We start from the raw sequence: 72089 nt of genomic DNA, 5'->3' as shown, positions 1-72089 counted from the left end.
CAAGACATTAAAGCTCTATTTATTTTATTGCTCAAATACAGAATATAAATGTTGTGCACTGCAACGGTATCTGGAATATAGATAGACAGTTAAAAGGTCGATAATGACTAGATAGACACCAGGGGCCAGTAAGCTCTCACATTTTTTAAACTCGGACAATGTAATAGAGTCTGAGGACATGCAAACTCGCATATTTTTAGACTCAAAAAACGCTCAAGTCCAGATGTTTTCCCATTTTGAAGATAAAGCTCGACCAATGTGAGAGTTTACTGATAAACTCTCACATTTCTAAATTCTCACCCTATTACATTTGGCCCCAGATGTTAGACTGGCAATAGGTCGACAGGGACAAAAGGTCAACAGGGACAAAAGGTCGACACACTAAAGGTCAAATGGAAGAAGGTCGACAGGTACAAAAGATCGAAATGAAAATGGTTAACACACAAATGGTCGACAGGTTTTTTAGGGTTAGAGTTAGGCACTTACCAGAGGGTTAGGGTTAGGCACTTACCCCAACGGTTAGGCACTTACCCTGATGGTTAGTGTTAGACACTTACCGGAATATTAGGTTTAGGCACCAGGAGGGATGGTTAGGGACAGGCTCCTACCCCCACGGTTAGGGTTAGGCACCAGGAGGGAGGGTTAGCCATCAAGGGAAGGGTTAGGGTGAAGATTAGGGTAAGCAAACAAAATAAAATGTGTCAACCACTTTCGAGTCAAGCTTTTGACCATGTTGGCCATTTGTACCTGACAACCTTCTTACATGCCGACCTTTAGTGTGTCGACCTATTGCCTGTCTAACATCTGAGGCCAGATGTAATAGGTTGTGATTTATGGTGCGATTATATAATAGCACCTATGCAAACTTTTTAAACATGCGAATTTTGCGCAGAGAATCACAAATGTAATAGGGTGCTTTTTTGAAAAAAAAAAACACAATTCACGTGCAACTTCTCGCGATAAAATCTGCATCTAAAGTTCCAATTTTTAGACCAACCAGAATGCAAGTTGGTGGGAATGCTGGAGCATGAAAGAAAATCACCCATTGGCACCCAAAAGGCCACTACATTATGCATCACACACCCGATATAAACCCCACACCCTCCACTTTGTCCTTTGATAGGGTGTCAGGCGTTTTGGAAGGAGAGGAGGCTGTTCTGTTGTTTTTTTGCATGGCTAGTAAGAGGAGACCAGTGGTTTAGCAGAGGATGGAGGAGCAGGAGGAGGAGGATGAGGAGAAGGAGGTCTTCATCAGGCAGGCTGTGAGTGAGCAGGAGGAGGGAAATACTACTGAGGCAGGGCTGGAGGAACAGCTGGAAAAGGAGGAGGGCAAGGAAGAGGAGGGTGAGGAGGAAGAGGAGTCACAAACTCCTTTGCTGGGAAAATCGCACAGTGGGCGCAATGTGCGCTTTTCTTATGAAGAGAACTGCCCTGTGGTGAGAGCCATGGGGCCTGTATTCCACCAGCAACTTGGTGAGCAGGTTCACCGCACTCCCCTGGCCAGGAAAAAGGCTATGTGGCTTTCTATAACTGTAGCTGTCAATGCTGTGAGTGTCTACAAACATGATTTCAAGAATGTGAAAAAGCGCTTTAATGATATTAAGAGGGTGCTCAAGCTCAAGATTTCTGACGAAATTAAGGAAGCCCGCAGGACAGGGGGTGGCCGCAGGATTCCGACTAATTATACTGCATTTGAGGAGGACCTCAAACAAGTATTATCACCAGAGATCCTACCAGGGATTCACATCCATGACACAGATTGTCCTGCAACCCAGGAACATTCTGGTGAGTACCCCTAAAGTGGAGTTACATATATCTGTATGTAACATAGTCATTCTGCTTCATGTTTGTGGTAGCCCAGGGAAGCACCGTAATCTGCTGCTGGAGTACAACACTTCCCAGCATGCTGTGACTTGTCAGACCAGAGAGACATGTGTAAACTTTAAGGGCATGCTGGGCTGTATTGTGCCACATCAGCAGGAGCCATGCTTATTACTCATACTAGTGCTCAAAGCAAACAAACAATGATTGTATGCAATAGACAGTAGCATGGAATAGTCACAACAAGATGATTGTGCAATAACATTGGACATTTTAAAAGTAATGTAAATGTTTACTAGGTACATGTAACCAACATTAGACGGGATGCGGTTAATATCCCGACGAGTGGGATGCCGACTGCCAAAATCTCGGCGCCGGATTCCCAATCACCGAAAGAACACTGGCGACAGAATCCCAACATGACTGGGGATGCCGACAAATAGACCAGGGCAAGGTAAGTATTAGCCGCGGAGGGAAGGGTTAGGTTTAGGCACCCCCGAGGGGACAGGGTTAGGCTGCGGGAGGGGGAAGGCTAGGGTTAGGCTCCACACAGGGGAGGTCAGGTTCAGGCACCACCGGGGGGAGGTTAGGGTTAGGCACTAAGGGGGGAGAGTTAGGTTTAGGCACTTACCGAGAGGGTTAGGGTAGGGAGGGTTAGTATGAGGGTTACAAAAAAGGAGGGTTAGGGGGTAAATAGGACAGGGGAACAGTAATCATCATTCCAATGTTGAGATTCCAACCTTCGGGATGCTGCTGTCAGTGTACTGACAGCCGGCATCTCGTCCTTCGGTATTTCATACCGATTCCCGTTAGACAGTTCTATTTTTTGTTGTAAGTGCATCTCAACTTAATGTTTGATGGTAGTTCACTACAAATGTCTGCTTTCTTGCAAATGATGGCTGCACATTATCAAAACATTGAACATTCAATTAACATTATTTTTTGGTCCAGCTCAACAACAGAAAAAGTAAAAAAGAAACACTCAAGTGGCCACGTCCACATCTGGATGAGGATGCACCTGGTGAGTTATTGCAAAAGGATAAAGCAAACATTAGTGTATAGGTCAGCAGCCAATCAAAAGGGTTGGGTATGAGCGGCATCCTGACAGCCAGAATCCCGACACTCATAGGGAAGACCAGTGAGTGTTTTCCTAACCCCTACCCTAACCCTCCCTCCCCGGTGCCTAACCCTAACCTCCCCCCTAGTGCCTAAACCTAACCTCCCCCTCCCCGCACCCTAATCCTAACTCTCCCTCCCTGGTGTGCCTAAGCCCACACCCTAACCTCCCCCTAACACCACGATACTCAGGGGCTGGCTGGCAACTGTTAGCCTGGGGGGCAAATGCATGTAGGCGGCCCTGGCAGAGGAGTAGCGTGTAGCCAGGGTGCCCGGAGCACGTGCGTGCTTAGGCGCCCCCTCAAGTGTTCCAGGGAGGAGGTGGGTCCATATGGAATTAATGTAAAGTAAAAATAAAGATATGGGGCAGCCCCCTGTAGTGGTGCCCATATGCAGTGCCCCCTGTGCCCCGGGAGAGGACCCCCTTATACAGGCCACCAGTAGTGATCCTCCTATGCAGTGCCCCTTATACAGTGCCCCCAGTAGTGGTCCCCCCTGTGCAGTGCCCCTTGTGCCCCCAGTAGTAAGCTTCTTATATAGTGTCCCCAGTAGTAGTCCCCCCTGTGCAGTGCCCCTTGTGCCCCCAGTAGTAAGCATCTTATATAGTGCCCCAGTAGTGGTACCCCCTATGCAGTGCCCCCAGTAGTAGTCTCCCCCTTGTAGTGCCCCCAGTAGTAGTCCCCCCCTTGTAGTGCCCACAGTAGTAGTCCCCCCCTTGTAGTGCCCCAGTAGTTCTCTCCCCCTTGTAGTGCCCCCAGTAGTAGTCCCCCCTTTGTTATTCCCCCAGTAGTAGCCTCCCCTTGTGGTGCCCCCAGTAGTAGTCCCCCCCTTGTAGTGCCCCCAGTAGTGCTCTCCCCCTTGTAGTGCCACCAGTAGTAGTCCCCCCTTGTAATACCCCCTTGTAATCCCCTCTTGTAATGCCCCCAGTAGTAGCCTCCCCTTGTTGTGCCCCCAGTAGTAATCCCCCTTGTAGTGTCCCCAGTAGTGCTCTCCCCCTTGTAGTGCCCCCAGTAGTGGTCCCCCCCTCCCACAGTACACACACACGTAATAAATAATAAAAAAACCCACTTACCTGAATCCCCGCTCCCGCCGCCGCCATCCGCTCCTCCGTTCGTCCTCCCGGGCCGGACCGCTCTGCATTATGGGAGAGACGTCATATGACGTCATGACGTCTCTCCCATTACCCACTGCAGTAGCCGGAAGATGGAGCGGCTCCTGCAGTGGGCGCAGCGGCAGTCAGTGAGAGTCTGACAGACTCTCATTGGCTGCCACTCAAATCAAACACACAGCTGCCGGAGCTGGTGGCTGTATGTTTGTAACTGTGTAGATTCTGACCGAACTCCGTCCGGTCAGCACTACACGTGCGGTGCAGCTGTGTCACACAGACACAGACTGCCTGCGGCCCGCATGGCGCTGCGGCCCGGGTGGCACATGGCACCCTGCCCCCAGGTCCAGCCCGCCACTGCCGATACTTACTTTCATGATGCCAATGTTCAGGATTCGGGCGGTGGTATTCAGGCCTTCGGCATCCCGCACGCTCAACCGTATAAAGTTACATTTAAAAAAACCACTGTCTTTTTTAAAACATACACATTCAGCCATGTACTGTTAGTCAATGCATAACACCTGTGTGGCCTTATTATTTTCGTTAAGTGGCAAAAACTCACTTTAAGTGGCTTACTTAACCACACTTCCCTTAAATAGTCCCTACCAGCATGTTAGGTACAACCACATGAGTCCTGACCAGTGCTTAAAGTGGTCCTAGAGAAGTTGGTCGTGGTCTGAAAAGGAAAGGGGCATGGTCACACAATAGTATTTCTAATTCAAATTACGTCACACAGTAGCACAATCTTGATTCACATTACACCACATAGTAGTGTCCCTTATTCATGTATACACACAGCAGTGCCCCTTTTACACAATGCCCACATTTGTGTCCCTTATACACAATGCCCACAGTAGTAGTGCCCCTTATACAATGCCCACAGCAGTAGTGCCCCTTACCCATAATGCCCACTGTAGTGGTGCCCCTTATGCAATGCCCACTGTAGTGGTGACTCTTATGCAGTGCCTCCAGTAGTGGTAGTACCCTTTATGCAGTGCCCACAGTGGTAGTGCCCCTTATGCAGAGCCCACAGTTGTGGTATTGCCTCTTATGCAGTGCCCCCAGTAGTGGTAGTGTCCCTTATGACGTCTTTCCCATAGTGCACTGCGGGAGCCGGAAGCCGGAGCTCAGTGGTGAGCTCCAGCCTCCGTCTGCCACTGACACTGCAGGGGGGAGCCCGGCGCCTGCTGGTAACAAAATCTCAGCAGGTGCCCCGGAAATGGAGCCTCCCTGCGGTAGTCTGGAGTGCAACCAGCTGAGCATAATCATGGTTAAGAATAGAAGGAGTGTTAGCAGCTCATTAGTGGGGTATTTATCCAAGCTGGGATAAAAATGCAAGAGATAAAGTACTAACCAATCAGCATTAGATGTACATTTTACAGGCTGTGTTTAAAAAATGATAGGAGATGTTTGGTTGGTAATTTATTTTTTAAAATATTATCTCTCTCCCAGCTTTGATAAATACCCAACTAAATGTTTGTGCTCAGTCTTTAAACAATATGTAAAGTCTAGTTACTTACCATTTTTTTGGTAAATTCAGGCCCATCATGTCATGTTTTGCTGAGCCAAAGTGTCAGATGAGGACACACCTGAACTGCAGGAGGTCATCCTGGAGCCAGTTGATCCTGTGCAGCCTGAGGAAGAAAGCACACCTCTGGTAACCCAGCACACATCTCGGCATATCACACCAGCAGATGCCCCTACAGCCCCACGTGCCCCTTCACCAGGCTGACAGGTGAACAAGCCTGACTGTGGTGAAACGTACGTACTGTCTCTCTGACACTTCCCCACTGCAGGGGGAGAGTGTTTGCGGCAGGCAGCAAGCTCCTCTGAGATGGATTCTCTTCAACAGGGCCATCTCTTCCATTGGGCTTGTTGGACAGTTGCCCAAGGGCCCAATGCTTGTAGGGGCCCACCAACCCACCACCCTGCAGCTGCGGCCAGTTGGTAAATTTGTGATATTTTTTTAAGCCGGATGCCGGTGCACTGTACTCTGATCTAACCTCCCCCACCCCATCCCCCCCCGTGACGAGTACTCACCTCCGTCCCAATTTCACTTCATCTGCTGGCTTCAGACCAGTCAAACAGAGTCTCTCTGCATGTGTGGGAGGTCTGACGGGCATGCAGGAAGGTTTAATTTTTTTGACCATATACATTTTATTCCCGTGAATGGGTGGCATTGCTTTGCCCAGGGCCCACACTGCTTTTAAGACCACCCTGCTCTTCAAGTCAGGTATTTCTCTTTCAGGTGGGTCGCGACTTACCCCGATGGCGCATCCGGCTCCTGCAATACTTTAAGTAACAGGGCCCGCCTAACCCCATACACAGGCACACTGTCCCCCACGACTCCCTTTTGTTTCCAACGGTGCTGCCGTGTGTTCCTCTCTCATCCCAGGTCCGCTCAATTTGAAGACCTGGGAAAGCAGAAGGAACACCGTACCTAACCATTATTTGTCCCTTTTGAACCTCTTTGGTTCTTGCTGCCAGCTCATTTATGAATAGCAGTGCTCATGTATTTTTCCCCGATTGTTTTTCCATGAAGTATAATTACGGTAATAATCACAGGAGACAGAGGCTGCAACATTGTATACATGACTAGATGTGTCATTTATTTATTATTTATTGTCTATTATTTGTTTCTAATACATGATACTGAATTGCTGGCATTTATGGTTGAGAGAAAGACAGAGATAAAACAAACTATCTCTCATATAACAAAAGTATATCAAGAATATATCTGCCCTGTATGTATATACTATACCTGCAACATTTATCAAAATAATTTTTAGAAGCATTATAGTGTTTAAATTCTAATTTAAGTTTATGTTGGTTGCATATAGTGCTACTACATAAATGAATTAATGAAGAAAGGGAGTGAATATACTAACTGCTAAACCTGCCTATTTTACCCATTAGGGGATATATTGTTAATGATTAAATATGATCACCACAAGGTAATTAATTCATACACCATTACAGAATGTCTAATATATTTATGTTTGCTTATTGATGGATATGATATTTATGTGTGACTCTATCATATTTTGATGGGTGACTCTATCATATTTTGATGGGTGACTTATTGATGGGTGACTATCATATTTTCATAATCAGTCATAATAATTTATAATTCCCAATTTATTTTATAGAAGGATCCGATTAAAAGTTATATTTTAATTATGTTTATTTTCTGATATCAACTATATGGTATTTATGGGTGTTTATTGATGGGTGACTGTCATATTTTCACACTCATCCCCGTATTCAATATAAAATTAACGAAAACGGGAAACTCCGAAGTTGGATTTGCGTAAAGTTACGAATTTTTCCTTAAAATAATTGTAAGACCCCCCTAAAGTTGTAAAAACATGGGGCAACACTATGGGTACCCCCGTTTTAGCTTTAAATTGAAAGTCGGGGATTTAAATAGCCGCAGCAGGTGTTTTTTTTCCCGACATTGAAGAAGTGATGCAGAAGAGCACTTAGGTTATTTTTTTCATTTTTTTAAGTGGTCCCATCAAATTTGGGGTACATGAAAATGGGTACTAGCATATTTTAGTGTCCCTAAAGTAATTTTTTTAAAATTCTGCATTTGTGCACCTGCCGCTATAATTCTATTCTAGAAAACATCTGCCGCATACTTGCAGAATAGCCCTGAACCTATTTCCCTATTGTTTAACAATTTTTTCCCATTTTTTTTTTTCACCCCAATTTTTACATTAATTTTTTGGGGTGTCCCTTTTTTTTTTTAAACTTTTTTTTAACACAGTTCTTTTTTAAATGTCATTCCCAGGGGTGCAGGCTATTTTTTTTAAGCCTGCACCCCTAAACCCCAATTCTGCACTTTTTTCCGACACCTATTCAATGGTGAAAACTTATCCCCGTTTTTTATCAAAGACTTGTCAAAACTGCGATAAGTCTTTGAAATTGAATACGGTGTAAAAGTCAAACCTGCGATAATGACGTCAAAAGTGCGATATTAACTCAAAAACGATGTTATCGCACCCATATTGAATACCCCTGTTAGAGTCAAAATAATCCTCAATCTCTTTAAAGAGGAAACCAATTAAAGGTTATACTGTAATTATGTATATTTTCTGATATAAATTATATCAATTCATTTATTATAAAAGAGTGCCCCACAAAGGAATCACTTGCTGCACATTGGCTGAGGCCAATGGCAAGTTTTTTTGTGAACCCAGCACACATCTCAGCATATCACACCAGCAGATGCCCCTACAGCCCCACGTGCCCCTTCTGCTGAGGAGTTGATCCTTTCTCTGGACACTTCACTTTCAGACATAATTAAGTGTCTTTTATGGATACCCAAACCCAGAGTGCAGCATCACCTTCAGAGTATGGGCCTGCAGCTAAATAGTATGGGCCACTAACGCAGAGTAGCAGGAGGCACCCGTATAAGAATGGCCAATAATCTGGACTGCCGTCTGTTCGGCTTAACTCAAGCAGTTAGGGCACAAACTGAAGCCATTTGGGCCCAGACTTATGCCCTTGTGTCCCTGCAAAGACATTTATTAGGCCAAAATCCCAGTATGGATGCATCATCGGTATCAACCACGAGTAGTGTGCTGTCTACCCACCTTAATGCATCACTTACAACCCCCCCTTCTACGCAGCCTGCGCACACGAGGAGGAGCAGTGAAAGGCTCCTTGGGCCATAGCCTTCTGTGTATACAAGCACTGTGACTCCTTGGGCCTTAGCCCTCTGTGTATACAAGCACTGTGACTCCTTGAGCTGTAGCCCTCTGTGTATACAATGACTGTGACTCCTTGGGCCTAGCCCTCTGTATATACAAGCACTGTGACTCCTTGGGCCTTAGCCCTCTGTGTGTCCATAACACACAAGTACTGTGACTCCACAGTGAGTGGTGATTGGTAAATACATAATACTAGTAAGTAGTTTTTGTACAACTTCTGTGTATTCATCAATATGGATCACGACAACCAACCGAGAGGAGAGCAGAAGCAGCAAGCAAATGCTAGCACTGTAGCTGCTGCAACCAGTCATGATAACGATACTAGTCCTTCACTATCATTTAAAGCTGATAGTCAAGGGCATAGAGGTTTTAAAAAATTAGCCATAGCACTCTGTGTATACAAGCACTGTGACACCTTGGGCCTTAGCCCACTGTGTATACAAGCACTGTGACTCCTTTGGCTGTATCCCTCTGTGTATACAAGAACCATGACTCCTTGGGCCTTAGCCCTCTGTTTATACAAGCACTTTGACTCCTTGGGCCTTAGCCATCTGTGTATACAAGCACTGTGACTCCTTGGGCCATAGCCCTCTGTGTATACAAGCACCATGACGCCTTGGGCCTTAGCCCTCTGTGTATACAAGCACTGTGACTCCTTGGGTCTTAGCCATCTGTGTATACGAGCACTGTGACTCCTTGGGCCATAGCCCTCTGTATAAACAAGTACCATGACTCAATGTGCCGTAGCCCTTTGTGTATACTGTGTATACAAGTATTGTGACTCCTTTGGCCAGTTTAGTGATATATAGATTTATGTACCACATTATATCGGTACTTACATTATCATACTTTAATGTTTTTTGTCTGTATTTGTCTTTGTTTTGTCACATATTGGCTAATTAGATTTATGTTCTTCTTTTTTCATTGATGTGTATCCGGTTTTGTTATGTACCAATGGTACTTGATTGTTATTAATTGATTTATTAAAAGTTATGTCTTAACATTTATATTTATCTTGAAAGAGTGCTCACTACACAGAGTTTTTTCTCTTTCCCCTCTCTTTACCAATCATATCAACTCTAGTGAGCACCACCACCACCTTAGTGCATTCCTTTTAAGGATCAGTCACATTACTATAGGAATCGTGGTTATTCATGTATATATATTTATATACATGTTATATATTTTTTTCATTTTTGTCTGTGCGATGATATCCCCCTCCCTCTTTTCCTTTTAGTTATTCAATGTTTCTCTGAGTTCATACTCAGCTGCTTACATCATCAGCACGACCATTTATTCCTCTATACGTATTTTCTCTTCTTATCTTGGAGAGGAGAAAGAGTCTTTCTTCTCCAAATTAAGATCATAACAACAACTGGCACATCATGGCTAACTTTAACCTGAAGGAGGAGTTGACCATCAAACAAAGGACTCCAGAAGACCTGGATAGTATATTTTCATCTTCCGGCGCGGATGACATTCCAAATTCCAACTGGGAGGAAGACTTTTCCCAATTGAAATATCAACTACACAAACAGTTACGTGTTAATTGGGACCTCACTACACTAGAAAACTACCAAAAACATAAAATTTCACCAAGAGGGTTAAGACCGAAAGTCTTTCCTTCCTTTAACCTGGCCACTACCAATTTACAAAAAGAATGGGAGTCATGTCTCCTCAAGTGTTCACAGGACCTTATAACGGTTCTTATCAAACACAACCTCTTAATATTAGAGGAATGTGATAAGAATATAGAAAATTTTGGGAAAAAACTCTCCCAGTGGGAACAAGATCAACAATTTCAGGTGTGCTTTGACAAAACAAAAAAGAACTTGAAAATTTTGAGAAAATTCTCATTGAACGTAAACGCAATAAATTTGCCCGGGATAAGAAAGATTTCTCTGTAGGTAGAATTTTTAAATGGAACCAACCCAACAAAATTGTGTATAATAGACGGGATAAATACTATTATTCATCATCAGAGGTGGAGTCCTCGGGTACGGAGGACAACTTAGAAATACAAAAAGATTCAAGACCCCCCTCCCCCAATTCTCAGTTTCCTTTTTTGGACAGTGCAAAAGATTTGAGAGGAAGGTATCGAACAGGAGGCCAACAAGGAGGGGGAGGCAGAAGAGGAAGAGGGACACGGGATTGGGACCCACCGTTACCTCCAAGATAATCCACCAGGATAAACAGAAGGAGGCAATAGATTTCCCATCAAGTGATGAACTTAAGATCATTAATCTTTCTGATCAAATTCTGTCAATGGAACAGATCTCTCTCCTCAAGAAAGGTTTGACATTCTCACCCTCCACTAGTTTCAACCGATTTTTATGGGAGAAGGATTTAAATCTGTTCGGGAGGAAACTTTTACTTAAAAAATTCTTTGCCCAGCGGGATCGAAATTTGGAATTCCTCAAATATACAGTCTCGCAGACTAACATTGATTTGCCACAGACCAACTTAGCACAGGATTATATCAACTTTAATACTGAAGAAGAAATTTTGGCACTTGACATACTTCAAGAATTAACAGAGGAATCTTCTTCCTTAATGACACCCGTTATCAGAGAAACCAGACCTACTTGTCAGAAGAAATCTACTTTCTTTCCCCCAGCAAATATTTGCATCCAGGTACAAGTATTTATGGAATTGGTCTCCAAATATATGGACAAACTACTGGATATGAGGTCAAACACCCAGACTTCCACTCATAATTTGACCAAATTAGAAAGACAAGCTCTGAAAGAGATGCAAGAGTGGAATCATATTATCATCAAGCCCTCGGACAAAGGGGGCAATATAGTCCTTTGGCCCAAAGAAATGTATGTAAAGGAAGTGTTAAGGCAGTTACAAGACACTTCCTGTTACTTATGTTCAACCCACTAGAGAAATTTCATTCACAATACAACAAAATGATTGAAGAAGCTAATCAACAAGGCATAATCACTAAGAAGGAATTTGAATTTCTACAAGTCAAACACCCTAAAGTTCCAACATTTTATGCACTCCCCAAAATACATAAGAACACCCAGAATCCACCAGGTAGACCAATAGTCTCCGGAATAGGGGGCCTTACGGAACAAAGTAGTAAATTTGTGGATCTACACCTGAGAGAGCACGTGTTTACTCTTCCATCTTATCTAAAGGACACAAGAGACATCTTACAGAAGATACATGATGTCAGGTTGGAAGAACATCATCTACTAATTTCCATTGATGTAGAGTCATTATACACCTCCATCAGACATCAGGATGGGCTGAAGGCAGTGAGATACTTTTTGGAGATGAAAAGTGTGAGTGATTTCAATAATTTTCTGATTGACTTATTACACTTCATTCTTCACAAAAATTTCTTCACCTTCCAGGACAGGTTTTATTGGCAAATTAGGGGCACGGCTATGGGCTCTACCTGTGCCCCCACTTATGCTAATTTGTTTCTGGGCTGGTGGGAGAGGGAAGTGGTCTTCTCCGAATCATATGAAAAATACACACAGTACATCATACAATGGCTACGCTATATTGATGATGTGTTTGTCATCTGGGGAGGAAGTGAACATGACTTTCTGGAGTTTATTGGCCTCCTGAATCATAACGAACTAAACCTGAGATTCACTTGGGAGATTAGTCATACCTGTATTCCCTTCTTGGACCTTAAAATCAGTAAAGGAGTGAATGGTAAGATTACCACTAACCTACACAGGAAGGTGACAGCAACTAATAGCCTGTTATATGAAACAAGCTGCCACTTTCCCCCAACTAAGTCTAATCTTCCCAAGGGTGAATTCTTATGTCTCAGATGAAATTGCTCAAACGAGGTGGACTTTAAGGAACAATGTGCTGATCTCACCTCCAGGCTTAGAGCTAGAGGCTACAGTCATCGCTCCATTAAGAAAGCGAGATTCCAAGTGTCCAGAACTGATAGGGATACCTTATTGTTCCCTAAGCCTAAATCGAAGGAGAACAAGGATGAGATTCACTTTGTTGGAGATTTTTGTAGAGAGTGGCAGGAATTGCGAAGGATTATATAACAACATTGGCCAGTCCTTCTCTTGGACCCAGATTTGAGGACCTCACTAAAGGATGAGGTCTCTATGAGCTGGAGGAGAGCTAGAAATTTAGGAGACCTTCTCACCCACAGTCATTATGAACATTGTCCGAAAAAGATACCGAAGGTTAAAGGGACTTTCCCCTGTGGAAGCTGCAGAGCTTGCAGCTTTATCATCAAAGTCGATAGTGTGCAAGATAAACATGGAAAAACTATTCCAGTTCAAGACTTCTTCAATTGCAACACAACTGGTGTTGTATATTGTTTACAATGTGAATGTAATTACAAATATGTAGGTATGACTACACGGGCCCTTAAATCCTGGATTTTTGAACATACTAGTAACATCAGAAATGCCGCATCAGACATCAAAAAAATGAAGAAAATTTCGTCTGTGGCAAGACATTTCCTGCTAAGACACAATAGTGATCCTAGATTTCTTAAAGTTTTCTGTTTAGATAAAGCTAGGATGGGCATCAGAGGAGGAGATCAGAATATGACATTACTCAGAGAAGAAACAGAATGGATCTTTCGACTGGGTACCTTAGCACCTCAGGGACTCAATGAACAGAATAGCTACAGTCCCTTCATATAAATTTAATCTATATTAAAAGGTTTCAATTTGGCAATACTTTAGTTGGTGACTGGATAAATTTATAATATTCTTCAATAACCCACGCACTACAGTAGTAATTTCACCATTTATTTATAGTCCATTGTTTTTCATCTACGTACAGTACATGTACATATAATAATTTTTTTTTATTTTTTTTTTGTTAATACACACTGATTTTTGCACACCCTTTTTAGCATTCAGATATTCATTTCTGTCTATTTTTACTAACACTCCCCTCCCTCCTTTCCTCCCCCCCTCCTTCTCCCCCCTCCCCCCCTTCTCCCCTGTATTTATTAGTGTCTCACATATATCACCTATCTTACACATATTTTCACTATTTCACATTATTAACCATATTGGTTATCTTACATGTTTATTTATTACTTAGCACTGTGTTTTTCCTTCTTTTTTCTTCCTCCTTTTTCCTTCTTCTTCTTCCTTTTTATCTTCTTCTTCTTTCACCCAATTTTGGCTATTTCACTTCACTCACTCACATGGGTCCTCAGCCACTTATTATATTCTATTGGTATTATACGGGTTCAACCTCTATCCTAGGACTAATATGATACGAGTATTACACTAGGATAACAGGGACTTTAGATATTATATCACCGTAATGTATGCACCTTACTTTTGACACCAATTAAGAGTTATGCCATTATAGAGTAATTCTTATGGTTGTATATCTCTATACATGTGTCTCACATCAATATGACATGTAGCAGATATTTTATTTTATTATTGTTATTTTTACTGATGATTCATATGGTATCATCTGCATTGTCTCTAAATTCTGGAGCATAAGTTTTGATACATACTAGGTTCCCCTTTCTCATTACACTCGACCAAACCTTTGCAGAGTGCTTTCTAATGACAACTCTTACCTGCCTAGCTAAAACTTAGGATGGCAGGAATTCCTGTTGATTTTCCATTTCTTTGGGCTCCTTTATTTATTTATCATTTTTTATTTTATTTTATTTATTTTAATTTTTCACTTTTAAGCTCATCCCATGGTGGGTTACCATGGTAACGCGTTTGTGATGAGCGATTTACTAACCACGCGCCGTGTACTCAGTCTGACGAGACAACTTAGCTCATTCTAATATAAGATACTGCCATGAGAACGTGTATTGGACAGCCTATATGTCCATCTCACCATAGTATGAGGTGATAGGAGGATTCTCACACACCTCCTTTTTCATTGGTTCCAATAACGCTGGGTCACGGATAGGCTTACCAACCTGTTGTTTGTGACATGGAGCCAGATGATTGGTCCACTACAGTACTTTACCTGGGGCATCACAGGACGTGCCTCTGCAGCTGTTCCCTCCATGAACAAGCCCTTTCAGGTGAAACGCGCGTCGGCAGGACGGGTGCTCGTGGCTGCGCAGCATGAGACACCCCAGCTATTAGTTGGTATCTTCACCTCTCTGTTACTGACACCCACTTTATCATTTTATGGGCAATGTTTATACTATAAGAATGGGTCTTGTACCATATCTTTACCATTTCCGGATTAGCGTGCATACATGTGTATAGTTGACTTTGCGGTCTATACATATGCTGCAGCAATCAGGGATTACATTGTGATTAATGCTTATTATTATCAGCACTATCCAGTTGTGAGCTTTTCACCGATGTTTATATCTGGCTTGTGCCTATAAAGGGCACCCCCCCTGATAAATATAGGTACAATATAGCTTATTATATGCTCTTCTACTAAGACTCATTAATTTCTTTCTAGCCAGTTACAGGTGATCATACAGCATAGACTAGCTGCATCTTATTCTAGTTATGGCATAATAACAGCATAGATTAACTGTAATTTGTTTAAATACATGATTTTGCCATTTTCAGTATATTTTTTGATCAGCTTACACATATGTATACAGTTGACTTTGTGGTCTATACATATGCTGTAGCAATCAGGAACCACATCGTGACAAATATCTATTATCCAACCATGAGCTTTAATCGATGTATATTGTTGATTTGTACTTGAAAAATGCATCCACATTGTTGAATATATGTGTAAACTGTTAGACTATATGCTTTTCCATCAGACTCATTAATGTGTATTCCTAGTCAGTAACAGGTGAGTTGATAGCATAAACTAGCTGTATCTCATTTTAAATTTGGCATAATGACAGCATAAACTAGCTGTATCCTATTCAAAATATAACATTGCCATTTTTCTTTGTTCCTTGGCACATACTGCACTGTTTAATACACCAAATTATTGATATTCTGAAAATATATAATTTAGGTGTTATAACTAACTATATCTTTATAAAGTGTATCTTTTCCATATTGATTAGTTATAATCTCAGATCAGTACTTCTCTCATCAGGTGTCCTATGCTTTGGTATGACACTTGAAAGCAGAAAGGATCATCTGAGCAACATATCACTCATTTCTTTCTTTCAAAAGGGTTTACCGTCCTTCCATGTCACACTTCTTACCTATGGTTATCAAAACAAGTGAGTAGTGGTAGAACTGGTAGTAACGGTCCTTTTCCCTTACTATCCTTACACTTTAAACCACATGTAATTTATCACAACTATATTTTTCTGATTAATTGAAAACTAACTCAGAAAATTGGTCTTCCCTCGTGCGTCCTATACGTCAGCAAGACGCTCAGGGGTGAGAATACATATCTGAGCAATGTATCAATTACTCTGTTGTTTCTAAGGATTATCATGTGTAGAAGGCTTAGCAGTTTTCCCATAGATGGCCTCAGGCCAGGTGAGAGACAGCGGAGCCGCCTACACTAAATCTTTTTTCCTGACTTTTCTGATATTTCTTCTCACATGTATGTCTGTATTTATGATACCAACTAATTTTTTACTCATTACACCAATTGGGTGATTTGATATGATATACATTTTCTTCTATATTTCGCCTTGTATTCATATAGTACAACTTTATTTTGGATAAAGCTGCAGTTAGTGATATATAGATTTATGTACCACATTATATCGGTACTTACATTATCATACTTTAATGTTTTTTGTCTGTATTTGTCTTTGTTTTGTCACATATTGGCTAATTAGATTTATGTTCTTTTTTCATTGATGTGTATCCGGTTTTGTTATGTACCAATGGTACTTGATTGTTATTAATTGATTTATTAAAAGTTATGTCTTAACATTTATATTTATCTTGAAAGAGTGCTCACCACACAGAGTTTTTTCTCTTTCCCCTCTCTTTACCAATCATATCAACTCTAGTGAGCACCACCACCACCTTAGTGCATTCCTTTTAAGGATCAGTCACATTACTATAGGAATCATGGTTATTCATGTATATATATTTATATACATGTTATATATTTTTTTCATTTTTGTCTGTGCGATGATATCCCCCTCCCTCTTTTCCTTTTAGTTATTCCTTTGGCCATACCTCTCTGTGTATACAAGCAGTGTGACTCCTTGGGCCGTAGCCTTCTGTGTATACAAGCACTGTGACTCCTTGGGCCTAGACCTCTGTATATACAAGCACTGTGACTCCTTGAGCCTTAGCCCTCTGTGTGTCCATAACACACAAGTACTGTGACTCCACAGTGAGTGGTGATTAGTAAATACATAATACTAGTAAGTAGATTTTGTACAACTTGAGTGTTTTCATCAATATGGATCACGACAACCAACCGAGAGGAGAACAGCAGAAGCAAGCAAATACTAGCACTGTAGCTGCTGCAACCAGTCATGATGATGATACTAGTCCTTCACTATTATCTAAAGCTCATTTATTGGTAATCTTTCCATAGCAGGTTCTCTACATGCATTGCTTAAGACAGTTTGAGTTGAAGTATAGCATATTACTACAGTAATTAGCATTTTTTCTAATTGTTTATGTGCTCATATACTTCTCTGTTTATGGTTATTGGTTAAAATCTGTCATACTTGTGTGGCCTTTCTATCATTGCTGTTTGGTCATGGAGAAATATATGGGCAAAACATCTGGGTGAGACGTGGTAAACCTAAGTGTGCTGCTGCTAAATCCCAATCTCTGCAAACTGATAACTCATTCCTGTGACCCCTTCCTTTTCTCTGTGCTATTCTATTGTTCTGGCCTCTGGGACCCTCTCAACGGCCGAGGAGAATGCTACAATGACTTCTCTCATGATGATGCCTCAAATCGAGCTGAAGTTAGATGGTATTTAAGTTGCTATCACCACGGTTATGATGCAGCTGGATTCTGAAACTAAACAAATTACCTCCCTCTAGGTAAATGCCAATGCCTCTCTACAAAATACAGTTTCTTCTCCGGAACAGCTCGCTGTTTCCCTTACTGATAAACTAGATGATCTAGAGAATCATAATAGGTGCAATAATTTATGGTTTGTTGGTATTCTTGAATCTATTAAAATTGCAGACCTTTCCTTTCAAAAGGAACTCTCTGCGACCCTGTCCCTACAAAATATTGTAACCCAATTCATTATTGAGAGAGCCCATAGGTTGGGCCCTGATGAAAGGATGGAGTGAGGAGGTCGAGACCGGTCATAGCTCTTTAACTTTTGAGATAGGAAAACATGTGTACAAGGGTGGGTTCCCTCACAGTCCAAAGGCTTACTGATTTTACAACTGTTGTCTCCAAAAACATAGAGACTTTACTTAATTTGTAAGAGTCTCTTTGATAACATAACCATGTGCGATTTGTCCTCCACTACCCAGCAAAACTTTGCATTTCTTTTCAAGGTAGGGATCATTTATTTTTGACGACCTTACTACTGCACAGGATTTCTTTAGTCGTAAGAATCTCCCTGATGATCTTTCGATTAGGTCACCAAACCATTCTTAGTTCAGGCAATTGTGTTATGTTGATAATTTGTTATGTGTTGATCAGCTGGCTCCTGCTTCAGTGTTGCATGCACCTAATATTTGTTCTGGATGTTCATTTAGAAAATATGGTGTGTAAAAGTAATTTTTTTTTGTGACAGTTTATTTTATAAGCATCTTGACATGTGTTTCTCATTTTTATTTGCTTTCTTTACTGTATTTGATTTTTGTTTTTGCCTTGTGTCCAACACACAGATGCTGTCATGTTAGGGCTTGTTGTTTTTTTCACTTCTCCTGCTTGCTGGGACAAGGGGGTGTTTTTCCTTTACAGATCTCTGCTTTTCTGGATTCCCCTAAAGTAGTTTTATGGCTCCGCCCAACGTAACTGGTTAGGGGTCTGGTGGTGCACAGTCTGACCTCCGTGTTATCTACTGGAATGTGGATGGGCTTAATAGCCATGTTAAATGAAAACCAGTGGTAACCCATCTGAACACCTTATCCCTCGACATTGTCTTCCTCCAGAAGATGCACTTGAATGTCTCCAAGGGCATGACATTCTGTTTTTTTTTTATCTGCTCCTTTATTTAACCACGAAAAGAGGTGTCACTATATTGTTCTATAAGAGGTTATGTTATGCCATTGAGGACTCCATTGTAGATAGGGTGGTGTGGTTTCTTCTGCTACATATTAAGGTTAGGGGGGAAAAGTATACATTTTTAAAAGTCTATGATCCTAATGGCCCCAACACTCATTTCTTTAAGGCACTTTCTAGTCTGCTGCTTCAGCAGGATGCCCCAACTCTCATAATAGGAGTTGATTTTTATTTAGTGAATAAACCAGTGTTAGAAAAGTTTGCCCTTACCAAACATGTCCTTGTCTGGAATGGCTTACATTCACCAGTTGGGATTCACTCTTGGCAGACATTCATTTAAGGGTATTCGGGTGGTTAATGCATTGATGCACCAGAAACATATTCCTGACTTGCTTCTTAGCTGAGAAAGTATGTGACAAGGTTTCATGGTCGCATTTAAAATGCCTTTTTGAGATTAGAGCCTTTGGGAGGTAGTTTTTGCATTTTATCCAATACATGTATTCATCTCCTGTAACCACTCTCTCTCTCTCTGTCAACATTGTTTTTAGCCCTGAGTTCACCATGTCTGTGTGGAACTGTCAAGCCTGTGCTTTTTCTCATTTGCTTTTTAACCTGACATTGGGCCCGCTTATATGTATTTTAACCACATGGCCTACCTTTTAGGGTATTTGAATTAGTGATTGTGAGGATATCAGGTCTATGTGTGCATTTATCTTGCTTATTCCCCATTGTTGTCTTGAGGAAGGCAGTGGTTATAGCCTAGTTCCTTTATGAGTCCCTTGGTTCGCACAGGAAAGAAATAATAGCATAGGTAAAAATAGTAACTACTATCTATACACAATATATAGAAATACCAGTAGTATTAGCCACACTTAGAGAGCGGTGCGCCATCTAAATAGTGATATCTTCAGTAATAGATTTAAAATCTGTTACGAAGTCACGCTTACCCGCCTGGACTGGGGAAAGTATTTCTGTGTGGGAGGCATCCGAGTAGGGTCCAACTGAGAGATATGCCATTGGGCGACTTAACACTTCTCAGAAAGCGACTTCTCCGAAATTCCATCCACTGGGGCCATTAACTTCCTGATGTGTCCTCTACCAATCTAGATGGAGCATACGCTTTGACTGCGTATCTTTTGCTGGACCTTCTCTGTAGAGCAAGGTCCACTAATGGCAGGCTGGAAGGAAGCACTGCCAGTGAGTATGGTAGGGCCGGAGACACCTCAATCAGCTCCACATCTGTCCTGTCACAAAGGCCAGACAGAACAAAGAATTCAATAACGAACTTGAATCAGTGACTATCTTTGGCTTTTTTATGCCTACAGTCAGGTGCATGGATTGGCTGGATTCTGATTTCCAGCATGTAAATGAGTCCTGTTCTGAGCAGCATTCGGCCAGATGCTGTGGCCATGTCCTGCCAGCCTGTGTGCTGGCAGGCATGACTTCCCAGAGGAGGAAGGAAAATATAAGAGTAGTGATAACAAGCGGTGGAGAATATTCTCTCCACCTGCATCCTTAAATCCACATATTCACAGTAAGAGGAAGCAAGGGCACTGCCCAATAAGACCATAACACAATATCTAATACAAGCATTACATTATGATTACATACTGTAGGTTATTACATTGGCCACACCGTATCCCACAGTCATTACTTTAAGAGGCTGTCAGGACATTCATTGGTCATGCAGCTCTATTCTCCCTGCACTTATGAACTCAGAAGCAGAAAAACAGGCTGTAAAGTACAGTCTGAGTTACTATTCTGGGACAAGCTGATCTGCAGGATTAGTAATGAGCTGGGGGGCCTTCGGTTCATTACAGTGATACTAAGATGAAGTTGCTGGCTTTTGCCAATGATCTTTTCCTTCTTCTCTCTAAACCCATTTTATGCTTCAGCCTGTGTTGGATAAAATTGTGGAATATGGGTTGCTTTCTGGGTTCACTGTTAATACAGAAAAATCTATGGCTATGTTTTTGGGAAGTTATTTTAAACCCAGATGGGGCAGGGATTTCCAGCTATCATGAGTTACTAGTTTCTTTACATATCTTGGGATTTAGCTCCCTAGAAATATTTATGGAATTTATCCTCAGAATATAACTAGGGTTGTGAAACGGGCTATCAAGGAAAAGAAGCGCTGGGTGAATCTTATTGAAATGGGTTTATTCCCCAAATGGTTTATCAACTTCAAATGTTACCTATCCTACTCTTTTCACATGATGAGCAGCTGTGGAGTAGGGATTTATCATGGTATTCTAACAGTCCTAGAAATACTCTATGCAAACTTCAGCAGCCAACCACTAATGCTAGCAATAACTTCTCCTATGGGTATATATAAATATGCTGGTGTATTTCAGTATGTTAGTGACTGGTTGCACGTATGTTAATCTATTGTTAGAACAATCCTTTCTGTCTACTTTAGATTTATCCATTTTCTTGCATCTTTATCAACAGGAAACCTCTACAGAGATACTTGATAATCCTTTTCTAGTGTCTACTTGGAAAGTTTGGCATGCCACACATCATTTTTTCGCCATAACCTTTATCTGCCATTGCTGAATTTTTAATATGGTCAAGTTCTCTTTCCATTCACTGTGTGGTGTGCCAAGGGCATTACCTCTATTGGATCATTGGTCAATTTATGGACTAAAAAGCTTCTTTCGATGAAACAAATTATTGAAAGTTTTGCCCTCTCATCCACACACGTTTTTTCTGTACACCATGTGCAACATTACATTAATCCTGTAGTTTTCACCTAATTATTGGTTTAGTGTTTTGGGATGTAGTAGTGGCCCAAAGCCACCTACCTGAGCCATTGGAAGAGGCTGCAGAGGGGTGCTTTGTTAAGCTATTTTGCATTCCTCCACTGCAGTCCTCTCCAGTTCTCAGCTGATGCTCCAGCTCCCGCCGACTGCCGCTGTCCTCAAGGCTCAGACGCCGTCTTCTTAGTTGAGCCCGCCGTCTTCTGGCCCCCTCCGCGGCCACTGGAGCTCTTCTGTACAGGTCCTTCTTCCTTACGCACCGCCGACTAACTGAGCTCTCCCGCCCGGCAGCATCCAATATATGATGCCACCGGTTGGCGGAGCTATGATGCGGGGAGCCCTGATTGGCTTGCCACGGCCAACTTCTATTGGCTGCCAGTCCACGAGCCGTGATTGGCTCATGGCTGGAGCCTAGCTTATCCGCCCGCTGAACCGGCGCTGGAAGCCAACAAACAGCTCCAGTGCCAGACTCCTGCCGTGACCTAGACTCCGCTGCTGGAAGGTACCGGGTGGTCCCTTCCTCAGGTATCCGCAATGTGTGTATCTCCGGTGCCGGTGGAAGGGGCAGGGTGGCCCCTTCCCCAGATACCCATCACCTCTGTATCGCCCTTAATGCTAAGGACAAACTCACTGTCCCAGCGCCGGCTATGGATGTGTCCCGCGGAGGACACATCCTCACCGACACGTCACCCTGTGCCATTGCTGGGATCAGCCACTTGATCCCAGAATGACTTTCCACACATTCATCCCTAGAGTCACAGATGGAACACTCTCTTCACAAACACTGATGATTATGCACCCTTGACTGATCAGGAGAGCCTCTCCAATTTGTATATCTGGTTCTCAGTATCCATTACAAGGTATGCACAAACCATTGCTGGCTAAAAAATGCAACCACATTGGGGATGGAGGGGAGATTTTGCTCTCATTTTAATATTGGGAAAACAAGTAGATTGAATGATGATAACTTGCGAGTCATTGTCCAATAGAGCTGGTATTTTAACTTCTTTAATTTTAACTTCAAATATAGGACATTTCCCATCATAATGGGGCCACTGCTTCCTCTGATTTGGACCTAATGTTAAGGTGACTTCCTAAGGTTGGTCCGTGACTGGTGGAACGCCAGGTTTAAAGGAGCTCTCTGATAATAGGTTTCCACTCTTATTATATTTACAACATATAGTTCTCCAATTGTGAGTCACACTGGCCGGTCTGTCGACTTCTGGTTCTTTGAGGAGATCTCCAGGTGTCTCTGAAGGATCTCCTTTTAGTTCTCCAGTTACTATATTTTTACTTTCCCTCTACTCTTGCTTCCAGTACTGCAATTCTCTAGTAAGATCAGCTAATTATTTACTCAGGACTTCATTGGGATCAGGCTTGGTTTGTCAGGTGTTTTAGCTGGGTAGACACTGAGTAGATGTCCGCACGATATGTCATTACCGGACGAATCGGAACGACATATCGGCCACATCGCTCAGTGTGTATGGCCAATATGCTCGCTCCCACGGTCGAATGTGGTATCGTTTGGTCGGCCATGCTACACGTCCAACCGGACGATATTGCTTGCGCCCCCGTTGCAGGCAATGAAGGACGGAACGAGGAATCCGAAGGATCTCTCTTTCTGCGGGGCGAATGCAGAAAGAAGCTCATAGGCTTCTATAGGCAACACCATCTATATGGAGTTGTCTACTGCGCAGAAGCTCCGGAATGTTTTGCTGTCCAGAGCTTGCTGCATACAGGCACATCACAGCCCCATATAATCATGTGGGCCTTGCAGTGCCGGCAGTCCACAGCAGATAATATAGATGGGGAACCATATGTATTGTGGTAAACCTCAGAAACTTCAGTTTTCTGAGGTTTTACAACAGTTTTTTTATTAATGTATCCCACCCATTTTCAATCTGCTGAAGAAGGTTGTAGCTGGCTAATAGAAGTTGGTGCACATATTTTGTTGCAAATTCGAGTTTGAGATGTTGCTAGTACTAATCTGATTTAAAGGATGCCAATGTCCCAAATGAATACATAGAAGTTTAGCACCCTGGAGAATTTCTGCAGCTGGATGGAATCAGAAAATAGAAGCCAACAAATGGGAAACTGCTACTCTACTATAGCCAGGGCCGGACTGACCATCGGGCACTTCTGGCAAATGCCAGAAGGGCCGATGGCTGCGTGGGCCGGTCTGTCCGTCTACATGGAAACAGTACTATTGAAATTGTCTCTCCCAAAATGGCCACCACCTCATAGGAGACATCGTAGCACATTGACATTTGAGAGGTCTTCATTTGCCATGTTCTGCTGCCAGACGCTAGAGGACCAGCTGTACCTCTAGTAACAGGGAGCAGCTAGTTCGGCAAAATCCCGGGCAAGACCTGCATGCTGCCTCCCCTGCCTTTCAGGTAAGTGTTTTTTGTTTTTTTTTTTTCATTATGTGTGTGTCTACTGGGGGGCTGGCACTACTGTGGGGGGATTACTACTACTACTACTAGGGACACTGCATCAGGGGTGGTACTACTGTGGGGGGATTACTGCTAGGGGAACTACTATTACAAGGGAGGGGACAACTACTAGGGGTACTATTGTGGGGGGATTACTACTAGGGGGACTACTACTACAAGGGGGGGTCTACTAATAGGGGCACTGCATCGGGGGACCACTACTGGGGGCACTACAAGGGGGGGACTACTAATAGGGGCACCACAAGGGCTACAAGGGGGGACTACTACTAGGGGCACTACAAGGGGAGGGGACTACTATTAGGGGCACTACAAGGGGAGGTGACTACTACTAGGGGCACTGCATTGGGGGGAGACTACCACTGGGATCACTGCACCACTACTGGGAGCTCTATATAAAGGGCCTGTGTCATAAGTAAAGGGCCGGCTGGCTTGTTCGTTAAAGGGTGCTGTAACCCTCAAAGTGCACTCCAAACAAAATAAAAAAATATTTTCTGTGTTTGTGAATTGTGTGCACTGTACGTGCATCCTCAAAGCAGCAGCGCCAAGCGTGCGTCTGTCTGTTAAAGGGTGGTGTAACCCCCAAAGTGCGCTCCACAAAAAATAAAAAATTCTTTTTTTTCTGTCTTTGTGAATTGTGTGCACTGTACGTGCATCAACAAAGGAGCAGCGCCAAGCATGCGCCTGTGTCCCATAAGTCTGTTGGTGTAACCCCCAAAGTGCGCTCCACAAAAAATAAACAATTCTTTTTTTTCTGTGTTTGTGTGTAAAATGTATGCGCAGTAGCCACACGTGAATCAACACAGCAGCAGCGCCAAGCGTGCGCCTGTGTCATAAGTCAAGGGCCAATTTGGACATCTGGTCCAGACTGAAGGACGTGCCAACAATTTCTGACATGTCTACTGTCACTGCATATGATACTGTCACCACTGACAGAATGGTGGAGGATTACATCGGTGACAGCATCCAAGTAGGCATGTCAAACAGTCCGTACCTGTACTGGCAGGAAAAAGAGGCAATTTGGAGGCCCCTGTACAGACTGGCTCTATTTTACCTGAGTTGCCCCCCTGCAGTGTGTACTCCGAAAGAGTGTTTAGTGCAGCCGGGAACCTTATCAGCGAAAGGCGTAGGCGGTTCCTTCCACAAAATGTGGAGAAGATGATGTTCATAAAAATTAATTATCAACTCTTCCAGGGAGACCAGCCTCCAGAACGTACAGAGGGACCTGTGGTGGTGGATTCCAGCGGGGACGAATTAATACTCTGTGAGGATGAGGATGTACACAACACTGAAGAGGGTGAGGAATCGGTGGATGAGGAGGATGAGGACGAAATCTTGCCTCCGTAGAGCCAGTTTGTGCAGGGACAATTTAATTGCCAGCTTGTTTTGTGGGGGCCCAAACGAACCAATCATTTCAGCCACAGTCGTGTGGCAGACCCTGGCGCTGAAATGATTGGTTTGTTAAAGTGTGCATGTCCTGTTTATACAACATAAGGGTGGGTGGGAGAGCCCAAGGACAATACCATCTTGCACCTCTTTTTTTTCTTTGCATTATGTACTGTTTGGGGCCTAGTTTTTCAAACTGCCATCCTGTCTGCCACTGCAGTGTCACTCCTAGATGGGCCACGTGTTTGTGCCGCCCACTCTTGTCGCTTAGCATAGTCATCCAGCTACCTCGGTGCAACCTTTTGGACATAAAAACACTATTGTGAGGTGTGAGGTGTTCAGAATAGACTGGAAATGAGTGGAAATTAAGGTTATTGAGGTTAATAATAGCATAGGAGCAGAAAAACACACAAATTCTGTGATTTTTAGCTGTTTTTAAAAAAAAATACAGATCCAAAACACAAAACACGGAAGGGTGGTTTTGGCAAAACCAATCCAGATCCAAAACACTAAGAAAGATCCAGATACAAAACACGGAAGGGTGGTTTTGGCAAAACCAATCCAGATCCAAAACACTAAGAAAGATCCAGATCCAAAACACAAAACACGAAAAGTGGCCGGTGCACACCCCTAATATACACATATTGGCCCTGATTCAGAGCCAGACGCTCTGACCAGAGCGCTCGCTCTGAATCAGGGCCCTCCTCCATTAATATGGAGCGTCCTCCTGGACGCTCGTATAGCTGTGGGTCACCACCCACAGCATATACGAGCGTGCAGAAAGATGGTCGCGATGGTCAAGAATTGCGAGGGAAACCCTGCGGTCGAGTTTCCCAGCCGCAAGGCCAGGAGTGATTTTGGCTCTATCAGAGCCAAAATCACTCCCACTGACATCACTAGTGATGTCAGTGGGGCCGGCTTCAGACGGTAGGCGTTCCCATGGGAACGCCTCTGTCTGGCAGGCACGCCCACCAAAGGGGGCGTGCTGTCAATCAACATCGACAGCACGCCCCCTTTGGTGCGAGACCCGGAGCGATGGAAAGTCCTTCACTCGCCGGGTCTCGCGCATGCGCACGACGGAGCTCCCTCCGTCGTGCGCATGCGCAGTGGGGACCATCGACCCACTTGCGAGCGTACTGCCGCTCGCGAGTGGGTCTGAATGACCCCCATTGTTTCCTATATTTTTCTCACTTTTCACCAAATTTTTTTGTTTATTAAAAACTGAGCTTTTCATACTTACCCTCCCCATTAGTGCCTAAACCTAACCCCCCCCTTCGTGCCTAGACCTAACCCTCCACCCTTCGTACCTAAACCTAACCCTTCCCCTATTTCTATACTCATTCTCTCCAGCTCCATTATGCCCCCTGTTCCCCTCTCCCCATGCCTGTACATGTTCTGCTCTCCCGTGTACTCTGCCCTCCCACCTCTGTGCCCCCTATTCCCCTCTCCCTGTGTCTGTACCCCTTCTAATCTCCCGTGTACTCTGCCCTCCCACCTCTGTGCCCCCTATTCCCCTCTCCCCATATCTGTACATGTTCTGCTCTCCCGTGTGCTCTGCCCTCCCACCTCTGTGCCCCCTATTCCCCTCTCCCCATGTCTGTACCCCTTCTGCTCTCCCGTGTACTCTGCCCTCCCACCTCTGTGACCCCTGTTCCCCTCTCCCCATATCTGTACATGTTCTGCTCTCCCGTGTGCTCTCTCCTCCCACCTGTGCCCCCTATTCCCCTCTCCCCATATCTGTACATGTTCTGCTCTCCCGTGTGCTCTGCCCTCCCACCTCTGTGCCCCCTATTCCCCTCTCCCTGTGTCTGTACCCCTTCGGCTCTCCCGAGTACTCTGCCCTCCCACCTCTGTGCCCCCTGTTCCCCTCTCCCCATATCTGTACATGTTCTGCTCTCCCGTGTGCTCTGCCCTCCCACCTCTGTGCCCCCTGTTCCCCTCTCCCCATATCTGTACATGTTCTGCTCTCCCGTGTACTCTGCCCTCCCACCTCTATGCCCCCTGTTCCCCTCTCCCCATATCTGTACATGTTCTGCTCTCCCGTGTACTCTGCCATCCCACCTCTGTGCCCCCTATTCCCCTCTCCCTATGTCTCTACATATCCTGCTCTCCCGTGTACTCTGCCCTCCCACCTTTGTGCCCCCTGTTCCCCTCTCCCCATGTCTGTACCCCTTCTGCTCTCCCGTGTACTCTGCCCTCCCACCTCTGTGCCCCCTGTTCCCCTCTCCCCATATCTGTACCCCTTCTGCTCTCCTGTATACTATGCCCTCCCGCCTCTGTGACCCCTGTTCCCTTCTCCCCATGTCTGTACCCCTTCTGCTCTCCCATGGACTCTGCCCTCTGTGACCCCTGTTCCCTGCTCCCCATGTCTGTACCCCTTCTTCTCTCACATGTACTCTGCCCTCCCACCTCTGTGCCCCCTGTTCCCCTCTCCCCATGTCTGTACCCCTTCTGCTCTTCTGTGTACTAAGTGCCCCCTATTCTCCTCATGTCTGTACCCCTTCTGCTGTTCTGTGATTTTTTTATGCGCTACACGCAGTGGGGCATAAATTGTCATAGGACCCAGACAGTATGGGGTAGGACCCCATTTTTTTTTAAAGTGGGGGGTCCCTGGGGCCCACACTTTTTTAAATTTAGCGCGATCACTGGGTGTAAGGGGCATTACTGTGTGTAACTTGAATGAGGGGCACTACTCTGCAGTGTAATGTGACAAAGGGGCACTATGGTATGGAATAATTTGAATTGGGGGTACTATTGTGTGCTCACGCCCCTTCTCGGCGAACACACTGTTTTTTTCAACGCGCGCCTACAGTGCGCATACTACCATATTCTTTTGTGTCGGGGGGAAACCAAAGCTCATTATGTCTACAGGGCATCAAAATGTGTAGTAACAGCTCTGCTTTGGTGGCACAGATGTGTCCTCCTCTGCTCAGCTCCCCTGCCCTAAAAAATTCCTACAGTGAACACCATCTAATCATTTACAACTGCTAGGCTAGGCCTTGGTCAATTGGAAAATGCCTTTCCTTTACATTGTGTGTGACATATACCAACGTAGCACCAGCTTTACCTAACAGAACTAACCAAATACCAAATGTTTAAATATGGCACATGTATGAATCCCCTGCAGTATGTGCTCTTTTGTGTGTATTTTAATACAGAGAATGATGTACACTTTTATGTTCTAATATTAATTATATGTGTAAACGCATAGACTAAGATGTGGGAGGAGTCAGGATTAGTAAGGGGAGGAGCCAGGTGCTGACGCGAGGTGGGCCTGTGTGCTTTAAAATGCCAGGGCCTATTTTTAGTCCCAGTCCGGCCCTGACTATAGCATTTACAATACTAAGGTTGACATTCATAAATAGTGTTGCTATGACTAGACCTACAGAATGGAGTAATCATTACCTACTTTACTCTGTTAAGATGCCTTCTGGGATTGAAGTTGGAAGGATGTGCATATTCAGTGTCAAATTCTGTTTTTTTTCTCCCTTCATTAGCTTATTTAGTGAAGATATGAGTGCTGAACATCAGGATTTATGACAGGATTAAAAGTCTCATTCCAATTATCGTGGAATATAAATAGTTAATTAACCCCCTAACATCTGGGGAATAGAAGGGAATACTACTTTATTCCCGGAGTTCTGCTTGATTTCTCCTGTGCTCTCCTGTCTGTCACTACTTCATCAAAGCTATCCTTGTGCTGCAATATGGTGTGAGCGGTTAAAGATTATGGGGCCCATTTATTATTCAATATTTGAGGTAAAATCCCCAAAACACACGTTTTCGGGGGTTTACCTCAAATACTAAGTATCCTATGGTTTCTATGGGGGATGCAATGCTGCCAAATGTACCAATATCACAGTGCACTACTTGTGATTACGTCACCGGAGGCGTCTATACTAGCCCTGTCTTTAAAAGGAATTTGCTGGAAACACTCCTGTGCCAGAGTATAGGCTCCATACCATAATCCAGCGTTCCAAGTACTCACCTGTTATCCTGATCTTGACCTTGGCTTGTTCGTGACTCCAATTTCACCTGATCCCTTGTACTGCTCCTGATATCTGGTTCTGACCTCGGCTACTCCCTGTGACCCGTCTACGTCTGCTCCCTGGTACCGTTTCGTCTGGACCCGGCCTGTCGACTACGTTTATTCTTCTGCACGACATCCAGTACTCACCAGCATCTGTATAGGGGAACCTAAACTGAGGGCCGCGACCTGTGTGTCCAAACCTTCTTGCCAGGGTCCCTGGTGAATACTGCCGACACATTAGACTCCGCTCCTCAGGCATAGGTCTAGCCAATCCCCTAAATATGGGCTGCATCCACAATCCGTCCGAGAGTTTGTGACACTTTCCCCATTTGCGCTGTCCTGTCTTACTGCATTCGTGCCACTCTGTTTCCTTGCATCTGCGCCACCACCTTCCCCCCAGTCACACCACTTTGTCTTCCCCTCATCTGTGCCACTCTTTATTACTCTATCTGCACCACTCTACCCCCCCCCCAAACGTGGGAATCTTTCTTCCCACCTATCCGCACCTATCAGTCTTCCCCAATCTCTACTGATGTGAGTTCTGCAATTGTGCAGGTCTGTATTTCCTCATTCGTACCAATCTGTTTTTTTTACCCATCTGCGCTGCTCTGTCTTCCCTGCATCCATGCCACTCTGTACCCCCATCCACGTAGCTGTTTTCCCAAACCATGCCACTCTGTGTCTCCTGCATCCACACCTCTGTTTTACATGCATCTGCACCACTTTGTACCCCCCATCCGTACCACTGTTTTTCACCCATCTGCATCACTTTGGTTTTTTTCCCATCAGTGCTGCTTAATCTTCACCCCCTTTCCATGCCTATATGTCCCCATCCACACCGCTCTGTCTCTTCCTCCATCCACTCCACTGTTAGCCCATCTGTGCAGCTCTATCTTCTGCTCAGACCTCAGTTGCATAGACTGCATGTGTGTATTCCAATGGGCACACAATTCTGTGAATTAGCAGCTCCACCATTTTGTGAGTGACAGCAATCTCCTTCTGTGAGAGTGCTGAATCTGCAGTTAACCACAGGGTTTGATGGTATACCATAACTGTATTGCAAAAGGAACACGTCCATTAAGAAGTCAGCCTTAATGATCGTAATTTCATTGATTTTTTAGTTTGCATGGCACAAATTCAGTAGGTTTTGTGAAATTTCAGATCATGTGTAAGAAGCCATAATGGGACATGTGAAACCGTAAGGTTTTTTGTGTATGGAATTTCATTGTTTTTTAAAATGTATTAACTATTAGGGTTTGGAGGTGCAAACCGGGCCACCTGCAGGGCAGAAGGACAGCAAATAGGTACACTGACATGGGTGGAGGAGCATACAGCACACAGGAGGTGTTTTAAGGGTGCAGAGGGAGTAGCAGCTTTGCACAGAAGCATCAGCGCATGACAGGGGGACTCACTGGTGCTGGGCATGCACCTGAGAAAATCAAGTCAATAAGACACAGATGCGTGGACGTATCAGTTAGATCAGCATTGTTTTAAAAAATGAAAGTGTAATATAAAGCGGCACCAGCTGCGGCCGGGACCTGGGGGCGTGAGCTGTGGTGGTGGGGCAGGCGGCAGGACCCGGGGGAGGTAGCAGCAGACAGATGCAGGCTTGGATCTGAAAGACCTGCATCTGTGTATAAATAGAGAATTGCAGACAGGATCAGTGAGACCAGTCTGTGCTTCTGTGTTTAAAAAAAAACCCCTGTGTAAAAAAATAATGTGGCCATGCCCCCCAAAGGACAACCAGCATCAGGCTTTGGAGAGCCAGTACTGGTTGTGCTAAATACAGGGGACAAATGACGTAGGGGTCCCCCATATTAGGCATGACAAGCACCAGGCTTTTCTGAACCGGTCCTGGTTACCAAAATATTGGAGACAAATGATGTAGGGGTCCCCCATATTCAGCGCAACCAGCACTGGGCTCTGAGCCAGTCCTGGAAATACAGGGGAAAAAATTACGTAAAGTCCCCTGTATTTACCAGAACCAGCACCGGACCCTTTCTAGCAGGGGGCTGATGCCACAGCCAGGGGAGCCCTTTCACCAGGGCCCCCAGCCGAAGCATCACCCCTGACTGCTAGTCAGCACAGGCCAGGGATCCCTGGGGAGCTGGGTCCCCCTCTCCAGGGTACCCCAGACCCAGGCTGATAGCCCAGGGCTATCCCCGGCACCCCTGGCCGATGGGTGCCGGGTTGATTGTGTATTGTGGTGCATATGAAACTATAACTATTGTATTTTGCAGTAGTATTACAGGTCCCAGCATGCATCCCCGCAGACTGGTACTTAGAGAACCACAAGTACCAGCAGGTAGGGCATGAAGGGCCTGTTGGTACCTATAGTACCCCTGCAAAAGAAATACTAAAATAAAACAAACACACAGTTTTTTAAAGTATTTTATTTTTCCTCACCTTCACCTGGGGAGCGGCAGCTTTTAAGCTCATTTACATGGCTGCCGCATCCCCCAGGACTTCCACGGCATCTTCACCTGGAGGGCAGCGACCTTTAAGCTCTTTTGCATGGCTACCACCCATCCAGGGCTTCCGCGGCATCTTCTTGCTTCAGCTGGTAGTCTCTCCAGCTACTCGGCCGACGACTGACTGGATGGCGCCTCGTACTGGTTATATATAAGCCAGCCAAGGGGGCGGGGCAATGACGACGCGAGACGTAATTGGCTCACGGCGGCCATGTTTGAATTTCAAAAATGGCATTGAGGTGCCATTTTTTAAATGGGTATCTGCGGTTCTCACCATTAAAGTCAATGGTGAGAACCGCTCATTGGTTGAGAGGCGGAAGGCTCGCCTCTCTCAGCCAATGAGTGCTCCGCACCGGGATTTCAGTACAGAAATGCCTTGAGGAAGGCCCATAGGCTGAAACGCGTTGTTCCACACGCGACACGTGACCCCATACCAGCTGCTTACACATGCAGCAGGAGACAAACAGCAGCTTCACGCGGCACACTGTTTCCCTGACTCATTCCACTCAGACTCAGCAAGTGATGCTCCAGCAGGTGGAAGGTGATTCCCCAACCATCGACTGAAGGAGCCAACACGAGATGTGGTGAAGCTCCACCATGAAAGTGATCACCACCGGTAAAACCAGTAGTGCGGGACGCCGCCACTGGATACCCACACACACTTTCACTGTTCAGCACTGATTGTGAGGGGACGTATGATGCAGCTAACGATGCGGAAGGTCACCCCTTAGCAAGGGCAGACTAAGACCCCTCACTACATCTGGTCCATTGTACCTCCATAAGACTTGATACGCATGTACAGGAGGACAGTGTGTGAATTACAAACAGAGATCCATCATTACTTGTGCCATATACCCAGGCATAAGATATTTTGATGCAAGTGAGACCACATACATACACCCGGGAGGTTGTCACGAATAGTGTTAAAAGACGTAGGCACTAAGTGCTATATGGAAAGGGACACCCTAAAGGAGTCCACTTATGTAACCTGCAACCAGGGGGGTTTTACAAGGATGTTTTTTTGAACTGAGCATAATATTGCCAGCTCAATCATCTCTAGATCAACTGGCCATATGTACACGTAGGTGTAGCTCTACCCTACTGAAAGAGGCACCCTAAAGGAGCCATCTGACTTTTCCTAGTAAGTGCCATACCAACAGGAACTATTGCCCATACTGTTGCTGTCTTTTATTACAACAAATTTCATTTTTTATAATAAATACATTTATTTAGACATATATCTACTCCGTTTGCTTCTCTTTTCCATGTTTTCCTATATGCTAAACACTTAGTATTCAATGATGGGTACAGGTCACATATTGATTTAAGCCATCACTCTTTAGGTTAGCGCTGGACACGCACCTACCCTTTCTTCTCTGATACTTACCTACGAGTCTGGACAACTCGTGTGCCCAGCAGCTCCCGTTATCCAAGTGAGAAACACTACAGCGCTAGAGCCTAACACCCCGTAGAATCTGAAACAAATAAAGCAATTTTGGTAGAACATTCAACTTTATTGCATTGATACACCCAATCCATGAGATAAAATAAGTTTTCCATTGTAGAATATCCTGTTCAATTGATTTAAACAAAGGAGAGTAGTTCGCTTTATTATAGGTGATCATATGTTTTAGTAATATTGACCCCAAGATATCGCAAAGAGTCTGTTCTCCAATGGAAATTAAAATTCAATTGCAATAGCCGTTTCAGATCACCCGGGAGATGAATAGGGAGAGCTTCAGATTTAATTTGATTGACTTTGTAGCCCGACAGATCTCCATATAGACAATTCACGAAATAAGTTTGGTAGAGAGGTGAGTGGTTTAGTCAGAGTAAGAAGAATATCATCGTTAAATAAAGAGAGAGTATATTGAGAGCTTCTAATAGTTACACCAGATATATCAGGGTTAGCCCGTATTCTCCTAGCCAGCAGTTCTATAATCAACGCAAAAATAAGGGGCGATAAAGGGCAGCCTTGTTGGGTACCGTTGGTTATAGAAAAAGGATCCGAAAGTATCCCCCCAGCAAGAACAGATGCAGTTGGGTTAATGTAAAGGGATTTAATAGCTTGTAAAAATTTACCCCCGAGGCCAAAAGTAGTAAGCGTGTGCATCATAAATGACCAGGATACCCTATCAAAGGATTTCTCCGCGTCAAGAGCAAGCATAAGAGAGGGAAGTTGATGATTATTTATATAGTGAATAATGTCCACTGCTTGCCTAGTATTATCAAGTGCCTGCCTGGACGGAACAAAGCCCACCTGGTCCGGATGGATAAGGTTGGGTAGAAGGGGATTGAGCCTGTTTGCAAAGATCTTAGCGAAGATTTTTAAATCTGCATTAAGTAATGCAATGGGTCGATAATTAGAGGTGATGAGAGGATCCTTAGCTGGTTTGGGAATGACCGTATTGGTAGCTCTGGTGGTAGAGGGGTGAAAAGTTTCACCATTCAAAATCTGGTTGAACATCTCAGTAAGATGTGGGATTCAAGAGGCTTGGAACGTTTTATAGTAGGATATTGGGAATCCATCAGGGCCAGGTGCTTTAGATGGTTTTTGTGTTTTCTGGGCATTACAAGTTTCCTCTTCTGTAATGGGAAGTTTTCCCGACATTTGTGGATCAATACAGGGGAGATCGCAAGAGGATAAATAGTCAACAGTTTGAGGGTCGACATTGGGGTCTGGACTGGCTGATCCTGAGAGGTTATATAAGTGGCTATAATAAGTCTTAAAAATAGTATTTATGGCAACTGTATCGTATTGAAAGGTGAACAGGGGGAATTTGCTTTATTAGTAGAAAAATAATCAGCCAATGCGGATCTAATTTTTTCTTGAAATTGTGGTATTTCCAGAAGTGTTTCATTTAAACGCCAAGGATGTTTAGACATAGGTGTTTCTAGGAGATCGAAAGCAATTGTGAGAATAGAATGGTCCAACCATGTATTGGGTAGGTTAGAGGAATCGATTAAGTGTCCTGAAAGTTGGGTGCAACAAAGAAATAAATCAATTCTAGAATAGGTTTGATGAGGGGGAAAAAAAAAAAGTATAGTCACGAGAGGAGGGGTTAAATGCACGCCAAGCGTCAAAAAGTCCCGATTCTCGCAAATGTTTATTAAGAGATTTACTAAGTTGATGTGCTTGGGGGCGGTTTGGAGAGTGCGATTTATCTAGGTCTGGATTGAGGACAGCATTAAAGTCCCCGTGTACAATGAGACAACCCTTCCTTCGTTTATTTAGAGTTGAAAAAATTAGTTGAAGGAGATTTGGTTTGTGTTAGGAGCATATATATTAGCTAGCGTCAAATCTAAATGTCCCAATTTACCATTTATAATAATGAACCTGCCATCTGTGTCGGTATAGAGTCTTGAACAAAGGGTAGTTTATTGTTGATTATTATAGCTACGCCGTTATGTTTAGTAGGGCTGGAGGAGTAAACCACACTTGAGAAATGCTTAGATTGAAGAGACATGGGTGAGAGGAGGCACGAAAGTGGGTTTCCTGTAGGAATACAATGCCAGCTTTTAGACCACGAATAGAGCAAAATAGTTATGATCGCTTCTGAGGTGTATTGAGACCTTTGACGTTCATGGAAGCGAAGGTCAGAGGCATTTTAATGGATTTAAAAAACAAGAATAGGTTTGGAGGGGGAATAAAAAAAAACGTTGGATCCAGACTCGCTTAAAGGGTAGGGGGGAGAAGAAAAGAAAGAGAAAAAAATTAAAAATAAATAAAAGGCAAGGGAGAAGTCCGGTTATGAAATCCCCCGAGTCCAGCGGAGGATAACACACACAGAAATTAGGACCTTAGAGTTCAGAGACATTTAAGAAACTAAATTCCTATAACCTCTAGAAAATATGAAAATAAAAAAAAAAACAACAAAAGAAAATTTTTAGTATGCAAAATATTCAATAGCTAAATGTAAATGAATCTAAACAAAATTGAGTCGAGATAGAACCCTCTGGGTGTGTTCTGAATATAATGAATGTATAGTAAGGCCTATATTGTATTAGAAAAAACATAATTAATGTATAGATTCCAATAATATGAACTTCAAGAACCAGACAATTAGGTATTGGCTATAAATATAAGCCAGAGTAACTTTGAAAGACCTATATAACATCTCCTAGAATACATGGTAAACGACTGATGTATAACCTGTGGATAAAAAACAATATACAGGTAAGAAAACAAAAACATCATTGTGTATAAATTCCACAATAATAACAATCTATATTAGCTAAAAAGGATATAGATCTTCTTGGGTGTTGATATAAGGGTGGAATTCAGAGATCCAAAAGAGTAATAGGTATGACGGAGTAGGATTCATGAAAAACAACAAAACCTATTAGACAAGTGTGTGTTCATTTCGATAAGGGAAAAGTTCAAGTGCTACCATTAGTTGAATGAAGAGGGGGTCCGGATTCTTCAAGGTGAGTCAGCAAGTCTTTACCCTCTCTAGGATCTCGGATAATAATCGTTTTGCCGTGAAGATCGATAATAAGTTTAAAGGGGAACCCCCAGTGGTATCGAATTCCATGATAGAGCCCTTGTTAGTTCTCTGAGTTCTCTTCGTTTAATAATTGTGGTAGGGGCAAGGTCCTGATAGAACTGAAGTTTGGTATTCTCATATAGGATGTGAGGCTTGCCTCGGGTTGTGGCTAGGATGGATTCTTTGTCTTTAAAACTGAGAAATCTTATAATGACATCTCTCGGGGGGTCACCCTCTCGAGGTTTGGGTCTGAGTGCTCTATGTGCCCGTTCTAGAGGTATGTGATGAGAGCCCAGATCTGGAAGAATAAAAGAGAATATCTTATGTAGGTAGGGTTCCAGAGATTCTGAGGTTATTGATAATACGGACATTATTTCTCCTTTCACGATCTTCATTTTTCGTGCGAAGATCAGAAAGTTCTTGAGCTATATGATCCAAGTCTCTATGGGTCTCAGTCTGAGCTTTGTAAAGAATATCCTGAAGAGATTCCAGTTTAGACGTTCTAGAGGCCAAGGAGGAGAGATCCGATTTAATAGATGAAACTGCCTTGTCAAGTTTGGTCTCCAAGGATTCTTTAAAATCAGTAATTAGTGACCTTAGGGCTAGGATATTGTCCTTGGTGGAGAGGGCAGAGGAGGAGGATCTATCTTCATCTTGAAGTGGAAGTGAGGGAGTAGAATTTTGCGGTTGTGACATTTTGTCGTTTTTCGTGAAATGTTGAGCGATATCGCCACTTGGCTTCTTGGTTCTTGTATTGGATCTGTTCATGACGGTAAAGGCAATTCACCATCGGAGAGAGGTCAGAGAGATGGTTAAGGTAAAAAGGCCAGTGAATAGACTCCCAGAGGGTATGAAATCTGGTGTTTAGGGAGCCATTATCAAGGTGCTAAGATATCAAATGTGGCTGTTAAAAGATGATGTAATTGTACATTTAGAGAAATTACAACAAATTGCCACAAGAGGGAGCCAGAACCTCAGTAATAGAAGCAGTTAATCTGGATATAGCAGCAAATTGAAACACTTTTTTTTTTCTTACACAGGTTTTAATTTGGTCTCTCTTGTTGTTCTCAATTTTTTGTATGTATTGTATGCCCAACAATATAATAGAGGAACAATCTGCAGCCTATTGGGACTGACTGTCTAGACCTCTGTAAGGTGGTGGGTTGCAGGGGATGTCAACTGCGACAGCAAATATGAGAGTGAAAAGGAATGGTCAGGGTCAGTAACCCTATATGGGGCTTGTCAATGCTGGCTGGGTGTATAAAACGGGTCCCACAAGGTTTGCAGTTTTGACTGATGGACACTGTGAATGGATTAGCCCACAGCCCAAATATCCCTGGGGTGAGGTGAGTCATGCAGGGCACTAGGAGCAATCGGCTCCCACCTGGTAGCAGCGCAGCAGCAGTGAAGCCGCTGGAGGTCAGCCACTTGTGTGATCAGACCCAGGACGAGGTCGCCACTAGAAGTGGAGTAGTCGCTACAGGGGAGGCTGGTGTATGAGGGAGCAGCTAGTGCATACAGCTTCCGCAGCCGAGCGGGGCACCAGCCGGAGTAAGCGGCTGTCACTTGGCGGCTGTGGAGCGGAGGTAGAGCTGCAGGAGGCCAGCCACCTCCATCGGTGAGGAAGCCGCAGGGGATGAGTCAGCCGCCAAAGGGACGGTCAGCGTGACAAACAGTAGCTGGTACACAGCCATCCCGCAGCCGGGTCCAGATGGTGCCGAACCTGCGGAAGAAGGATATCAGGTAAGCGGGTACTCACTGGGAGGGAGGAGAGGGCAGGAAATCGGTTCTGATGGGCTCCGTGTAACAGGTTAGTAGAGGGCCCTTGATGCAGGCATCCATAAATCTAGGTCCCGGCTTGAGGGAGGTAACCAGGCCACAGTCCACAAAGGCACTTAAAAGGGCCCCCCGACTCCGTGAACTGAGCCCCTCAGTTGAGTGTGACTATAGGTTTAGACCAGGGGCATCAGATAGCTTTCAGGGGGTCAGAAACTTTATATTTTTGAGTGTCCGTCCAGAGCTGCTCAAAAGTGCAACCCCTGTTTGTTTTTTTAAACAGATGCAGGTATTATGGATATTCCAGACCCAAACCTGCATCTGTGTACTGCTACTTCCCCCAGGTCCTAACGCCTGCTACACCGCCACCTGCACTGCCGCTGCTAATGCCCACTACCGTCCCCAGCTGCAGCTAATCCCTACCCCCTCTCCCCTGCATCCTGGCCGCAGCAAATGCCGGCTTCCATCCCCCCCATTCCCGGCCCCCGCCACAGAGTTCAGCCATCTTTGTGGACCCAAGTGAAGCCACAGTGAGTACACCTAATGAAGGCTATTACTGAAGCTGCGCAAGGAATTGAAACTTCCTATCTGTATAATGGCGGATTTGTGAGGTATTAGTTTAAAACTGTAACTTTCTCAATTACCTGAACCCCATAAGGCCCTATTCTGGAACAATAGCTACAGTACCTAATAAAACAAACCCAAAGTCTAAATTCGCCCCCTACCCTGATTATGCCTTCCCAAAAATCCCCTATAGAGAACAGCAGTGGTCCTAATTGAGGTTGTCAGAAAAAAGTGACAGTTGGAGCTTTAGATTACTCCCAAATCCTCTTTTTTTTTTTTTTAAAAAATGTGTTTATTGAAGTCATCAAATGAATCATGATACACAAAAATATATCACAAAGGTATGTCAGTCATAACATAAATACAAATAATTTGTGGTTTTGAAAAAATGACTTCACCACAATTTTCTCATTTTACCATTCCATAGAAAAATAATCAAGAAATGATTGTAGTTACTTCAACCATAATAAAAATAATATAAAGTAAGATAGGAAACGGGTAGTAGGGGGAGGAAGAGGAAAGAAAAGGGAAAGAAAAGAAAGAGGGGATACGATGGGAAGGGGGATATGAGCCATGCACTCCCGAGCTCAGTTTCTCTCTGCCCTGTCCTCCTTGATCACTTTTATTTTTAGGTGTTATTTATTGGGGGATCTTGTAGGAGCAGTCTAGTTTCGTACCAGTGTGTTGATTTGAAACATTGTTGTATTTGTTTTTTAATCTCAGGATTTAAAGCATCAATAAAGCTCTCCCAAATTAAGAACTGTTCTGTTTTCTTTTCCTTATTGAGAGTCGACCCAATCCATTTTGAAGATATAGAATAGTTTCTCTTTGAACATATTTAATGAAGGAGGGGTAGGAGCAATCCATTGTTGCAGGATAATTTTTTTAGCTACAGCCGAGATAATTAATAACAGTTTTCTACATCCCTTAGAAACTCTAGTTATTCCTGGAATATATCCCAACACTGCCCACTCTGGTGTTAATGGAAGATAATTAATTAGGTCCGCAAGCACATATTGCTTCACTTCCATCCAAAATTTCTTAATGATCCTACAATCCCATAAACAGTGATCCAAAGATGCTTCTAATTGGGCACATTTTGGACATGCAGAGGAGGTTGCGATACCGATAAGATGACAACGTGTAGGAGAAAGATATCCCCTATAAAATAGCCTATAAAACATTTCTCTATAGGTTGTAGCTGTCAATGTGCGGTGGGAATATTGTAAAGTGCGTAAAATATTAGCTTCCGTTAGATTTGGAAAGCAGGCCTGCCACTTAGTGATACCCGTGGAGAATGTTCCCGTAAAGTAAGGAACTCTTAATAGGCTGTAGAAAAGTGATATAGTTTTATACGGATCGCCAGTGGACAAAAAGGCAGCATCTAGCTTATTATCCCAATCCAAGGGAGATAAAAAGGATAAGATTTTACTGGTATAATGTTGTGCCTGTAAAAAGGACAAATTACTAGACTGAAGAAAATCGTATTGTGCCTGTGCTTGTTCATATGTTAAGGGACGCTTAAGCGAAGAATTAGTGATCTGTCTGACTGTGCGGAGGCCCAGTGAATCCCACCTTCGGAAGGGGTGTGCTGCAGACCCGTTCTGAAAGTCATTGTTTCCCAGCAGAGGGAGATGTAGTGAATAAGAATCATGGAGTTTAAATTTGTTACGTATCGAATGCCATGTTGACCAAGCTGACATCAGGAGTGGGTTATCAAGCAAAGATGATGGTATATCATGTTTGGGCATATGTAAAAAGTAGACCAAGTCCAAACCAGGTAGGAACTGTCTCTCTAAATCATAGTGAGCAAAATGATTTCTATGTAGAATCCAGTCTTGTATGTATCTACAGATTGCAGCTTGATTATAAAGGAAAGTATGGGGAAAGTTAATTCCTCCCTCTTCCTTAGTGCGTTGAAGAATTTTCAAATTAAGCTTTGGTTTTTTATTATTCCAATGAATTTCCGAAATGCAGCATCTATCTTTTTAATATCAGTTAAAGTGAGAAGCAACGGGAGGACCTGTAGAGGGTACAGCAATTTAGGAAAGATTATGATTTTTATTAAATTGGCCCTTCCTAGGTATGAAAGCTGAAAATGCTGCCAGCTTTCCATTTCCGTAAATATTTTATTCATTATCAAAGTAATGTTCAAAGAGTATAAATTATAAATATATTGGGGTAATTGTATACCCAAATAAGGTATACTAGCTGACGCCCACCTCAAGCCACCTAAATTGTCTCTAGGTCTAAAAGGTCTATTACCCAAAGCTAATGCCGCAGATTTGGTAAAGTTGATTGTAAATCCAGAAATATGGCCAAATTGTTCAAATTTTTCAAATAACGGGGTCAGACTAATTTCCAGGTTTGATATAAAAAGGAGAAGGTCATCTGCAAAAGCCATGAGCTTTAATTCGTAATCTCCAATGAAAGCGCAGCGCAACAGCGACCAACTCTGAAGAGCACGAATCAACGGGTCAAGTGCTAGATTAAATAAGAGGGGTGAGAGCGGACACCCCTGTCTTGTACCTCTACACATATATATTGTATTACCGAGAAGGCCATTGACAAGTAACCTAGTACGCGGATTCAAATAAAGATATTTGATTATGTTTATAAACGACGTCCCAAATTCCCTGGAGTCCAGGACAAGGAACAAATATTCCCACAAAATTTTGTCAAAGGCCTTCTCGGCGTCCAAACTCAACAGAATAGTGGAGGATCTCTGATCCGCTGGGGAGGAGGCCGAAACTGCAACTGCCGAGCAAATAGCCAATACAGGACAAATCCTCATTTTTTATGTTTTTGCCCTGAAATTTTGCACGTAGCAGCGAGCGACAGTTCTACCCGTCCGTGCCAAATTTCAGCCCGGTACCTCCAATAGGTTTTGAGGTGTATCCCCTTAAACACACTGCCCCCCCCTTCTCTATGGAGATTTCAGTTCTTTTCTATTCAGCCTTAATATAAGGGCTCGACCGTGCCCTTATAATACACACACACAATTAATATACATACACACACACGTTTAATTTGTAGTTGCACTTAGTGACTGTTGTCATTTGTTTATATGCCCTGACAGGTCATCCATAGCCTCACAGCTGTCACTGCCAGCAGGTACAGTAAAGTGGTGACTGTGAGGTGTCCTGCCAGTGGAAGAAGGCCTCATCGAGCATACTTTTGACTCGCATTGTGCCACATCGCCCCACCCCATTGCTACAGACACTGACTGCTGCCACAATGTATAGCTCCAGGGCACTCATACCAGGGGCAGGGCGCCGTAGAGGGAGGAGGGGAGACTTGTCACTTACCTTTTTAGTTGCTGTTCACGCGGTCCCAGTCAGTGCATGCAGGCAGATACGTTTTTTGTCACTCACCCCTGCTTAAGATCATTTATATTCTCATATATGCCTCCTGCACCTTTTACTAAAAGAACATTTGAGTTCTTGTAGAGTTGAATTTATGCATTTTCCTTTTGTGTACATTACACATTACCATACTATGTATATGCACAAATAACAAAAACAAGCTTGTGTCCAAATGCAGGGCTGGTTGCATCTTACAATTATGATTCCCTGTGCTTAGAGAGCTGGAACTGGGAAAGGGAGCACAAACACAGGCCACTTACAGTAAGGGCATGGACTCATAAAAGCATCAGAGGCTGACCTAGCTGCACACACACATAGGCCTGTCAACAGACATAACTCCAAAAATATACTGGTAGGTTAATTGGCTCCCAACAAAATTACCCCTAGTGTATGTGTGAGAGCATGTGGTAAGGAATATAGATTGTAAGCTCCACTGGGGCAGGGACGGATGTGAATGGCCAAATATTCTCTGTAAAGCGTTGCGGAATATGTGTGCGTTATATAAATAAATCTCCTGCAAGCGCTAGCCCCTTGGTACAAAATATTTACTGATTATGATAGAGGTCTGCTGCTTAAAGCTACATGCTTCTAACTGGCTGCCTTATTACTTATGCCTTTTAACCAAATTCACTGGATATATTGTTAAATAATCTATCCTATTAAAAGTCTCAGAGAAGAAATAGGTATTCATCAGTCAATGAACATACAATTGTTAAAGCACAAAATATACATTTTATTTATCTGGACTTTATGCTGTGCTGATTAGCAAAACATTGACCTATCATTAAGCTTTAACAGGGGCGTATCTACCCCTTGGCCAGGATGGCACTTGCCAGGGGCACCGGCTGAGGAAGGGGCGCCACTCGCCGGTGCCACCCGCAGCCAAGGGATAGAATCACATAGTAGTTCAAACAGAACTACTTTCAGATTTCCTCTCTCCTATCAATGTACTGGGGCATCATGGGAGCTGTAGTCTGAACCGGGCGTTCAGCTCGGTACTAGAGCAGCCTGCTCATCGAAGAACTACATTTCCCAGAGGCCTCTGGGCACCGCAGCTCGCCGATATCTGATGCCCGGCTCATAGGGGTATGGCTAAGCGTGTCTCTGGCTCCGCCCATCGTACAGGTAGACTGGAGACTGCAGGAGGACACAGCTGGGGCCGCTGAGAAAGAAGGCAGCTTCCAGGTACGGGCCCTGGGCCATGATGTGATAGGATAGCAGAGCTGGGTGTCTGCAGTAGTGCATCTAACTATCTTGCCAGGCTACACTGCTCTATTGTTCACTCTATATGGATTATACCCCCCCCCCCCAAGGACCAACAGACCACTCCTCCCCATGTATGTACTATACCCTCTATCGCCCCCCTTCTCATTGACTACTGCTTCCTCCGGGGGGGGGGGGGGGGGGGGGGGGGTTGTGGGGGTTTATCCCCATGTATGTGCTACACCCCCTCCCCTCCTCCTCCATCAACTGCTGCTCCCTCCTGAGGGGCGTTATTTCCCACGATGTAGTTATACACCACCACCTCCTACCTCCTTACCGATTGCTATTTCTGGCTGAAGGATTTTTTCCTCCCCATGTATATATTATACCCCTCCTCCTCAATGACTACTGTTTACTCCTAGGGGGATTTATTCCCCTCTCTAGGTGGTATGTACTAATCTGTGATGCCATATAAACTGCCTATTATCGGGTACATACACTGTGTGTAGAATAGCGTGTAAAAGGGGTACTACTGTGTGTTGTAATGTGAATAAGAGACATTACTACAGTATGTGGTGTAAGGTGTAGAGACACTACTGTGTGGTGTAATATGAATAAGGGATACTAGTATGCAGCATAAGGTAATTAAGAGACACTACTGTGTGGTGTAATTTGAATAAGGGACACTAGTATGCGGCATAAGGTAAGTAAGAGACACTACTGTGTAGTGTGAAACTATTGAATGGCAACGTCCCTTCCCCACAAGAACACGCCCATTTTTCAGACCACGCTGTCCATATTTACAAAATGAGGGGGCGCTAGTTCCTTCCTTTGCCAGGGGTGCTCGGACTCCTAGATACACCCCTGAGCTTTAATGTTCTATTCAAGATCACAAAACTTGCACAATTGATTTCAACTGCTATCTGATTGTGGATTACCTTCTGCAGTTGATTGTGCATAAAATGCAAATGAGTTTAATGTATGCCTATAGGGATCTACAGCAGGGGGATTCCAATTGCCCGGAAACCGCCTTTTATTGCTACACATGGCTGTTTACCCCTCTCTGGCGGGCCTGCCTTCTAAAAGGGACCACTCTTTTCCCTAAACTATACAGTACCTACTACCATATAGAAGGCAGCACACAGCCATTTAGTTTCAAAAGAATGTATCCCGCCCCCAACTCATGTGAGTGGCACATATCCTTGACTTACACTTTTACATCAGCCCACCACCAACTTCTTCCTACCCCTTTGTGTGTCGTCTCTATCCATCATCTCCTTCTATCCCTTTATATTTCTTTATTCAATATTGAATGTTTAACGCTCACTCCCTCTCTTTATTTTTGCATGTGTGTCCCTCTGATTCCTTTTTGTTTAAGTGTAGAAAAATAAATAAAATCCTTAAAAAAATAGGCCTAAATTTAAAATAAACCATTAAAATATAAAAATGCATTAGAAACTCCACTTTAGAAATGTTGCATTCACAACTGGCTTTACATCAAACTAGTGCATATGTTTGTACAATCTCCGTACACATATTTGGCAGTCAAATTACTAGCATTTACATTTTTGGCAGAAATAATTCTAGTACTTTAAAATCAACTTCAGGAAGAATCATAGAGGAGGCCTTATTTTATTACTAATTTTTGCCTATCTTCCCTATACAAAGCCCATGAACTATTATTCTTAACAATTAACATATCATTACAGATTAAGGCCCTCATTCAGAGCCGTACGCTCTGAGCAGAGCGCACGCTCTGAATGAGGGCCGGCCTCCATGAAAATGGAGCGTCCTTCTGGACGCTCGTATAGCTGTGGGTCACCACCCACAGGCTATACGAGCGTGCATTTTGATGGCCGCGATGGTCGAGACCATCGCGACCATCGAAATTGCGAGCCGGAGCCTGCGGTTGAGGTTTTCAACCGCAAGCTCCGGAGTGATTTTGGCTCTATCAGAGCCAAAATATCTCCCACTGACATCACTAGTGATGTCAGTGGGCCGGCTTTTGATGGGAGGCGTTCCCGTGGGAACGCCCCCGTCAGGGAGGCACGCCCCCGGCATGCCTACCAAAGGGGGCGTGCTGTCAATCAACATTGACAGCACGCCCCCTTTGATCGGACACAACGAGCGAAGGACTTTCCTTCACTCGTCGCGTCTGGCGCATGCGCACGACGGAGCTCCCTCCGTCGTGCGCATGCTCAGTCCAGAACATCGACCCACTTGCGAGCGGACAGCCGCTCGCGAGTGGGTCTGAATCAGGCCCTAAATTCATTATGTTACAAAATTGGACCCCCTCTGTCATTAAATTTGTCTGGTCCTGAAGGGGGAATACCATGCGGTCATAGTTAATAAGCTAATTATGTTAAACAATAACAGGAAACAAAATAGTGCAATGTGCTTTTTTTCCAGTGCATCTCATTATCTTTGTTTGTTTAGGGCATATCTGGCACCGGAGTTTGTTTATTAAGAACAAGTTGTAATCCACATTCATTGCTATCAGCAGGACAGTAAATTCGATTAATAAAGGGGAAATGTGTATTCTGGCTAAACCTACTGCTGAAAGATACTTAACAAGATCATTTTTGTTGAGAATTTCCCACAGACAGTAAATTGTGCCAGGCCCTTCACTGTGAACGGGAAAAACATATTTGTTTGCAATGTTTAAAACTACTGGAGGCAATTTCAACAATCTTGCCTTCACATAAATATTCATAGCATGTATTATGTTATTAATTAGGTATTCAATCTCGTGAGGTCTTTAACAGTGCCGCTTATAAAATGATATACTATAATAAAATAGAAAACCTTAGGTGGTAAACTGTACAAAATACTTCCCACTACTACTTTTAAGTTAATGCAATTAATAGGAGTTTAAATTCAATATCATATAAAATGTTACAGTAAAGAAAATAGAAAGCATTTCAATAAACTCATACTATAGAATTAAAGCACAAAATAGATTGTATTTATTTGGTTTAAAAGGTGCTATGCTGACTGCAACAAACATTTACCTACCATTAAGTTTTAGTACTCTGTTTAATAGCGGAATAAAAGAAACATACATTTTATTTTAGTTGCTAAATAGAACCCAAATTTCATAGTGCCCAAACCTGTCTGATGTGCAAACTTACCCGCCCATACCTGGTGAGAGGAGGAAGGTGGAAAGTGTACATCCTTACATGATTAACAAAAGAGTGGCATCAGTATTCATTCCTACTTTATGTAATCTCTGCACATGCATTGCACCCAATAACACCAGAAGTGTAAATGTGCATAGCTGAGCTTGTGTCAAAGCATGTGGGTACTTACAGAGCACAGTCCTGCAAAATACTGAAACATATGTACTATTGGCACATGCGACGGATAGGAATGGAAAGGAGACAGGTGGTTAGGAGGGGCTTCGGGAAGCAAAGTCATGTGTACTTACGCTGTTTATTGAGATTACACGTCCATATCCACCTTAAATATTCTAAAATGTACTTGCTCAACAGTTTAGTACAGTGGTTCCCAAACTTTCTTGAGTCACGGCGCCCTAGAGTATCAGCATCTTTTTCATGGCACCCCTAGGCCAAAAGTCTTGAGATATTCAGCAAAAACTATAAATTAAGTAAATTGTGCTTAGCCGTCATCCTTAGGGTCATTTATGTGGTGGTGGACAGAGTTGCACTTCTGTTTGTCCACATATTTTATGACTGACAGCCACTATCACATTGACCATAAATAATTGTATTTAGGTCCTGGACCACCAATCTGTGGGACCTCTGCAAGTGCTCCGCAGCACCCAGTTTGGGAACCACAGGTTTAGTGGTTATATGAACCCGTTTAGTAAATAATCTCTTAAATTGCCCCCCCCCCCATATTAGTTATATTTCAAATCAACCCAAGTTCAAGTATATTCAAATGTATATTATGTAAAATATTTTCTGTTTCCCAAAGACAATTTTCAAACATGAAAAACATTGTATTAATATGACTTTAAAAAAAATAGTACTTAGAACAATTATTTAAAGAATCCATTCCAATAGGCCACCTATTAGCACACAGATATATTGCTTATGCAGAGTAGTCTGCACCATTTAAAGCTAGATCCTTTTAGAGTATGCAGTCTATAGCTTAGGACAAATAGAACTATGTTATTTTAGCAGAATTCTCTGAAAGCAGTTGTGCAAGGAATTCCTTTGCATCTTGGATCCCAGAAGAAACGTCAGGGTCATCCTTTGTCACATGTGTCCCAATTAAATACAGCCTCCGATTTTCACAAATCTCCGACAGTGCAAGGGCATCATGGATTTCAGGGATGTGGTAGGCATTTTTTAGATCCTGTGGAGAAAACAGAGTGATTACTACCTCTACTAGTTCAACACCCACGAATAGAAAGAATATTTGTTCCGGATATATGTAATTGTTATATATATCCAGAATTTGCATGTCGTACACAGCAAGTTTAAGGATAAAATATTTTTTACATTCTGAAAGTAATTTTCCTTAGATCTTATTAATTGCAAAAAAATGAAAGTGATCTGTATCAATTGTAAATACAGGCTGCATTTTGCTCTCGCATACCTTACTCCCTTTTAACTCCAAAATGACCCTGCTGGAGGAACAGAGGTAACATTTGAAACCAACAAACAAAAGAAAATCACCCACCAATAGAACAACAATGAGAAGGCTACAAAGCGCTGTCCTTAACTTAAAGTCCTCTGGTTATGATGTACACTTCTTCAAATTGAGGAACTCAACTGGCTTCCTCAATGCAGTATATGCAAAAGAAGGAAATATGCCAAAAAACAGTGCAATTCTGTGGTATGCCAGGGTCTCCTATTAATTATGCTATCACTTTAAAAAGGTGGATAATGGGCCTTGAAAGGTTTCTTTTATTTTTCTCTTCAAAAGTATTAAATTCTTATAAATAAAAAGAAGATACGTAAATCATGGTGTAAATTATAACAAACTCATATTCCAAATAAATGGAAAATAAATGACACTCATCGTCTATGTAAGGTGAGCAGGTATCTAAAGGTATCTTTGTTCTTCAAAGTAAGGCAAGAACCTCCAAAATATACAGATAGCACACTTATAGTCAGAGCTGTCACAGGGCTTAAAAGTGCCCTGTGCCAACCCGCTCCCTTGGCGCTCTACGTCATTCGCATGTCGTCATTACGTTACATAGAAGAGGCGAGGCAGGCAGTACCAATAAGTGCGCCACTGACTGGAGAGTCCTGAGGACGTTCCGTTCGGCTGCACAGACTGCCAGGTGCCTGCCTGGTGTGTCAAAATCAATTCCCAGAGGATGACTTGAGAGGAGTCATCCTATGAAGTCATCCCCCAGTAATTGATTTAGATCTCACTATTCCTTGGGGAACTAATTGGTTTCTTTTTCTGATGTGCTCTCCTGATCCCACGAACACACAAGCAATGACTGGCTAAGAGTCAGACCTCTCTCAGCCAATCAGCGGCAGGTTTCAATGGCAGCGGCTGATGACTTTTAGCCAATCAGTGCTAAGGTGCAGGAAACCAAGTGGAAACAGTCATTCTCGGGTATGTACATACAGTGCTTGTGTGTATGTGGGATTGGGAGAGTGGTTTATTTTTTTTTACCGAGCCCCCTGGATGCCTACATGGAGAAGGGGACCCCGACATGCTCCATGGAGTAGGTAAGTATGTAATGTGAGTGCGTGTGATTGGACAATAAAGGGTTAAACATTCTGTGTGTGTTTTTTTTTTTTTTTTTTATATATTTCCTTTACAGTGGAGGTACAGGTGCCAGCGGGCCCTTACTGTACGGGCATGCTGGCACTTGTGGTTCTCCAAGTACCGGGATAGGTTTGTTGGGGCCTGTAGTTCCACTGTAACAGACATTAGCAAAATGATAACAATAACTGTACATAATGGAAAAAACATTAAAGTTAATGACCAGATAAAGCAGCTAGAAAGTACCAAAATAGAGTTTAATAGTTTGAAAAATACAAACAAAATGAGCATTGCTTAAAAAGGAAAGAATATACAGAACAGTTTTAGGAACTTCTTCCAGCATAAAATGCAGTACAATTGATGGCAAGGAGGTACATTAATGCTGTACTTGAAAAAAGTAAATCGGAGAAGTAGGTGTTCATTCAAATGGGATGGGTACAGGATGCCGACGCTCGGGATCACAGTGGTCAGAAACCCGACGCCGGCATCATGACCAGGTTACAATCCTGACGCCTCCAGGTAAGTAAGCCTCACCTAACCCCTAACCCTCCCTCCCCCCACCCCCTAAACTTGCCCTCCTCGTAGTGCCTTACGCTAACCCTCCCCCTAACCCCAGTACTTACCTTCGGGATTCCGGCAGTCAGCGACGGTATTCTGAAAAGCGTTGGGATTCTGGTGTCAGCTTTCTTAATGCTGGAATCCCAGCTGTCGGAGTTATGGGCCTGATTCAGCATGAATCGCTATTGTGATCGCAGCTGCGATTATACGCTAACGATTGCAACCGCTCAGCCAGCATAGAGAGGTCCACTACCGCCTTCTCACATCCATAATACCTCGCAGTCCTGCGCATACATCGGTAACAACGAGTAACATCGGATCACGCAGAATTACAGCAGGTCTGACCTGTCTCAGAAATTGCAAGTCTCGTCGCACGCACTAAGTACTCAAGCTGCCTATGCCGTCGCTAATTTATGCAAGCACATGCAACGGCGTTTAGACAGACAGGCACAAAAAGAGTTTCTCTGACCACTCCCCCCAAACGCTGACGTCCCGTCACTCACTCTCCAATGGCTTTCTATCTCCGTGCGCGATCGTAGTGCAATTGCAATGCTGTTCTGCGCATGTGCACTGCGTTGCATACGCATGCACAGTATGCACCATCGGCCGATCTGCGCACGCGGTTGCAATTGCGATCCATGCTGAATCAGACCCTATGACCGCATCCCCATACAAATATATGTTATACAATTTAACCAATCAGAGCTGAGTTAATTGACTTGTGGTGGACACAACACTCACAAATCCTGCTATTAGAGGCCAAAGTCTCAAGAAACTTAGCAGAGCGGTAAGGTGATTCCAATCAAAGGCTCCAAATACATTCAAACTTCAGCAAAGCATCTCGTCCAAGGTACACACACTTCTCATGAATGACAGTAGAATTCATCAAAGAAACAAAATCTATAGTATGGCCATCCAAGCTCTAGCAATGCAAACATTCGCCAAAGTTACACCATTAAGCACATATTGTCTGAGATGATTATTTATCAGATTTTCGCCAAGGATGCCCAAGAGGCACATCCTGGGAACCAAAAGGGGGAAAGACACACCTGTGGAGGGCCCCACCCTAGTCACTCTATACAAAAAAGCAAAAGCATGTGGATAGAACCAGAGGAGGTGCCTAAAAGGTACATTCCGTCTCTGAGCATTTGGGGAATGTAGATGAATGTCTCTCCCTCCAAATTTGCATTACCGTACAGAAGAGAGGTAAGGCTGATGTAAAATAAGTAGTTCTATCTGCTGGAAGCGTTTTGACATTGTGGACTTTCGAGGGCCATCTAATGCCACATCTCAATCCTTTTCACTTAAGGGGCCCACATAAGTCTCCCACTGACCTCTAAGTTGAGACAGAGCCTCCGCGTGTTTAGAACCCAGTAGACAGGAAAACAAAAATTACACTGGTCTCTTGGGAACCAATGTGCGTAGGAATTTTTATAATGGCAACGCCTATAAAGTGGAACATCTGAAAATTTTGTAAGCCACCTTCAGATCTGCAAATAGTGGTAGAAGTGACCCCTAGACAACCCAAATTCAGAGCACAGTTGTGGGAAGGACTTAAGAACACTTGAACCATATAATTTTTCCACTGAGACCAGTTCCCACCTACCCCAGGCCAGGATAGCTTGTAATGGTAGTAATTTTGCTAATATAGCAATCCCCCATAAAGGATTGTCTGGATCTAAATCAGAATCAGAATATCCCAGTAGTCTGCCAACTACGTTCCAAATTCCTCACAGTTTGGTATACGATGGTCAGGACCAAATTTCCTATCCTACCACCTAGGAATACCTGAATGGGGAAAAGCCCATACTAGACTGGGCAACTAATAGTGTGGGCAAATCATCAGCCTCCCCAACTTGCACCCGGACCTGAAGGTGTGCAAGCTGCGCTGCAAAATAGTATAACTTAAAATGTAGCGAAGTCAAAGAAACGGAAGCTCAAAGCCTGGCTAGGGAATGAAGCTGAAAGATAGAGCAATTCTGCTTGTATAACCATTTTTAACAAGATTCCCTTTCCCTGTCAAAGTGAGCGGAAGCCCACGCCAGACATGTAAGCTCCATTTTATATAGTCCAGTTGTGGGGAAACATTGAGATCTAGATAGTCTGACATATTATAAGAAATCCAAATTCCAAGGTACTTAAATTAGTAACCCAACAAAGAGGTGTAGGAGGGTGAGGAACTGCAGGGCAACCCCCTTAAAGCTGGGTACACACTTGCCAATGCATGTACCCAGCGATCGACCGCCAGATATGTAGGGTACTGGCTCCATCCACTATGCCGGCGTCAGCATCTGGGTCGTTCTATCGGCCCTACATGCAGGCCGATAGAACAAACCCGATGATGACCCGCGGGACAGAGCATAATGGGTACACACTGGCCGATAGGTCAGCCAGGTATGCTGGATTGTGGCGACATATCGTCTAGTGTGTACCCAGTTTAAAGGGAAGAATGTGCAATTTATCCCAATTGATAGAGAGACCTGTGGAAGGGGTAAATTGATCCGCAACATGCAGAACTGAAAGCAGGGAGGAGTTAGAGTCAGCAAGAAAAGGCAATAAATCATCAGCTTGCAAAGTAACCTTGTCCTACTTGATACCGCAAAGCGTTCTTAGGGCCTGGTTCAGCAGCGTGTGCAAATGCAATTAAGAACGCAGATTGAGCGATTGTTAAACTCTGCGCATGCTTTTGCACCGCACTGTGTGTGCGGACGCACTGAGGAATCCATCGCCGTTTCCTGTGCGTGCATAAATTAGCCACTGCAATTGCATACACAGCTTGAGTACTCACTGCGTGCGACGAGACTTGAAGTTTCTGCGGCTGGTCAGACCTGGTGTAAATGTTGCATGATGGGCCGATGTGCGTCGATGGTACCAATGTATATGCAGGAGTTCAAGGTAGTACGGATGTAAGAAAGCAGCAGTGGGCGTCTTTATGCCGAATGAGCTATTGCAAACATCAGCATACATTCGCAGCTGCGTTCCTTATGAATTCGCAGTTGCATACTCAATAGCGATCTTACAGAGTCAGGTGTTTAGTCTGCACTCCAAAGCGAATAGGAAGGGTGACAGGGGGCAGCCCGGTCACGTTACTCTGTATAAATTAAAGGGTGTGGACACCAAACGACTGACACTAATGCAGGCTGTGGGGGAAGAATATAACAACTTTAACAATATATAACAACTTTAACCACCAAGGAATATCGGGTCCACACCAAAATCATGACATCGTCTCCCAGGGGAAGGGCCACTTGATAGTCAAATGACCTAGCATCATCAAAAGAAACTACAATTGCTGTGACCTCATCATTATGGGACGTATGGAGGTGAGAACATAATCTACTCAGGTACACTAAGGTAAATTTTCCAGACATAAAACCAATCTCGTCTGGATTAACAATAGAGGTATTAACTTGGCTCAACTGATTTGCAAGGATCTTGACCAGGATTTTAATAACTGTAGGCAACAGGGCGATGCAACGGTACGAGTTGGGGAGGAAAGGATCCTTACCAGGCTTTGAAAGGACTCTGAAAGAACCCACACAAATCGTTAAATAGATCAAGTAATCTAAGTATATAAAACCTGGCATGTTTAACATATAACTTGACAGGTATCATGTCAGATCCTGGAGCCTTCTCCTTGGGGAAGGAGCGAATGGCTAGATAAACTTCTTCCAAAGTGATGGAGGCATCGAGAAAAATCAGAAGCCTCCATAGATAGTCTACATATGTAAACCAGGCCCAGCTACCCCACCAGCCCAACCAGACTACCACGGCTCCCACGTTTCTGGTCCAGATGCCAACAATCTAGCGTCTGATCCTGTACATTGATAAAGTCTCCTAGACATAGCACTGAGGTGTCTGGGGATGAAGAAATAAATTCAGTCCCCTTTATAAGGGCACCACTATTATAGGCTGGTGGAAAATACAATGTCAGTATTATAATCGGAGTGGCATATCCTCTAGCCTTAATAAAAGCGTAGTGGCCCCACAGGTCCGTTTTTACCCTGTCCAGAATGAAACAAACACTTTCTAATAATTACAGAGACACCTTGAGAAGCTGACGTATGTGTTGCATTATAAGCCCAACCTACCGATGGTTTTTAAAGAATAAAACTTTACACCCCACCAGGTGCGTCTCCACTAGACATACAATATCAGACATGTACTCCTGATTGAGCAGTAGAGAGTGCTTTTTCTTATTATTGAGAACCCTAACATTCCAAGTGAGACAGTTTGGTATAATGTTGGAGAACAATATTTTCTAGGTGACAACAAATAAGTACCTACAAAGACAGGAGGGAAAGTAGTAGGGCCAACCATTACTACGACCAACACAAAAATAACAATGCAGACATACATGCTTGACAGTTGTCTGTAAAATAGCAGGAAGACATGTAGTAGCAATGCAAAACAACAAACAAAACACAACCTTGAAACCCATCACCCACTCCCCAATTAGGGCTATTTTCTGACCAATAAACTTTCCTAACCCACCTTTATAGAAACCAACCTATTTTTATTTTATTTTATTCTACAAAATCCTAATAAAGAACTAACAAACTCTGTAGACTATAGGAAGTGATAGAAAAATGGTCTTAAATCATAGAGCTCCCCAAATAATATGTAAACCAAGCAATGGTGAACAAAAACAGACAGTATGTAGCCCATTGAGAAAGCCATACTATATGGGGAAACGAGTCAGATGAGTGATCATGTTGGTAGCAATACCCGGCCACACTAGCACCCTTTGTGGCGCGGTACAACAACCCACCAGCCGAGACTCTGCTAACTTCATCCAATGATAATTCATAATTCCTAAGGAGCATGCTCCACAGAACAGCGGCAGCGCAAACCTCCTGGTGATGGTGTTAGAGCCTAGCAGCCAACCAAGATTAAGCTGCATCACACACACCTGCCGCCGTTGTGTCCTCCACTAACAGTGGAGTTACACAGCAGTGTTACTGGGACACAACTGGCTTTTCGGGGGGGTCTTTGTGCTAACCACACTGAAGGCTGCAGCACTAAACACTCTGGGAGATCCATCAAATGTACTAGGCTGACATTTGTTTAATACGGTTCACAATACCCTTGGTATAGTAATCATACAACTTCGGACCTTGCAACCTATGTAGTTTATTCACCAACCCCACATATTTATATTCCTTGAGAGACAACTGAATGTCACGATTCGGGCTGTCAGGCTGCCAGGATCGCGACTCTTACCTCGCCGGGCACTCTGGCGCGGTCCCTCTGGCGGTGGAGCAGGGTCCTGGAGAGCGGCGCTGGGCACAGGGGGTCCCCACAGACTAAGTGGGCTCATCTGGACGGAGGTTTGAGCAGGTGAAACTGACAGTGCTATCATGCTGGAGACTACTGGGCGCGGCCATGTTAGATTTTGGTCAGGTGTCTGGTGGGAGCCAATCAGGTCACAGCTGTCCTGGGAGTGTTTTGCAGCCAATCCTGCACTACCTGAGGGTACTAAAGGGCTGTCAAGAGGTCCTTTAGTTGCCAGTGCAACGTTTATCACAGCATAGCTGTGAGCTAGTTCCTGTGCTCCCTTGCTCCATACTTGCTGCAGTTCCAGAGTGTTTCAGTGTTACCAGCTCTGTACCTCGCCTGTTCTGCATACCAGCTTGCCACCTGTACCCACTACGGACCAACCGACCCCGGTCGCTGAGCATAGTCCGCATTCCTTCAGCGGCACCTCGCCCTCCGTGTACCCACTCACCTCATGAGTCATACTCCGTTAAGACCAGCTGCCTTCCAGTATCAACAAACAAGCCTCCATTCCGCATCCGACTCCACTCCGGGTCCAAGCCCACGCCATACCGTGACACTGAACTGGGGACTGTAATCATTTGTGTACGAATACATTTTAATTCATGTTTTTAGGTTGCTGAAGGAATTTTCCTTCTTTATGTGTCAATAAATGTTTTAAATTTATTTTTATCATAGCCCTCATGGTTACTAATATTTCAAGCATAACAATAACCTAATTTAAATCAGGTATTAGCGCTGCTTTCAGTGTGTTTTTTTCTGGTATGTAGCAGCCAGCCATCCTACACTATATTTAAGCAGATATTGGGGCCCAGAGAGGTGAGAAAGGCCCCCCAGCCCATGCACTAATCCATTCCATAGTAATTAGAGAACACCCCACACACGGCAGAAGAGGGTATGAGAAATGAACAAGTGCACGTCATGCTAAGAAACATTCCAGCCCCTCATGGGCCCAGCACTAGGCTAGGCTACTATATGGACCATAGCTGCAAAATAATGAATACTACTGTAAGGAAGCAGTAATACCATCATGAGCAGGGTTGTAAATATATTATAGTCAGAACAGAAAAATAAGAAAAAAAATCATGCTCACCTATTTATAGAAAAAACAGTATCACATAAACATGAGAAAAGTAAAACCTCTGAATCATGAGTGCAGCTGTCAACAGCTCAGTGCATGGCGGTCCAGCCAAGCCACAGCCTCTGTAGGAGTATCAAATAAAGAAGCCTCCCCATTGGCCACAACTCGCAACCTATAGGACACATGTTCTCAAACTTGGTCCTCAGGACCCCAAACAGTGCATATTTTCCAGGTCTCCTCACAGAATCACAAGTGCGATAATTAGCTCCACTAAAATGTGTCAGTGAGTAATGAATACACCTGTGCACCTGCTAGGTGACCTGGAAAATGTGTACTGTGTGGGGTCCTGAGGACAGAGTTTGAGAACCACTGCTATAGGGAAACAACATAGCATAGTCTTATTTGGGATAAAGCTCTGTTCTTCTGCACGGCCCCGGAAAGTCAGAGAACACTAATGCCGATTTGTTTCTTTCCATGGGGCTTTAGAGTGAGCCAAGAATGATAGCATCTCTATCCTCGTAACTAAACAGTTTAGCAATACAGGTGTGTGGCGGAGAACAGGGGGCGAGGCTCATTTGGGTCCTCGATGAGCCTTTCTACTGCAAAGTGTTCAGTAAAAGGATCCCGACCGCAAGTATCAATAAGCCATTCCTCAAGAAATTGTTCAGGGAGTGTGCCCTCTGCCTTTTCAGGAAGGTTAATGCTCCTTACATTGTCACGGCAGGGCCTTCAAGATCCTACATTTTCCTCTGGACTGCAGACATCTGGGATGCTAGTCTCCCAGCAGAGTTTTCATTGGAGTATATAGGAAAGATCCCTAGACTGCACACCCTGAATATATATATATATATATATATATATATATATATATATATATATAAAATGGGAGGTGCTACTTGATGAGACTAATTGCAGGCACAGAAACAGACAGATCTTAGGTGCACAACTCTAACTTACTGATAATATATAAGTGCAATAAAAGTTTGCAATCATTAGAGGTTTTTTAGCATAATCATGGCCAAGGTTATGGGCCTACCCACCATATCCAGGAAACCTCTTTAGGGTAGGTCCCTAACATACTAGGGTTCAAATCCATAGTGCAGGACACCCCTAAATCAGCGCAGCCGAGCCACCCCAGGGCACCGCCATAGTGAGAAAAGTGAAGAAAAAAAATTAAGAGCAGCTATGGCTGCATAGAAAGGTGAAAATACAAATATAATAATGAAACAAACAAAGTATTAAAATTGTGCAGAAAAGAATGTGTTATAATGCAATGCCCTGGAGCAGACCAACCAAAGCAATCCAGGGGACCCATGCCCAAAAAATCAACCCAAAATTGCACTACAGTATATAAACTTTTATTGGTTTAAAAGCATGGAGTCTGGTATAGTATATGCACAATATTAATAGGCACAATTTTAGGTAAGTCCTACAAGTTTATATACTATAGTTCAATTTTGGGTAGATTTTTGGGGTGTGGGTCCCCTGGATTGCTTTGGTTGGTCAGCTCCCATCAGGAGCCAACATATGAGACTTTTACTGCGCATTTTAGTTGTGACAACACACCCAGCTCGCCATTACTGCACTTTGGCTGCAACTGCATGCCGACTGTGATCATAGGCACAACCACGTCCAGCGACTGCAAGCCATTCCCGGCTTGGTCTTGACCCTCCAGACATACATAGGCTCAAGTCAAGTTTGAGGCTGAAAAAAGAAGCAGATTGTAAAGAACTGCACATTGAGGCCAAAAATAAATAATATTCAAATCACTATTTGAAATTGCATCTCAAAAAAGGTCAAGATTACCGATCTACTCTATCTTCTGCTCAACCAGCTATACATGACCATCTTGACAGCTCACTCCTCTTATTGTTCACTGGGAAGAATGGGAGAGGTGGCTCAGATGCAGTGATATAACAGCAGTTACATGGTTTGTAAAGGGTGTCACTGCTATTATGATCACTGTAGAACTCCATGTGCAGGGTACTGGTGCTTTGTTCCCTTGCAGCCAAACAACCCACTTTTCCTTTGGTCTTTAGACCGGGTTAAGTGGCACCTACAGCTTAGGACTAAAAGATGGAGCAGCTGTGAGCGAAAGAATAGTTTCTCTGTAAAGCCTCAAGCGTAAGATGTAACATTTGTGGAAGTGAGTGATTAAAGTAGAATATTTTAAAATGCACTTACTGATCCTTTAAATACAAAATCAATAATAATACCTGTTTATTAGCAAGGACTATAAGTGGAAGGACAGAGTCTTGCTGAATCAGTTGATGAAGATGTCTTTTAGCCAATGGAAGGCGACTATGATCTGCAGAGTCTACAACAAAAATCACAGCAAATGCCCTGGAGAGGTACATTTTCCAATAGGGACGTAGCTGCTCGCTACCTCCAACTGTAGGTGAAATAGAAACATGGTCAAGTTTAGTTACCATTTTTTTTTTACATCTGTTGAGCATAATTACTATTATATGCAGTAAATACAATACAATGACCAACCACAGGGTGACCAGAGCTGAAGGAGAACAGGAGGTCTAGCAACATAATTTCCAAAGTGTCTCCAACTTCCCTAGTTATTTAGGGGTCTATTTACTAAGCCTTGGATGGAGGTAAAGTGAATGGAGTTAAAGTCCCAGCCAATCAGCTACTAACTGTAATTTTTCAAACACAGCCTGTGACATGGCAGTTAGGAGCTGACTGGCTGACTTTATCTCCGTTCACTTTATCTCCATCCAAGGCTTAGTAAATAGACCCCTAAATAACTGTGCATATCTGGTGTCAGTGGTCCTCCTACAGGCAAATTGTCGTTCACCCTTACATAAAACTGAAATAGAGTGCCAGGGCATTGCAAAGCGTCAGACGTGGGTGTTAAAATGATCATTTGTTAAGTGTAGTATATTTGTGTAATATTGCTGCTTTAAGAAATCGTGACTGTGATGGACTGGTGTGCCAAAGAACTGAAGCATACAAGGACAGTGTGGGATTCCTGTATAAAAGCCAGAAACCAGTTTTGCATGCGAGTGCTATGTGCACAATATGGAAAAAAAAGGTGGATGGAGTGCCCGTGAAATTGATCCTGGGGAGAAAAACGATTCATATTAACAGTATATCAATTTCTTTTGATAAATCATGGAATCCCCTTTGTGAACAGAGCCTTTTACTTTTACATACCTCCATAGATTGGTAACAAAAATGTGTCCTTTTTATGAAACTATATACCTGTTCATGCATTTACAAGGATACAAATTCACACAAAACACAAGTTAATACATACTGCAAAATCTATGCAAAAAAACTCTGGGTTAGATTTACTAAAGCTTCTAAAACAGACAAGTGGAAGCGTTGCCCATAACAACCAATCAGATTTTGTCTATCATTTTCTAGAATGCAATAGGGAAATGATAGCTATAATCTAATTGGTTGCTATGGGCAACACCACTACTTTTCATTTTTAGAAACTTAAATGTACCCCTTAGTGGCAAAAGAAACCATGATGGATGCAATGATAAACTTAGGAGTCAACCAGCCACTTTTGGAACCAATTAATTGTGTCTTCTACACAACGCTATGCACAGGAAGTAATAGAACAATAAATGAAAAATGCACAGAATGAGATCAGTCTAAAAAAGCAACAATTGAAATGTAGATTCAGTGTAAGAACAGCAGGTCATGTGACAAAGTAAAACTACTGTTCTATTTTTTAGATCACTGATTAATTTATATAATGGTCTTTATGCATGCAAGAACTATAAAAATAATAATTGTTACAAACAATGTCATGTCCATTTACTTACTTTCCAAAAACTCCATTTTAGAATTTCCATTGTGGAGACACATTGCATTAACTCCTTCTGTTGGTGTTGTAATGGGCTTTCCCCTGTTGGCTGCAATGGAATTCAGGACGCTAGTCTTTCCGGAGCCATCAAGTCCCAATACCAAAACTTGTGATGCTTTTCCCTATTGAAGAATTAAAGCAGGATGTATTGATCACCAGCATATCAGAGTTACAGTGCTTCATAAATAAACTTTGTACATACGATTTACATTCTCCTTTACTGGAACCCACTTTAATAAATGCATACAATCCACTTTAATATACCTATGATGAGAATACATTTTAATATACCCTAGCATTTTGAGTAAATATGCTCACGCCTTATTTAGCACTCTTTTCTAACCTCCCATTATTTTTACTTACAAAATAGGTGGTTTGTAAGGACTAAGTAAAAAAAAAAGAAATAAATATACAGTATACAGTGCCTTGCAAAAGTAATCACCTCCTTTGCATTTTTCATGTTTTATTGCCTCACAACCTGGAATTAAAATGGATTGTTTGAAGGTGTGCATCATTTCATTCACAGAACATGCCTACAACTGTGAAGTTGTGTTTTTTTTATATATTGTGAATCAAACAACACTTAGGACAACATAACAGAAAACTTCAGCATGCATAACTATTCACCCCCTAAAGTCAACATTTAGGATAACATAACAGAAAACTTCAGCGTGCATAACTATTCACCCCCTAAAGTCAACATTTAGGATAACATAACAGAAAACTTCAGCGTGCATAACTATTCACCCCCTAAAGTCAGTACTATGTTGAGCCACCTTATGCGGCAATTACAGCTGCAAGTCGCTTTGGATAAGTCTCTATGTGCTTGCCACATCTTGCCCCTGGGATTTTGCCCATTCATCAAGGCAAAACTGCTCCAGCTCCTTCATGTTGGACGGTTTCCACTTGTGAACAGCAATCTTCAAGTCTGACCATAGATTCTCAATTGGATTGAGATCTGGGCTTTGACTAGGCCATTCCAACACATTTAAATGTTTCCCCTTAAACCACTCGAGTGTTGCTTTAGCAGTATGCTTACGGTCATTGTCCTGCTGGAAGGTGAACCTCCGTCCCAATCTCATATCACAGGCAGACTGAAACAGGTTTTGCTCAAGAATATCCCTGTATTTAGCACCATCTTTCCCTCAACTCGAGTCAGTTTCCCAGTCCCTGCTGCTGAAAAACATCCCCACAGCATGATGCTGCCACCACCATGTTTCACTGTGGGGATGGTGTTCTTGGGGTGATGGGATGTGTTGGGTTAGCGTCTGCAATTTTATCCATTTCTATCAAAACGTAGAGAGACAATCCTCAGAGAAGAATCATGCTAATAATGTAGGATTGTCGCTGGACACCATTAAATTGCACCAATATTGCAGTAGCTTTTGCTGAGAGTTACCAGGCAACTGCACATAACTAGGTGGTAGATACAATCAAAATACTAAAGATTTTAAAGAAATGTCAATGTTTTACAAAACGCCTTCAGATGTAGATACGAAAAAGTTGAAATATACACATAAAAATAACGGTAACCACACCCACAATTAACTTTCATCATCATCTTCAGATAGTGTACATAAAAATGAGACTACAAATACTTGTATGTAAAAAGTAATGACTGCCAGCATATATTTGCTATCTTGGTAACTTTCTTATGGTGTATTCACATGGTCAGATTTTTCTTCAGATCTGAACGATAACGATTTAAAAAATCATTCATATCTGAAGGAAAATCTGACATATCTGTCAGATGAACGATTTGAACGATGCGCGTTCACGATGGTCAGGTAACGATTTCTGACATCTGATGCGTTTGCAGACAGACTTGGACGATTCCATTCATTTTTATGCAGTCAAAAATCGTTCAAATCTTTGGTAAAATCGTTCATCTGACAAATCTGACCGTGTGTATGCTCCATTATTTTAAACAGGTGTGTTGCTCAACCTGACACTTCAGTCACAACATGGATTTAAGACTAATGCCAAAGTCATAAGAGCCTGTCTTTTCCAGCCTCAGCACATATTAGATAGCTAAGAGAAAAATACATGTAAAAGTGAATTAAAATGTAGGAAACACATAAAAATAAAACGGATATTTGCAACTATAATACTGTTTAAATAGCTTCTAAATTTGTTGCAATTATACGGATTAGATCATACATGAGGAATCATCTGGGCAGGGTACATAAGCATAGACAAATATATTTTTAAGATAGAAAAATTTGGAAATATAATATACACAGAAAAGCATCCTGAAACCATTCATGTGTGGGGTTGCTTCTCAGCCAACGGAGTGGGCTCACTCACAATTTTGCCTAAGAACACAGCCATGAATTAAGAATGGAACCAAAACAACCTCCAAGAGCAACTTCTCCCAACCATCCAAGAACTGTTTGATGACGAGCAATGCCTTTACCAGCATGATGGAGAACCTTGCCATAAGGCAAAAGTGATAACTAATACCACTTTTCCACCTAAATTCTGGGTCTGACCCAGAGTTGGAACAAAGTTCCTATCCGGATCAGACCTGTAATTTTGCCGGCGCCAACTCGGGATATTCCCGAGTAAGCGCCGCTCACACCGCAGTCGGGTATGCATAGACCCGGCTTTTGCGGAGTGAAAGTGGTCGCTTGGAGATGACGTCATCTCCAAGCGCCACTGAAGCCGGACCAATCGGCCGGCTAGCAGCGCACTCCAGGTCATCGTGACCCGGAGTGCGCTGTGTTAAACCCTGCTAGTTACCTGGGTTGGATTGCCGGGTCACCTGACCCGGCGATCCAACCCCCTCCCCTTTTACACCAGGGAGCTGCCCGGGTTAACCCTTCAAAAACCCGGGTTTTAGCTCCGGTGTAAAAGGGGTATTAGTGGCTCAGGGAACAAAACATCGAAATTTTTGGTCCATGGCCAGGAAATTCCCCAGACCTTAATCCCATTGAGAACTTGTGGTCAATCCTCAAAAGGCGGGTGGACAAACAAAAACCCACATATTCTGACAAACTCCAAGCATTGATTAGACAAGAATGGGTGGCCATCAGTCAGTATGAGGCCCAGAAGTTGATTGACAGCATGCCAGGGCGAATTGCAGAGTTCTTGAAAAAGAAGGGTCAACACTGCAAATATTGACTTATTGCATAAACTTAATATAATTGTTAATAAAAGCCTTTGACACTAATGAAATGCTTGTAATTTTACGTCATTATACCATAGTAACATCTGACAAAAAGGTCTAAAAACACTTATGCAGTAAACTTTGTGAAAACCAATACTTGCGTCATTCTCCAAACTTTTGGCCATGGCTGTACATATATATAACTGCCATATCAAAAGACAATTTTATACAGCCAGACCTCAGTTGACCATTATTATTCGCTAGTAAAAAGACCCGGCATATGTTGGGTCACCTCAGTCTGCCTATCTGTCCACTGATCCGTCCCGCTCCATCCACCCGGATCTATCCTGCTCCCCCCACTGCTCCATCCCGTTTCCCATTCCAGTTTACTCAATAAATGGTTAGTACTTTATTCTGTAATAAAGGTTTACAGGGGTTGGGTACGGGATCCGACAGTCAAGATGCCGACGGTCAGAATACCAACAGTGGCAATCCAACGGTCAGAATCCCGACAGATTTCTGTATTATAATCCTTACCCTAACCCACTCCTCCCGCAGCCTAACCCTAAACCCTCCCCCAGTGTCTCAGCCTAACCCTCCCCATTACCCTAATACTTACCTCTGCAATGTGTTGGTATTCTGACAGTCGGGATGCCACTGTCGGTATTGTAACCGTCGGCATCCTGACTGTTAGGATGCTGACTACAACCCATTTACGGAAGCAAGTATCATTCAATGCTCACTTCAAGAGGCTTTATAAAGGCTAGAAATATCTACCTTTTTTTCAAAAGTAGTACAGAATTTTTTTCCAATTAATGTTTATGGAAGAAATTATGCTTGTTATAAGCTCCAAAATTGTAGTGAAAACTTGTGTCAGCATTGACTCAAACTGCGGGTCAGGACTTTAATGGGGTCAAGGTGGTGACTACTTGGAGCAAGTGGTACGAAGAGTCTTAAATAAGTTGAACTGTCTGTTACTTCAGACTCCTATGATCACTGGCTGAGAGGTCCAAGGCAGCCCACACCCCTTCCTCTCCGGTCCCGCCCAGCAGCATCCTCGGTAGAAGCTGAAGGTCCCATTTATCAACGATGTATAACCCCTTTAGCAAACGCTAAAGGGGTTATGTCATCCTTTCTGTATTCAACAAACAGAGGTAATCTAAGATTACCGCTGTTTGACACTGCATCAATCTCGCCATCTTTAGATGGCTAGAGCAATGCGGTCCCCATTGCTGGCAATAGGGACCTAGCGTTACCTTTCCGGCTTCAGTGAAGCCTTCCAGGCACTGCCGGGTCCTCACTGGGTTAAAGTGCCATGCGCATGTGCAGACGGACCGTCGCGCATGCGCACTACACAGAAGGCCGTCACTGGCAGTGTTACAGACAGCTGAGCGGGGGACCTCGCCGGATGGTTAAGTAATGATAAATACCAGAGGCATTTTCATTTGTATCACTGCAATACTAAACAAAATATGCCGCTGGTATTAATCTTCGATGAAAATTCGGGCCCTGAGTCTACCTTTGAAGACAAATAAGCAGCGACCCAGCCAGCAGTGGTGAGACACAGAGGTGCCAGAAAGCAGGGGGTATATTTACTATGGTGCAGGTTTTTAAAAGTGGAGTTGTTGCTCACAGCAACCTATCAGATTCTAGCCATTATCTTCTAGAAGGTGCTAGATAAATAAGTAGAATCTGATAGGGTGCTATGGGCAACATCTCCACTTCCAAAAACCTGCACTATAGTAACTATACCCCAGGACTCTCTCAGAGTCAGTGAAAGTGTTTTAAGTGCACCTAAGGAGAAGGGACGGGCAAGGTGGTGGTAGGGTCGGGGAGCACAAAATGTAGGATGATCAATGTTCAGGATGGGGAAGAAGCAGCAGGGGAAGGAGGGGAGCACTGAGCACAGACAGTATATGATAGGTCTGTGAATGGGGGAACATAGGAGCATACAGTGTTGGATGTTGAGGAGGATCACACATTAATTAAAGCCCCACTGTCTCTCCCCAGTCACCCTTCACAGGGGATATAAACTTAAAATTTGTGCTTCCCAGTGCTATTATGCATGAGCGGTCTGCTGACCACGCATGTGTGGAAGCCAATCTGTGGTAACTTGCTGGCATCTTGTAATAATTTTCATTGTCAGATGGGATCTCAGAGCAAATTAGTTTAAGAACCCCTGGACTAGAGCAATAATTAACTGGAAATTATTGGTCAGTGTCTTTGTAGAGTACTAATTGAAGCATAGGCAATGATACAGACCTCTAGTTTTTACCGCTAAAATGTTACTCGTGCAAATACACCAAAACTGTAAAAAGACACTAAAAGGAGCACTAAATCAGTACTAATAATACCAGGAAAATCAACTTTTGCAATAAAAACATTACCATTCTTTTCTTCATGGATTCATGGGCCACACATTCATCAGCACTGTCTCTGGTAAATATCTGTGATTGTAATGATTCTCAAGCAGCAATAGGCAGAGAACAAATGTGAACATGAATGGAGCCGCTATTAATAAGATTTGTCTAATGCTGTTAAATCTAATCCAGCCTTGACCTAAAAGCAACATACCTTTACGTAGCTTGATGTAAACGTGCGTCACAAGTGCAGCATGATTGCTGAAATTATCTCATAACATTTCTCTAAGATACTGGAATCTAATTAAATTATACATGTCAAACAAACTCCGGACATTATAATATTATAGAATTCTGAGAATAATTTTTTTGTGGAAATTGAGATTGGCAAGTACCTCTTGCTTTAAGAAACAAAAACATTAGGTAAGGCACTCAACCCCTAAAGCTGGGTACACAGACAATATTTTGATTTGCCCAACTCCAACGGATTGGAACGACAAATCGGTAAAATCGTCAAGTGTGTACGCACTATGGCCCTGATTCAGAGCCACTCGCTCTGAATCAGGGCCAGGCTATTTTTTTATTTAGAACGGCCTCCTGGCTGCTCGCATAGCTCTGGGTGACCACCCACAGCTATAGCGAGCGGCCAGGAAGATGGTCGCGATGGTCAAGCCCATCGCGACCATTGGGCTTGCGACAAGACCCTTGTGGTAGGGTCTCGTTGCCGCAAGCCTCAGAGAAATTTCGGGTCTAACAGAGCCGAAATCTCTCCCACTGACATCACTCATGATGTCAGTGGGGCCGCCCCCAAACGGAGGCGTTCACATGGGAACGCCTCAGTTTGGGCAGCCACTCCCCCGCCCCGCCCACCAAAGGGGGCGAGCTGTCACTCAGCATCGACAGCTTGCCCCCTTTGTTGCGAGACCCGGAGCGACGGAGTGCCCGTCGCTATCCGGGTCTCGCGCATGCGCACTGGCCCACCATCGACCCGGTTGCGAGCGCACAGCGCTTGCGACCGGGTCTGAATCAGGCCCTATGTGCGCTCCCGCTGCGTCGTCTGCCGCATCTTCAGGTCGCCCCCCTACATGCAGCTGAATCTGACAATCTCGTTGACGGTTTTGCAGAAATCGTGCAATTTGTAGATTCTACCGAACTACGTCATTCCGACCTGGCCGATGTGGACATCACCTTAGGCACTCCATGGACACTCCCCTCCTCCATTTTGTTGCCTCAATAATCACAGAGCAGACCTGCACAGAGCTAAAATGGCACCTGCTTTATATACCCTATAGAAAAGTACAGCCCTCTATTTAAATTTGTTCACAAATCTTTAAGATGGTCTTCAAATGTTTAGAAAGCAAACCATATATTGTTAACGAACTAACGATTTGGAACTCCCGAACGATGCACGTTATATATCATTTGGTCATTTGTTAGATTGCATAGTGTGTATGCACTATGGAGCTTATTCAGACCCGGTCGTTAGCTCGCAACCGGGTCGATGTTGCTCCAGTGCTCACCCTGAGCTCCGATTGTGGCAGGGGTGTAGGCCCACATATTATAGATATGTGGGCCCACACTGTCAGGCCTCATAAAATGTTTATTCGGGCCGCATGTTTGACATGCCTGCTGTAGAGTATATGACAGTAGGGTAATTGAACGCAATACATGATTTCACTGTCATGTATTCTCTAGTAATTAATGCACAATGGGTCTGATTCAGAGATGGACAGAATTGCAGAGCCGCACATAAGAGGTTGTGCAATTATGTCCAACTCAAATACAGCAGGTGGTGTCTTTAGGAAATAAACACCTCCATGCTGCACATGCGTGATCCCACCGCTGCGAACAAGGTCACAGCCAGGGATCACCATCGGAACAATCGCGATTGTTGTGCCTTTGGCTAGGCTGTGGTAGCTGAAGCTTACCGCAGCCTGACCGGGTCCTGGCAGATTGCGAGGCCAGGAAGCCTGCGTCCATTGACGCAGACCCTGGCCTCAGCATTCCCAGAAAATGGGGGTGACATGCCCACGTTTCCGGGAATGCAGGCCGTCCCCGCTCCGCCCTCCAAACGCTTCTGCCTGTCAATCAGGCAGAGCCTTGGGGGAACTCTGGCCCTGATTCATAGCCGGACGCTCTAACAGAGCGCTCGCTCTGAATCAGGGCCGTCCTTCTCTTTATTTTAGAGCGGCCTCCTGGCCGCACGCACAGCTATAGCGAGTGGCCAAAAAGATGGTCGCGATGGTCAAGACAATCGCGCCCATCGGGCTTGCGACGAGACCCTTGTGGTAGGTTCTCGTTGCCGCAAGCCCTGGAGTGCTTTCGGCTCTATCAGAGCCGAAGGCACTCCCACTGACATCACTTGTGATGTCAGTGGGGCCGGCCCCAGACGGTGGGCGTTCCCATAGGAACGCCTCCGTCTGGGCAGCCACGCCCCCGGCACGCCCACAAAGGGGGCGTGCTGTCACTCACCATCGACAGCACGCCCCCTTTGGTACGAGACCCATAGCGACAGCTTGGCCGTCGCTAACCGGGTTTCGCGCATGCGCACGACGGAGCTGGGTCCGTCGTGCGCATGCGCACTGGGCCAACATCAACCTGCTTGCGAGCGCTCAGCGCTGTCGAGCGAGTCTGAATCAGGCCCTCTGTACGGTATTGTAGGACCCATTCTGCACATGTGCAGAATGGGACCTGCACGTGAGCAGATTAGATGTACTCTAACCCGATGGTTAGCGCACATCCCTGGATCAGGCCCAATGCTGCTAATCATCACCCTTGCTCAAAGATGTTTTAAGAGATGGGGGAGCCTATGCAGGCTCCCTCATCTCTGCAGTGAACCCCCTCACCAGGCAGTGAGGCCCCCATTTCCATACCTGCGCTAATGGTGGTTGTGGCCATGTGCCAGCCCCTCTCCCCTATTCTACAAAAATACAAAATTACCGTGCGCTCAGGTATGTCACTGTGTAGTATGAGCACGGCCACACTACACAGTGACATACACACAGCCGCCGGCGGCAGCTGTGTGTATGTTACAGCAGCCGATGAGAGTCAGACAGACTCTCATTGGCTGCTGCACAACGGAAGGGAGCCGGCTCCCCCCCCCGCAGCTAGTGATGATGGGAGAGACGTCATGATGCTGACGTCTCTCCCAACTGTGCAACAGAAGAGCCGGAACTCGCGTCAGGTAAGCTTCTTTTTTTTTTTTTTGTGTGTGCGCGTGGGGCACTGTCACTGCATAGGAGGGGGGGGCGTTACAGGCGTCCCTGTATAGGGGAGCAGCTACAAGGGTCACTGTATAGGGGGGCCAATACATAGGGGGTGGCTACTACTGGGGCACTGTATAGGTGGGGACTACTACTGGGGGGCACTGTATAGGGGGGGTGTTTGCTACTGGGGGCAATGCATAGGGGGGCTACTACTGGGGCTCTGTATAGGTGGGGACTACTACTGGGGGCAATATATAAAGGACACTGCATAGGGGGGGATTACTACTGGGGGCACTGTATAGGGGTGGACTACTACTGCGGGCAATGCATAGGGGGGAACTACTACTGAGGGCAATGCATAGGGGAGACAACTACTGGGGGCACTGCATAGGGGGGACCACTACTGTGGGCATTATATAAGGGGCACTGCATAGGGAAGACCAATACTGGGGGCACTGCATAAGGGGCACTGCATAGGGGGACTAGGGGGCACTGCATAAGGAGCACTGTATAGGGGGGACCATTACTGGGGACATTGCACAAGGTGCACTTCTACAGTGGGCATTGCAAGAGGGGCATTAAGGTGAATAGAAAGAGAAAAAATCTTAGGGTGACGAGAAACAGTGGTGTATAGGGTCCCCCACAAGTTTGTTGCCCAGGAACCACCACAGACCTTAATCCGGCCCTGCTTGCGCTATAAGAGACACCTGGTATAAACTAAATTCAAGTATCTCTAGCGGCCACAGCACAAAACACGTGGATAATGCCAATCTCCACACACAAGAAAATTGAACCAAGGAATATGTGTAGTATTTAGTGGCGCTCAAAAATACAAGAAGTATATATTCTAAAAAAATATATATGAATCTATAAATACATCCACAATATAAATGGCTCCCGGGAGTACATATAATAAATAAAATAAAACAATATACATATCAAAATACAAATAAAAACAGATATAAGAAGCAGTCGGATCCTTCACAGATAAAAAAAAAGATTGCACTGTTAGCAATGGTTGTAATGATACTTTGTAAGGGAGCTCAAGATAAACAAAGTGGCAAACTCACTAGTATAAGTCCAGAAACACAAATCTAAAAGGTCAGCCTTTCCTTAATAGCGCCCCTTGGCAAGCGGGAGCTTCTCCAAGTGACTTGCGCTGCTGGAAAAGTCTCGCTGGGAAAATATGAACTCACGCCCAGTTGTTTGGGCAGATATGCGTGCCGCTCCAATGGTTGTCTGTGTCACCGGACAGCAGACCCGCTGCAGTGGCGCTGGCGGCAGATGAAAGCTCCGGGAAGTGGTCACACTGTGAAAGGGAGCCTCGTTAGGGAGGCCTGTTAGCTTACAGTAGCGTGGCCATCGTCTTGGCTATGCATTCACAGAAAACAGCAAATTCCTGTGTACTGCCATCTTTCCAAACACATACAGATGTGCCCACGTACATCTATCCTCCGTGCACTACAAGTCGTGCTACACAACGTGTGACTCGGTAGCGCTGAGCGTCTTTTTACCTTAAAATGTGGTTTATTCGCACAGCAATGCAAATAGATAGCACAAGCAGCTTCTGCTGATTAAAATGATATTCGGCATACCTATATTCTGTTTGTGACTGTGGGTGTATCTGCATGCCAAATAACCCTCCCTTGTGTTCCCTTTTGTGAAAAAGTCAATTTTTAATGACATCCATAGGGTTTTACAGGGCTGACCCGGGTTCAGTGTGACCAGGGCCAACCCGGGATGAAGGTGCAGTGTGAAAGGGGTCTGTCGCAGCCGGGTTGGACCCGTGTTCAAAATCCCAAGTCAGAGCCGGGTTGGCGATGTGAAAGGGGTATTAGTTGAGCACCTGTATCACACCATTAGCATGGAAGTCCAAATATATCAGAACAGGTTTAGGAAAATTTTAACTTGTGACCACTGGGATTTAGATCATTAAACTAACATTTCCTTTCGTCATTGTGACTATTTTGGTTTCAGAGTATTCTTACCTTAAGCTGTATTTCTGTAGATGATTTAATGTCAGTTATTTCCTTTTTAACAGGAGATTCTACAGGTGTTTTGTCCGAAGTTGCTCTCTTGTCTCCCGTATGTAGTAATGGTGAGGGGCCTGCTCTCTCTTTTGCCATCTGTACTGGGGTGAAGTCTTGGTTTGCCCTAATATTATCCTCATATAGGTGTGAGGTACCTGTGGTTGCTCTCTCGTCTCCCTCCAGAACTGGTATATAGCTTAATTCGTCCTTATTGATCTGGTCCTCCTTCTGCACCGGTGTAATGTCCGGGTGTGCTTCTGCTCCCTTCTCTCCATCCAGGACAGGTGTGTGGCCCAATTCTGCTTCCTTGTCCTCCTCCTTCTGCTGCTGTACTGGTGTAATGTCCGGGTATTCCCCACCCGGGACTAATACACGTATACTGTCCCGCTGCTGCACCGGTGTAATGTCCGGGTGTGCTTCTGCTCCCTTCTCTCCATCCAAGATGGGTGTGTGGCCCAATTCCTTTTTCTTGTCCTCCTGCTGCGCTGATGTAATGTCCGGGTCTTCCCCACTGTCCCCATCCGGGACTGGTATAGGTATACTGCCAGGCTGTTCTCTCCCGTCCCGCTGCTGCACCGGTGTAATGTCCGAGGTTGCTGCTGCTGCTCTCCTTTGTCTCCTAGTAGAGATGTAACTCCATGAAGCAATGGCCACCCCACCAGAGGCCGCGAGGAGAGCTGCGGCCAGACCAATGCCCTGAAGAGAAGACATCACCCCTCCACGCCCGCAGTGACCGCTGACACCGCACACACAGCTCTAGTACTGTTCCCCCATGTGCTGAACAGGACAGCCGGGCCCTGGATCTTGGTCTGTGTTGCGTAGTGCTGGGCTGTCTATCTATGGAGACTCACAATGTGTGTAAATAAAACAATGCTCGGCAGTTGGCACTGAGAGAGTGCTCCACCCCAAAACCTCCCGTAACACTACTTCCGCGAGCAATGGCTGAAGGGGACTGGGGAGTGGTGGCTTTGACACATCTGTAACAGGGCAGAGCTCTGCCCTGGTAATGGGCACTGCCTACAACACGATAGCACATTGCTTCAGGTTGATAAAATGTGCTTCCAATTTTGCCTTTTGCTGTACTAAATAATTGTAATGTGAGGTGACTGCACAGCCTTTGTCAGCTTACTTTGTGTGTAGTCAGTGAAACGTTTAATGATTTATGCTTTTATATAACTCAGTACATTTGAGCTGTGTTCTGACTTGATAAAACAATATTTTTCTTTGTTATTCATATTGAAGACATTAATTCCATCAGTCATCCTCCTTTCATCATAATTATCTCTTATTACCACGTTTCCTCCATTTAACACACACCATCACCACAATTCTTTATTCCCTATACCCCCACTCCATCACTTTCATTTAACCTACACTTCCTTTCTTAAGCTGGCCATACATGCTACAATTATCGGGGTGATCCGCCCGATATCCGCTGGTCGCCCCGATAATTGTAGCGTGTGTGCGGCCGGATTGTCCAGCATGCCCGTCCGATGAGCTATTTATGGGGTAAACTGTCGGCCGTACCAGGCAGTGTATGCCCAGCCGCGGCAGATAGACATTTCCTGTGTTCCTTCCCATGGAAGGAACAGGGAAATGTCTCCTCCCCCGGGGGCGGAGCGCAGATGTCTGCCAAATACACTGTGAGAGAAATCTC

General features: G+C 44.0%; 2 protein-coding genes across 2 annotated transcripts; one reads left to right on the top strand and one right to left on the bottom strand.

Annotated features, from left to right (window-relative positions):
• The first annotated feature begins 1208 nt into the window (after window positions 1–1208).
• LOC148517534 (myb-related transcription factor, partner of profilin-like) lies at window positions 1209–1799 on the top strand. The gene has a single exon (XM_088478390.1). The coding sequence runs from the start codon at window positions 1209–1211 to the stop codon at window positions 1797–1799; it is 591 nt and encodes a 196-aa protein (XP_088334516.1).
• Window positions 1800–46231: 44432 nt separating this feature from the next.
• ARL9 (ARF like GTPase 9) lies at window positions 46232–71381 on the bottom strand. Its single transcript, XM_088478401.1, has 4 exons — window positions 70391–71381; window positions 59687–59849; window positions 58112–58287; window positions 46232–47608 (listed from the first exon to the last, which is right to left on the bottom strand). The coding sequence occupies exons 1-4, from the start codon at window positions 71141–71143 to the stop codon at window positions 47417–47419; spliced, it is 1284 nt and encodes a 427-aa protein (XP_088334527.1). The 5' UTR covers window positions 71144–71381; the 3' UTR covers window positions 46232–47416.
• Between the last annotated feature and the right edge of the window lie 708 nt (window positions 71382–72089).

The sequence above is a fragment of the Taudactylus pleione genome, unplaced genomic scaffold (genome assembly GCF_031769625.1).
Source record: "Taudactylus pleione unplaced genomic scaffold, aTauple2 ptg000214l, whole genome shotgun sequence".
Taxonomy (NCBI): Eukaryota; Metazoa; Chordata; class Amphibia; order Anura; family Myobatrachidae; genus Taudactylus; species Taudactylus pleione.
This window is presented reverse-complemented; position numbering and strand designations above follow the sequence as displayed.

Bases quoted from the DNA above. Each gene is read 5' to 3' on its own strand.
- LOC148517534 (XM_088478390.1), top strand. From the start codon at position 1,209: ATGGAGGAGCAGGAGGAGGAGGATGAGGAGAAGGAGGTCTTCATCAGG.
- ARL9 (XM_088478401.1), bottom strand. From the start codon at position 71,143: ATGTCTTCTCTTCAGGGCATTGGTCTGGCCGCAGCTCTCCTCGCGGCC. The intron at 59,850-70,390 runs GTAAGAATACTC...ATTCTTCAATAG, and splicing joins CTACAGAAATACAGCTTAAG to GGAAAAGCATCACAAGTTTT. The intron at 58,288-59,686 runs GTAAGTAAATGG...TTTCACCTACAG, and splicing joins TAAAATGGAGTTTTTGGAAA to TTGGAGGTAGCGAGCAGCTA.